The sequence below is a fragment of the Pongo abelii genome, chromosome 4, assembly GCF_028885655.2.
Source record: "Pongo abelii isolate AG06213 chromosome 4, NHGRI_mPonAbe1-v2.0_pri, whole genome shotgun sequence".
Classification (NCBI taxonomy): Eukaryota; Metazoa; Chordata; class Mammalia; order Primates; family Hominidae; genus Pongo; species Pongo abelii.
In genome coordinates, this window is record NC_071989.2 from 189,984,474 (window position 1) to 190,055,202 (window position 70,729).

At 49.8% G+C, this 70,729-nt stretch overlaps 1 protein-coding gene, 6 non-coding genes and 2 pseudogenes across 7 annotated transcripts; 8 read left to right on the plus strand and 1 right to left on the minus strand.

Annotated features, from left to right (window-relative positions):
• The first annotated feature begins 9,401 nt into the window (after positions 1-9,401).
• Positions 9,402-10,349, plus strand: LOC100438120 (olfactory receptor 2V2). Its single transcript, XM_002816338.4, has one exon. It carries the CDS (start codon positions 9,402-9,404, stop codon positions 10,347-10,349), a length of 948 nt encoding a protein of 315 aa, XP_002816384.4.
• A 12,128-nt stretch (positions 10,350-22,477) lies between these two features.
• Positions 22,478-22,550, plus strand: TRNAV-AAC (transfer RNA valine (anticodon AAC)). Its single transcript has one exon. It is a non-coding gene; the product is annotated as a tRNA-Val (tRNA).
• Positions 22,551-27,039: 4,489 nt separating this feature from the next.
• Positions 27,040-32,901, plus strand: LOC100438473 (forkhead box protein O1-like; annotated as a pseudogene).
• Positions 28,384-28,456, plus strand: TRNAV-AAC (transfer RNA valine (anticodon AAC)). Its single transcript has one exon. It is a non-coding gene; the product is annotated as a tRNA-Val (tRNA).
• A 17,895-nt stretch (positions 32,902-50,796) lies between the features above and the next one.
• TRNAV-AAC (transfer RNA valine (anticodon AAC)) lies at positions 50,797-50,869 on the plus strand. Its single transcript has one exon. It is a non-coding gene; the product is annotated as a tRNA-Val (tRNA).
• A 5,928-nt stretch (positions 50,870-56,797) lies between these two features.
• Positions 56,798-56,870, plus strand: TRNAV-AAC (transfer RNA valine (anticodon AAC)). The gene has a single exon. It is a non-coding gene; the product is annotated as a tRNA-Val (tRNA).
• A 3,943-nt stretch (positions 56,871-60,813) lies between these two features.
• On the plus strand, positions 60,814-64,872 carry LOC100437006 (forkhead box protein O1-like; annotated as a pseudogene).
• TRNAV-CAC (transfer RNA valine (anticodon CAC)) lies at positions 60,836-60,908 on the plus strand. The gene has a single exon. It is a non-coding gene; the product is annotated as a tRNA-Val (tRNA).
• On the minus strand, positions 61,193-61,274 carry TRNAL-AAG (transfer RNA leucine (anticodon AAG)). The gene has a single exon. It is a non-coding gene; the product is annotated as a tRNA-Leu (tRNA).
• Positions 64,873-70,729: the final 5,857 nt, after the last annotated feature.

A 70,729-nucleotide genomic window follows, 5' to 3' on the forward strand; every position in this document is an offset into this window, starting at 1 on the left:
GACTGGAATGGTGTGTTTTCCTTTAAGGAATCAAACTTGACTTACAGAACCAATAAAAGCCTTCTGGGAAAACTGCCCTCATACCTTGTCTACACAGGCCCTGTACAGGGTTCCTGTCTGTGGTAAGTAAAGAATGTCACTTTCTGACATTCCCAGGAGCCCCAAGTTTTATCTTGGGACCTCAAGAGGAGAGGAATTCACCCAACTCATAGATATTTGATGATACAAATCTATGACTGGGCTTGGCTTTAAAAAGTCTTATCTGAGATTCCTTCTATGGAACAAAGTTCCATCAAAGTCAATTTATAAACCTATGTAAAAAAATAATTATTCAGGCCAAGCACAGTGGGTCAAGCCTATAATCCCAGCCCTTTGGGAGGCCAAGGTGGATGATCACTTCAGGTTAGGAGTTTGAGACCAGCCTGGTCAACAATGGTGAAATGTCATCTCTACTAAAAATACAAAAATTAGCCAGGTATGTGGCACACACCTGTAATCCCAGCTACTCGGGAGGCTGAGGCAGGAGAATTGCTTGAACCCAGGAGGCGGAGGTTGCAGTGAGCCAAGAGCATGCCACTTCACTCCAGCCTGGGCAACAGAGTGAGACTCTGTCTCAAAAATAATAATAAAATTATTATTATTATTATTATTATTATTATTATTGCTGCACTGTATACAAATAATCAGGCCAAGTATATTAAAGCAAATCAATCCTGCCATGATTTGTCTTTAGTAAAAATGGGAAACTGGGGAGAAAACAAATTATGTTTCAAAAACTATAGTAAACTTGTTAGCTTCCAGTCATGTCTAATGTTTTTCAATTTTTATTATTCTCTACAGTTTGGACTGAATTTTAATTTTTCTTGGCTACAAGTTTTCAAAATAATGTTTTCTATTTTTTTTTTCTTTTTTTCTCATTTTTCCTAATTTGGAGTCACTGAAAACTAAGCTGTGCCTTCATAAAGCCCTGCGAACTGAAGCCAGACAACTTAAACTTCAGAAGAAAATAACAGCAACTTATTTACATACATAAACCACTCTCGTACCTGCTTACTGATGTATGGACTTCAGGGTAATGTGGCCTATGTCAGTTTCCCAGGGCTGTTCTTTCGTTTCTTGTTGTTTTTCCCCCTTCCTTCCCCTATTTTCTCTTCATAGGACATGAGACTTCACAACCTGCTCAAAATGAGCTTTCCTAATGACTCGGGACCTACCCATCTAAGAATAAACCATCCTAGTCATGAGAGATCAGACAAAACCTGAGACCAGAGACTCGTTTTCTTCTAAAATGCTTTATCCTGGGGCCCTAAAATCACAAAGCTAAAGGGAAAAGTCAAGCTGAGAACTGCTTAGGGCAAACCAGCCTCCCATTCTATTCAAAGTCGCCCCTCTGCTCACTGAGGTAAATGCATAGATGGTTGCCTCCTTTGGAGCGGCTCATCAGAATCTCAAAAGCATGCAGCCATTTGTCTCTTATCTACCTATGACCTGGAAGCTGCCTCCCCACTTAGAGTTGTCCAGCCTTTCCAAACCAAACAGATGTTCATCTTGCATATGTTGACTGAGGGCTCATGTCCCCCTAAAATGCATAAAACCAAACTGTGTTCTGACCACCTTGGGTATATGTTGTCAGGACACCCTGAGGCTGTGTCATGGGTGCATGTCTTCGATCTTGGCAAAATAAACTTTCTAAATTGACTGAGACCTGTCTCAGATATTCGGGTTTCAGGCATGTATTCGTGTGCCCTTCATTCCTCTTTCCCCAGCTGGGTTTCCTCACACTGTCCCCACTGGCCCTGCTCCTGTTCCTGTCCCCAGGTCCCTCTGTGGGTCTTTTTAATTGTAATCTTGGGAGCGCCTCTTCCAGGGCTGGAGTCTCTGTGGTCCTCTGGGAGCTGAGGTCTGAAGTCAGCTTCCCCTCCTCACCCCGTGTCTGGGTTCAGTACCTGTGTGGGCAGTGGGAGGCGGTTCTGCCACCTGGCCAGAGCCAGGGTGTCCTGGAGGCGGGTGGGCATCCTGAGTGGGCTCAGGACACCTCTGCTGGCTCCACCTCTCCTGCCCAGCACCAGCTCCTTCCCTGAGCCTGTTTCTCCCTCTGAGAGGAGGCTGTGGTCTGTGTGAGCCTCACTCTCCGAGCCTGAGGGGCCACCGGAGGCCGAGGGTGCCGTGGGTTCCACAGCCTGATGAGGAGTCGGTGGGGGCTGAGGAAGGAGGTTGGGGCTGGGGCTCCTCCTGTCCCCGACCCAGTGGGAGCAAACACAGGAGGATGAGTGCGTGGTTCTGATGCTAGGAACTCCTCCTCAGGCGACTCTGCTGAGTTTGCTCCCCTGCAGGGGACCCACCCACAGGTGAGTGAGGGTCTTGTCCTGTCGCCTCCTCTCTCTTCCCTGCAGCTCCTGCTCCTGTTGCTGGTTCACGTCCCCATTTGTCTTGTTCATCAGCACTTGCTCTTCCTCCTACTGTCTGCCTCCATCAGGGTGTAACTGTTTGGATTTTTGGAGGGGCATTTGTCTTCTGGTGTGGTGTCTCTCCTCACTCTTCTCGTCTTGTTCCTTTGACCCACTTCTCTCTCTCTTTCCTTGGTGTCTTACTCCCCTTTTCCTGTCCCCCTCCCTCTGTCTGGGTTGGAGACTGGGCTCTAGGTCCCTGGGGTGGAGAGTGGTCCACAGCAGGAAGACAAGGATGGATGTGTGGGGAGTGTGAAGGTGAAGGGGTAGGAAGGAGGGGGCTAATGTGGGACAGGGTCCTCTCATCCCCAGGAGAATATTGCAGAGACACAGTTGCTTCTTCCATGTTGTGGTTTCTAGGAAAACAAGTAAAGCCATTAGCTAACCACCCAGCAGAAAGATCTGAAGTTAGAGAGCAGGAAAATGAGCCAGTGAGATGCAAGAATAAATTCAGTTGTATTTCATAAAAGAATCATTATTCATTAATCACGTGGTTACTGAGAGCACAATAGATGCCAGGCACTGTTCTAGGAGCCAGAGATCCCACCACAAGCACCAGAAGTACCAGGGAACTTGGGTCCTAGTTGGGAAAGCAGGAAAAAAGTGTCTTCATGGAGAGCATGGAGCCCGCCTCCTGGCTTTGTGTGCTGTGGGATCCAAGGCAGGGAAGGGGAGGGAGGAGGAAGGATTTCACCTCTAAATGGGTGCTGAAGGGAGGCCTTGCCGAGAAGGTGAGGAGGAGGTGAGGGAGCAAGGCAGGGCCTGTGTGGGAAGAGCCTTCTGCACGGAGGTGAGAGCAAGGACCCAGGCCCTTGGATTGGCCTTGGCTTTGTCCTGCTGTGTGAGGGAAACCTGCAGGGAGGCCAGGGAGCCAGGAGTCCACAGAGCTCTGGGGAGAGCAGAAGGAAAGGAGGTCTGGGTGGTGACGGATGGCCTGCAGAAGAGGTCTTGCATTTCCTCTGGAAGTTGTTTGGCTTTATTTTTGCAGGGGTGGGTCCACTCCAGTGCTATGTGACAATAGCCTGGGGTGGGGGACTAGAGAGGTCTTAGGAGGCAAGTCCACTTGGGGATCAATGCCATCCTCCAGGGAGGCTGCAAAGATCATGTGGCCAGGCGGGGGCTGGCAGGGGTGAGTGATGGTCAGGGGTGGATATGTGGGGTGGATATGTTTTGGAAGAAGAGCCAGCAGGGATTTCCAATGGTTGATGTGTGTGTGAGAGGAGAGGACTCCAGAATAACCCACGTGCTGTGACCTGGGAAGCTGGACAGACCTGTCTTTAATTGAGCTGGGAAGGAGGACAGGACGAGTGTTTCTCCAGGGCAGACCAACAGCTCTGTTTGGCCACTTCAGGCAGAACAGCCCCACTGGCCATCTGGGGGGATGCTGAGTACACAGTGGGTATAAGAATCTGAGTTCAAGGAAACCATCCCGGATAGGGAGACGAATGTCTTTAGTGACCACATAGCATTGTACAAGTTACCTCTGCAGAACCTGTCCTGGAAGCCCCACAGAACCTCCCTCATCAGAGGCTCACAGGCCACAATTATCTTCCTTTCACAGGGGACACAGCTATGCCTACAGGGTCACAGAGAGATGGACACGGCCCACAGTAACTGGCAGCGGGGCTGGGCCTTGGGCCCATGGCTTCAGATGCCCTTTCTGGTTTTCTATTTTCAGTTTCTGCAAAGAAATAGAGAGAGTCAGTTGTTACATAAATGTGCTATAAGCATTTCTGAAGAAACATGGAAATGTAAACGTGGAGTGAAAGGAAGAGAGAGATGGACAGAGAAAGAGAGAATCAGAAATAGACAGAATGCATGTCTCTGAAGGTGCGGGTGGCCTGTGCCTCTATACACAGTAGTAGGACTGGGCATCTGCAGACAGGAAGGGGAACTTCTGCTGTGAATTTCTGGGGGACCTGGTTTGTTTTGCTGGTTGGTTGGGCCTCAGGCCCATATGGCCAAGATGGTGTTTGAAGACTGTGAGAACAGCAGTTTGCTTCTGTAGAAAACCTGCACCACATCATACGTAGGTGTTGTTGCTGGCAAGGACCCCCGGGCACATCTTCTAGGGCACAAGTCAGGACGTGCTCCGCTCTGTGGAACACAGCTCAAGTGGCTAAATCCAAGGCTCTGCACCTGGGCAGGTGCATAAGAGTTGAGGACATTACTCCAGGTCTTTGCACAAAGAACATGTCCCATGGAATGGCCTCATTTTGTCTTTGCAGCGAGAAAAGTACCTGAATACACCTGCATGCAACTGTCCTGTATTTGAGCCTCTCACCCTTGTCTTTTGTAAACTGAAGATATGCGCTGGCAGTCACAGTTCTGCATGGGAAGGAAGCTAGCACTGGCCTCTGCTACGCTCAGGTCAGGAGAAAGCTCCCCCCAATAAAGGGGAAATCCTCTGCTTTCGGAACGTGGAAAACACAGCCGCATTTCACTTCATGGTATTGTTTTACTCAGCACGCAACTGAGTATCTCACAGTGGGACCATCTTAGAGACAGAGCAGAGAGCAAACAAACCAGACCAGGAGCTCCTGTTCTCAGGACACTCAGCCAGTGGAATAGAGCGGACGATTCAAAACGCACAGGACCGGGTGCAGTGGCTCACGGACACTCAGCCAGTGGAATAGAGCAGACGATTCAAAACCCACAGGGCCAGGTGCAGTGGCTCACTCCTGGAATCCCAGCAGTTTGGGAGGCCAAGGCGGGAGGATTGCTTGAGGTCAGGAGTTCAAGACCAGCCTGGGAAATATAAGGAGACCCCCATTGCCACAAAAAAATTAAAAAATTAGCCAAGCATGGTGGTGCACAACTGTGGTCCCAGCTACTCGGGTGGCTGAGGTGGGAGGATTACTTGAGCCCAGGAGGTGCGACTTACAGTGAGCCTTGATTGCACCACCGCACCCCACCCTGGACCACCCTGTCTCGACAACAGAAAAAAAGCCCCACCAATAAGTAAGCACACAGAGTGTCAGGGGGTGATGAGAGCTGTGGAGTGAAGCAAGCAGGGAAGGAGGGCAGCATGGGGTGCTTTGCAGCAAAGTTCTCAATGAGCAGAAGACATGGGGAAGATGCTCCGTGCAGAGGGAGCAGGAAAGGCCCTAAGGTCAGATGCGTCTGGCTCGCTCCAGGAAGGAAATAATAATAAAAGGGCCTTGGCAGATGAGACACTCAGAGTCAGGGGTGAGGGCAGGCAGCTGCGGGAGGGGAAGTGGGGCGATCCTGGAAGGGCGTTGGCCCTTGCTGGGAGTGCGTTGGGAGCCAGTGGCATATCCTGAGCACAAGACTGACACCATCTGGCTTAAGTTGCAGGTGATGTCTTCGCCCTCAGTCTGCTGGGTGAAGCCAGGGACCAATCAGGAGGCTGTAGTGACCCCAGCTGCCCCTCAGCAGCACATGCATTGTGCCAAAGAGGTGCCACGTGCATGGGAAGGGATCGTCTGGTGGGGTCAGGTGGGGGCCCTTCGTGGCAAAAGTGGACTTGAGCTGAGCTCTTAAGGACATCAGCATTAATAAGATGAGAGGAGGGGACATGACTTTTGCAGGGCATGCATCTGAAAAATACCGCTTGGTTGTTTTCTGTCTGAGGTGTCAGCAAGACGCACAATTGTATATGTTCTGTAGGACATTTGCAGCTGAAGGCTGGGGCTGGGAGGGGCGTCTGGGATCCCACGAAGGCTCTGGCATTCCCTGGAGGCTGACACGGGAAGATCACCTGATGCGAGGAGTTCAAAACCCTGTCTCTATGAAAAATAAAAAATTAGCTAGGTGTGGTGGTGTGCACCTGTAGTACCAGCCACTCAGGAGGCTGAGTGAGGAGAATCTCTTGAGTCAAGGAGCTCAAGACTGCGGTGAGCTGATCATGCCACTGTGCTCCAGTCTGGGAGACAGAGCAAGGCTCTGTCTCAAAAAAAAAAAAAAAAAAAAAAAAAAAATCAAAGGCTTTGGGTTTATCCGTCTATCTCCGATCTGCTGAGGAGAGGCGGGGCTCTAGTGACAAGCAGCACACACTCAGAAAAATCACATTCAGTGTCTCAGCCACAGTACTCACATCCATTTTCCTTTTGGCCTCATAGTGATCCTGCAATAAAGGTACAGTGGTTATTAAAATGGATCCTCTTACAAAGGAGGAAACGGAGGCTCTGAGAAGTTGGCTGCACAGCCCATGTTTAGTAAATGTAGAACCAAGATTGACAAGGAGCCTTTGAATGTCAGTTCTGGAAACTTAACTTTAGATCAGGCTGTTCCTGGGGAAAATATCCTGAGAGGGGTAAGTCGCCTTATCTTGTAAAATTTCTCAGTTAGGAACTTCCACTTCCTTTTTCTCTGACTCTTGGCTCACCAAACAGCCTTCTTGTCTGAACTCTGAACAACTGGAGATGCTTTTGCTGAAGAGCAGCATTGGTGTCCTGTGAGATGCAGCTCTCATTACAGGTGGATGCATGCTCTCCTGTGGTTATTAAGTTCCTGACTTGTGAGTTGGTTAGTGTAAACTCAATTCCCCAACCCTAGAGGAAAATCAGCATTGCATTTCCGAATGTGCTGAATTCCAGGGACAACCTCGGTGATGATTAGTGACTCACGTCTAAAAACAGAATACACAGAGCTGAAGGGATGTGCCTTCTGATGTGAGGTTACAAAATACCCCACTCCTCTCTAGGGCGATTTCCTCCCACTCTCTGGAGGATCACTCGCCCTGGCAGGAGTCAATGGCCATGTGGTGAGGCATCTGCCAGGCAGGAACAAGGTGCCAACAGCCACAGGAGCGATCATGGAGTGGCGCCTACCCAGCCAAGCCCTGAGAGCCCTGCACCTGGCAACAGCTGAACCGGAGCCTCAGGAGAGGCCTCGGGCTGGAGGCACCCAGCTGAGCTTCACTAGATCCCTGGACCACAGGAACCATCAGATAACAAATACGTGTTATTCTGTTTTAAGCAGCTCAGTATTGGAGCTATTTGTTACAAAGCAGTAGGAAACTCATACAAAGTTAAGGGGGGAAAAGTGGGGAAGCACTGCAGTGCTGCGCTACTTACAGTGATGGTGCCTGACGGTGCAGGCCCAGATGGATAAAGGGACAAACAAATCGGAAGGAGGCAAATGAGAAATAGAACACAAAGAGGCCTAAGGAAAACTGGGAACTCCTTGGAGGGCGAAGACAAAGCTCAGCCGGGTGAGAGCGTGACACCAATGATAACAGACTCGTAGTCGGAATACAGTGATGTTTTCCACTTGTTGTTTATAATGATCTATTCTGTTATTTGCCTTGGATTCAGATATTCTACCATCAAGGATGCTTTGTCTTTTTTAATATGCATGATGTGATTTCCTGACTGGGCTTTGTCCATGTAAAATCAGATCATGTCTCTGGTGCCTCTCGATACTAAGGTGTTTAGGACAAATTGTTTGGCAGGACATGGTGGCTCACACCTGTAATCCCAGCACTTTGGGAGGCCAAGGCAGGTGGATCGCCTGGGCTCAGGAGCTCGAGACCAGCTCGGGCAAGATGGCAACACCCCATCTCTAATAAAAATAGAAAAAAAGTTAGCCAGGCATGGTGGCAGGCACCTATGGGAGGCTGAGGTGAGAGGATGGCTAGAACCCAGGAGGCGGAGGTTGCAATGAGCCGAGATCACACCACTGCACTCCAGCCTGGGTGACCGAGTGAGACCCTGTCTCAAAAACACAAAAACACAAAGTAATTCTTGGCTAAATATCAAGGGAAACCCCTCTTTATTAGCAGGCTCCAAATAAACTCATTGAAACTTTGATAAAGCAGTGAGGAAATGACTCAGAAATCCCAGTGAAATATATCAGTTACAAGGATCTCATAAAGAAGGCACTTTGATTTCTACTAAAGATAACTTAGGAAGCAGGTATTACCTATAAGGATTAGTCAACCTCTTCTACTGAAGCCCTGACTAAGGGATTATTTTATAAGCCCCAGCATAACTGAAACCTCACTGTTCTTAAGAGTCTTGGGCACCAAGTCATTGCTTCTCCTCATTGGCCCTGTGACTTCCTGTCACTCCCAGTATGACTGACAATGACACTGTCCATCACAACTCTTCCTTTCTGATGTGGGGCACAACAGGAGAACATCCTTTCCCTATAGTCTGAACATAATAGAGTGGTAAGCATGAGAAAACTCTCAGAACATCGAGAGAGACTCCAGACTGAGGAGCAACTCCTGTTTCTTCCCTTCCTTTCTATAGCATACATGAATTACCTCCTGGGAATGAAATGGTCCCGGCCCCGTTAAACATCGTTTCCCAAGTCCATGTGATCCCAGGTAGAAGATTCGGTATTGGCCAGGTGCAGTGGCTCATGCCTGTAATCCCAGCACTTTGGGAGGCCGAGGCAGGCGGATCATGAGGTCAGGAGAGCGAGACCATCCTGGCTACACTGTGAAACCCCGTCTCTACTTAAAAAATACAAAAAATTAGCCGGTCGTGGTGGTGGGCACCTGTAGTCCAAGCTACTTGGGAGGCTGAGGCAGGAGAATGGCATGAACCCTGGAGGCGGAGGTTGCAGTGAGCTGAGATCTCGCCACTGCACTCCAGCCTGGGCGACTGAGCGAGACTCCATCTCAAAAAAAAAAAAAAAAAGATTCGGTGTCATATGGTACAGCCAAGACTTTGCCTGCTGAAGGGAGTTGTCCGAAGGTCTCTGACACATGAAACAACTCAGTTCTTCTCTTTGTGGTAAGGATACATACAGCACATAAACACAGTCCGATTCTAGGGGCCAGGAGGGCCCCTACTGCTGTGTCAGGGAGATATGAAGGAGTGTCCTCTATTATGTCCCAAAGCTTCAGTTGTTGAGATCTAATGAGTTGCACACAAAATAGCTGACTGAAAACATAGCAGCAGAGGTCTATAAAGAGATGTCAGTCAATCTAACACATCTTGTCCATATTCTCAGGTGATGACCAGGAACAACAACTGAGCCATGGAGACATGGGTGAACCAATCATACACAGATGGCTTCACCCTCTTGGGCATCTTCTCCCACAGTACTGCTGACCTTGTCCTCTTCTCCGTGGTTATGGTGGTCTTCATAGTGGCCCTTTGTGGGAATGTCCTCTTCATCTTCCTCATCTACATGGACCCTCAACTTCACACCCCCATGTACTTCTTCCTCAGCCAGCTCTCCCTCATGGACCTCATGTTGGTCTGTACCAATGTGCCAAAGATGGCAGCCAACTTCCTGTCTGGCAGGAAGTCCATCTCCTTTGTGGGCTGTGGCATGCAAATTGGCCTCTTTGTCTGTCTTGTGGGATCTGAAGGGCTCTTGCTGGGACTCATGGCTTATGACCGCTATGTGGCCATTAGCCACCCACTTCACTATCCCATCCTCATGAATCAGAGGGTCTGTCTCCAGATTACTGGGAGCTCCTGGGCCTTTGGGATAATAGATGGAGTGATTCAGATGGTGGTAGTAATGAATTTCCCCTACTGTGGCTTGAGGAAAGTGAACCATTTCTTCTGTGAGATGCTATCCTTGTTGAAGCTGGCCTGTGTGGACACATCTCTGTTTGAGAAGGTGATATTTGCTTGCTGTGTCTTCATGCTTCTCTTCCCATTCTCCATCATCATGGCCTCCTATGCTCGCATTCTAGGGACTGTGCTCCGAATGCACTCTGCTCAGGCCTGGAAAAAAGCCCTGGCCACCTGCTCCTCCCACCTGACAGCTGTCACCCTCTTCTATGGGGCAGCCATGTTCATCTACCTGAGGCCTAGGCGCTACCGGGTCCCCAGCCATGACAAGGTGGCCTCTATCTTCTACACGGTCCTTACTCCCATGCTGAACCCCCTCATTTACAGCTTGAGGAACCGGGAGGTGATGGGGGCACTGAGGAAGGGGCTGGACCGCTGCAGGATTGGCAGCCAGCACTGAACCCAGGGCATCCAGTGCCTGGCTCTGCCATCTCTTAGTTCTGGGGATGTCGGGTTAATAATTCTCTCATTTTCAGTCTTGGTTTCCTCATTAATAATGAGGATTATGACACCCGCAGACTTGGAAGGTCTTTTTAAACACTACATCAGTTCTTTCTTTCTTTTGTTCTTTCTTTCTCTTCCTCTTTCTCTTTCTCTTTCTCTTTCTTCCTTTTTTTTTCAGGTCTTACTCTGCCACCCAGGCTAGAGTGCAGTGACATAATCTCAGCTCATAGCAGCCTTGATCTCCTGGGCTCAGGTGAGTCTCCAACTCAGCCTCCTGAGTAGCTGGGATTACAGGTGCGTGCCCCACACCTGACTAATTTTTTAGTAAGAGATCCACTATTGTTGTAGAGACAGTGTTTTACTATGTTGCCAGGGCTGGTCTCGAACTCCTGGACTCAAGCAATCTGCCTTCCAGAGTGCTGAGATTACAGGCGTGAGCCACCACGCACAGCCAACATCAGTACTTTTTATCTGATGAAGAAACAACTTTTCCTCCCAATCTTTTGTGTACTAATTATTTTGTACTATACATTGAAAATGAATATAGGACATTGTAAATCAGCACTGTGCAGAAATAAGACATTGGGATTGCTGTCACTCATTATTTAAAATTGGAATTACTTCTACTAGAAGAAGACGTTGAGCTGAGCCTCCTAACTCTCCCTGCTAATGTTTTATTCTGTGCTTACTCTGTTGGAGACTTCGCTCTATGATCTATGTATAGACGTAGATCCCACCTGTATGATGTTTATATGATGTCTCACACCAGTTGTAGCCCTTAGACATAGATCCCACCTGCATGATGTTTATACGATGTCTCACACCAGTTATAGCCCTTAGACATAGATCCCACCTGTATGATGTTTATATGATGCCTCACACCAGTTGTAGCCCTTAGACATAGATCCCACCTGCATGATGTTTATACGATGTCTCACACCAGTTGTAGCCCTTAGACATAGATCCCACCTATATCATGTTTATATGATGTCTCACACCAGTTGTAGCCCTTAGACATAGATCCCACCTGTATGATGTTTATATGATGTCTCACACCAGTTGTAGCCCTTATATATAGATCCCACCTGTATGATGTTTATATGACGTCTCACACCAGTTGTAGCCCACCTGTATGATGTTTATATGTCTCACACCAGTTGTAGCCCTTATATATAGATCCCACCTGCATGATGTTTATATGATGTCTCACACCAGTTGTAGCCCTTAGACATAGATCCCACCTGTATGATGTTTATATGATGTCTCACACCAGTTGTAGCCCTTATATATAGATCCCACCTGTATGATGTTTATATGATGTCTCACACCACTTGTAGCCCTTAGACATAGATCTCACCTGTATCATGTTTATATGACATCTCACACCAGTCGTAGCCCACCCGTATGATGCTTATATGTCTCACACCAGTTGTAGCCCTTAGACATAGATCCCACCTGCATGATGTTTATATGACGTCTCACACCAGTTGTAGCCCTTATATATAGATCCCACCTGTAGGATGTTTATATGATGTCTCACACCAGTTGTAGCCCTTATATATAGATCCCACCAGTATGATGTTTATATGACGTCTCACACCAGTTGTAGCCCACCTGTATGATGTTTATATGTCTCACGCCAGTTGTAGCCCTTATATATAGATCCCACCTGCATGATGTTTATATGATGTCTCACACCAGTTGTAGCCCTTAGACATAGATCCCACCTGTATGATGTTTATATGATGTCTCACACCAGTTGTAGCCCTTAGACATAGATCCCACCTGTATCATGTTTATATGACGTCTCACACCAGTTGTAGCCCACCTTTATGATGTTTGTATGATGTCTCACACCAGTTGTAGCCCTTAGACATAGATCCCATCTGCATGATGTTTATATGATGTCTTACACCAGTTGTAGCCCTTAGACATAGATCCCACCTGCATGATGTTTATGTGATGTCTTACACCAGTTGTAGCCCTTAGACATAGATCCCACCTGCATGATGTTTATATGATGTCTCACACCAGTTATAGCGCAACACTAGGGTCTTAGATGAACAACTTACAGATGACAGAAAATAACACTTCATAGTTCTGTTTAGAGAATGTCTATTCCTCACAGTGGAAACGTCATAAAGATGTATTAAAAGCATACAAGTTGTCTTTGAGATGGTGAGGGACAGGGTAGAGATTTGCTTGCTTGTGTATTCAGTGGAAATCCCCCGAGCCTGCTGTCTCCTCACCACGCCCTAGCAGTGTGTGCCGCTCTGTGTCAGCTCAGCTTCTGTAAGGAGAAAACTGGCTGAACTGCTTCCCCTTCAGGGAATGAAGACTGGAGCATGGCGACAGAATTTCATCTGCTGTTTGAAAACTTATTTTCAGTATTTCGTTTGAACTATTTGCAGGACTTGTATCCATCCTTCCAAGCTCTGTACCTGCCCTTTGCGCATATTTGCAGTAGAATTCTCTTTTCACGGAAAAAAATTATCTCCATCGAAGGCAGAGAGAAAGGAGGCCAGAACTGGGCCTGAGGATTAGACTAAACCCCAGGGAGGTGTTTGCTGGGCTTCAGGCTTTGGAGAGGTGGAGGGAGGTGGCACCCAGGGCCTACCGTGGATGATTTTAGATTGTCCACTCAGCTTAATTCTCACAGGAAACATTCTGTGGTGAAAATATTATGCCCATTTTACAGGAGAGGAAGCAAGGGCGCAAATCAATAAGTCCCTGCCTCATCGTCCAGTTTTCCTCTTCACCTCCCCATGGGAAAGATTGGTTTGTCGGCGCAGCTGAGATGAGCAAACAACGTCGCAGGAACCTCCTTCCCTTGGGGGTTTTACTGCCAGAGGAGGTGTCTCCAAGGACTGGTGAAAATAGAAGTAACTTTCCTTAGTCACGGGGCTGCAAGATTTTCCATTGTGTAGATGGATCTTAGTGTGTTCTGTGACCACTTGCTGATATCTGTTAGGTAATGCCCAACCTACCAAATTAAAGCTCTATAATATCAAATATCTTTCTGTGTATTCTCCTCATTCTCATCGTATCTTTTTGCCTTGTACACATTTCTATTTGCCCCAAATTCTCCTCTTCCAGGAAGCATCCCTGATTAACCTCAGGCCCACTCAGATTTCTCTAGGATTTTGCACCCTGCAACCCATGAGTACCTTGAGCGTTTCAACCTGAACTGTTTACCTATAGCCACTGAACCCCTAGACTGGAAGAAAATTTAGAGCAAAGTTAATCCAGCCCCCTTCCCTGATGCAGAATTTTGGACCACAATCACCCAAGCAAAAGTTTTACCAGCCTTTGCCTTATCCAGTCCCATAATGGGGAAATTCCTATTTCATTTTAATTGAATTTCATTGGCATAGGCTTGATGTCCTTAGTTCATTTCCCGCACAAGGACCAGGGAATTCCATTGAAAATTATCTACTGAACACCACTAGCACCCAGAAATGTGGTAAGTTCTATGTCACAAAAAGGTTCCACAGGGTCCTCTCATGTCCAGGCACACAATTCAGTTCACTAATCAATGCTCCTTATGAAACAAGAGTTGCATAACTAGTCTCAGCGTGAGCAACTGCAAACTTAGAGATGTGCAACTGTTAGAGATTTGTAAGAAAATAATATAGAGAGGAAATACGTGTGAGGGGGCAGATGCGGTGGCTGACATCTGTAAAAGAAAATAATATGGAGAGGAAATACGTGTGAGGGGGCAGGTGCGGTGGCTCACACCTGTAATAGAAAATAATATAGAGAGGAAATACGTGTGAGGGGGCAGCTGCGGTGGCTCACACCTGTAATAGAAAATAATATAGAGAGGAAATATGTGTGAGGGGGCAGCTGCGGTGGCTCACATCTGTAGTAGAAAATAATATAGAGAGGAAATATGTGTGAGGGGGCAGCTGCGGTGGCTCACATCTGTAATAGAAAATAATATAGAGAGGAAATACATGTCAGGGGGCAGGTGCGGTGGCTCACATCTGTAACAGAAAATAATATAGAGAGGAAACACGTGTGAGGGGGCAGCTGCGGTGGCTCACATCTGTAATAGAAAATAATATAGAGAGGAAATACTTGTGAGGGGCAGGTGCGGTGGCTCAAATCTGTAATAGAAAATAATATAGAGAGGAAACACGTGTCAGGGGGCAGATGCGGTGGCTCACATCTGTAATAGAAAATAATATAGAGAGGAAACACATGTCAGGGGGCAGGTGCGGTGGCTCACATCTGTAATAGAAAATAATATAGAGAGGAAACACGTGTCAGGGGGCAGCTGCGGTGGCTCACATCTGTAGTAGAAAATAATATAGAGAGGAAATACGTGTGAGGGGGCAGCTGCGGTGGCTCACACCTGTAATAGAAAATAATATAGAGAGGAAATACGTGTGAGGGGCAGGTGCGGTGGCTCACATCTGTAATAGAAAATAATATAGAGAGGAAACACATGTCAGGGGGCAGGTGCGGTGGCTCACATCTGTAATAGAAAATAATATAGAGAGGAAACACGTGTCAGGGGGCAGCTGCGGTGGCTCACACCTGTAATAGAAAATAATATAGAGAGGAAATACGTGTGAGGGGGCAGCTGCGGTGGCTCACACCTGTAATAGAAAATAATATAGAGAGGAAATACGTGTGAGGGGCAGGTGCGGTGGCTCACATCTGTAATAGAAAATAATATAGAGAGGAAATACTTGTGAGGGGCAGGTGCGGTGGCTCAAATCTGTAATAGAAAATAATATAGAGAGGAAATACGTGTGAGGGGGCAGATGCTGTGGCTCACATCTGTAGTAGAAAATAATAGAGAGAGGAAATACGTGTGAGGGGCAGGTGCGGTGGCTCACATCTGTAATAGAAAATAATATAGAGAGGAAATACTTGTGAGGGGCAGGTGCGGTGGCTCACATCTGTAATAGAAAATAAAATAGAGAGGAAACACGTGTGAGGGGCAGGTGCGGTGGCTCACATCTGTAATAGAAAATAATATAGAGAGGAAATACATGTCAGGGGGCAGGTGCGGTGGCTCACACCTGTAATAGAAAATAATATAGAGAGGAAATACGTGTGAGGGGGCAGGTGCGGTGGCTCACACCTGTAATAGAAAATAATATAGAGAGGAAACACGTGTCAGGGGGCAGGTGCAGTGGCTCAAATCTGTAATAGAAAATAATATAGAGAGGAAATACGTGTGAGGGGGCAGCTGCGGTGGCTCACACCTGTAATAGAAAATAATATAGAGAGGAAATACGTGTGAGGGGCAGGTGCGGTGGCTCACACCTGTAATAGAAAATAATATAGAGAGGAAACACTTGTGAGGGGCAGGTGCGGTGGCTCAAATCTGTAATAGAAAATAATATAGAGAGGAAATACGTGTGAGGGGCAGGTGCGGTGGCTCACATCTGTAATAGAAAATAATATAGAGAGGAAATACGTGTGAGAGGCAGGTGCGGTGGCTGACATCTGTAATAGAAAATAAAATAGAGAGGAAATACTGTGAGGGGCAGGTGCGGTGGCTCAAATCTGTAATAGAAAATAATATAGAGAGGAAATACGTGTGAGGGGCAGGTGCGGTGGCTCACATCTGTAATAGAAAATAATATAGAGAGGAAATACGTGTGAGGGGCAGATGCGGTGGCTCACATCTGTAGTAGAAAATAATATAGAGAGGAAATACGTGTGAGAGGCAGGTGCGGTGGCTTACATCTGAAATAGAAAATAAAATAGAGAGGAAATACGTGTGAGGGGCAGGTGCGGTGGCTCACATCTGTAATAGAAAATAATATAGAGAGGAAATACTTGTGAGGGGCAGGTGCGGTGGCTCACATCTGTAATAGAAAATAATATAGAGAGGAAATACTTGTGAGGGGCAGGTGCGGTGGCTCACATCTGTAATAGAAAATAATATAGAGAGGAAATACGTGTGAGGGGCAGGTGCGGTGGCTCACATCTGTAATAGAAAACAATATAGAGAGGAAATACGTGTGAGGGGCAGGTGCGGTGGCTCAAATCTGTAATAGAAAATAATATAGAGAGGAAATACGTGTGAGGGGCAGGTGCGGTGGCTCACATCTGTAATAGAAAATAAAATAGAGAGGAAATACGTGTGAGGGGGCAGATGCGGTGGCTCACATCTGTAGTAGAAAATAATATAGAGAGGAAATACGTGTGAGGGGCAGGTGCAGTGGCTCACATCTGTAATAGAAAATAATATAGAGAGGAAATACGTGTGAGAGGCAGGTGCGGTGGCTCACATCTGTAGTAGAAAATAATAGAGAGAGGAAATACTTGTGAGGGGCAGGTGCGGTGGCTCACACCTGTAATAGAAAATAATATAGAGAGGAAATACGTGTGAGGGGGCAGATGCGGTGGCTCACATCTGTAGTAGAAAATAATATAGAGAGGAAATACTTGTGAGGGGCAGGTGCGGTGGCTCAAATCTGTAATAGAAAATAATATAGAGAGGAAATACGTGTGAGAGGCAGGTGCTGTGGCTCACATCTGTAATAGAAAATAAAATAGAGAGGAAATACGTGTGAGGGGCAGGTGCGGTGGCTCACATCTGTAGTAGAAAATAAAATAGAGAGGAAATACGTGTGAGGGGCAGTGCGGTGGCTCACATCTGTAATAGAAAATAATATAGAGAGGAAATACGTGTGAGGGGCAGGTGCGGTGGCTCACATCTGTAATCCCAGCACTTTGGGAGGCCAAGGCCAAGGTCGGAGCATCGCTTGAGCTCAGCAGTTGGAGACCAACCTGGGCAACATGGTGAAACTCCATCTCTACAAAAAATACGAAAATCAGCCGGGCATGGTTACTTGGGAGGCCGAGTTCCTTGGGAGGCTGAGGTGGAAGGATTGCTTGAGCTTAGGTGGCTGAGGCTGCAATGACCCATGGTCACGCCACTGCACTCCAGCCTAGTCCACAGAGCAGAAGCCTGTCTCGAAAATAAATAAGTAAATAAATAAATAAACAAAAAATAAAAAAGAAAACACACGTGAAAGCACAGGAGAGTAAAAGAAGCAAGAATCTTACTGGGGGACTTGGGAGTTTTTGTTACTTGCTTCACTTTTGTGTATGCCTGACATTTTTTATAATTAATAGTTTAAAATGCTCAAGGCCAGTTTTTTTTTTTTTTTGCCAACTACCTTACCAAATCCTTTCCCATCAAGTTGTCCGTTCATTTTATTGGGTGATTTTGGGGCATAGATGTGACAAATCTTCATTGCAATCAGTTAGGTCAATGTTTTGTGTGTGTGTGAATATGAAAAATTGTTTGAAGCCAGGCGTGGTGGCTCATTCCTATAATCCCAGCTGATAATGGGGAGGCCAAGGCGGGAGGATCAGTTGAGCCTGGGAGTCTGACGCTGCAGTGTCACTGCACCCCAGCCAGGGCAACTCAGAGAGATCCTATCTCTACAGATTAGAAATGTTCCATTTCCGCTGGACAGGGTTTCTCATGTCTGTAATCCCAGCACTTTGGAAGGTCAAGGCAGGAAGATCACTTGAGCCCAGGACTTTGAGACCCAGCCTGGGCAACATAGCAAAACCCCATCTCTAGAACAATTAAAAATAAAATATGAATTTTAAATTTAAAAATTGCTCTACACCTCCATTTGGAAAGACTATGTATGTGTTTGTGTCATGTATGAAAGCTAAGCTGGCATCTCCATAACCACGGGGCCCAGATCTGTCCTGATCCCGTTGAGCCCCATAGCCTGACCCTGGAGGAATGAGTATCTGCTGTTGTGAATGAGGCCAGCACCCGTCCCCACCCAGCAAAACCAACGGCCACAGGAGGGCAGCAGAGAGCCACGATCCCAACCAGAGGAGAACGCAGACTGCATAGGGCAGGTGCAGGTGCTTATGTTTGTTTATTGGTTTGTTTTCTTTTTTATTTAAGTGACCTGTGCCATCGTATTGGGCTGAAATAGCCAGGGATGTCGCCATACAGACAGATCTAGTGCAGGTGAAAAAGAGAGCGGAGTGGGGTCCAGACTATTCCAGCCTCCCTCCTGCTGCCCTTGGCAAGGCTGCCAGCCTCTCCGTATCTCGGTGTCCTCATCTGTCACATGGGGATAATAACAGCATGGACTGCAGGGGGCTGGCGACAGTAAAGAGAGTGAGGTGCGTGGCGGCAGCACAGGTCGGCCCAGGAGGACCCCGTGGGAGCTCCTACTGACTGCGGAGAAGATCAGCAGAGGCCCCGCTGAGGACGGCGTTGGGGGAGGTGCAGGGAAGGGGCTTGTGGGAGGGTGGTGGGAAACAGCTTCACACAGAGGATGGGTGTGATTGTGGGGACCTCAAAAGCCACACCCAGAGCTGGGGGTGCTGCAGGGCAGGGGATGCAGCGGGGACGTGCCCACGGCCTGAGGTCCCTGTGGGCGAGGCCCTCCTCTCTAACCCACAGCCACACCCAGGCCCAACTTTCAGGGGTGTGAGAGGTCTGCCTGTCTCCCGAAGACCCACTGTGGTCACTGACAGACTGGGACCTGCATGAGGGTGACCCAGGCAGGCAGGTCTGGACCTCTCTGGAGCAGGCAACCATGCTCCCATCATCCCTGTCTCAGGGCCTGTGTGGTCCTGAGCTGACACCTGAGGATGACACCCCACCCTCCACACATGGCAGAGTGAAATGATGGCACCCTGGCCATGGTAGCGCACGCTCACAGCCCCTCCAGCACAGAACTGCAGGGAGCAGGGGGCAGCGTCGGGGTGGCCAAGGCTTTGGCCTGTGGCAGGCCCTGAGCTCAGAAGGATACAGGGGCTTTTCCCGAACCCACACTAGGTGCAGGGCCGGGGAGGCTGTTTCAGAAGGTGAAGGGCCCCAGGCGGGTGAAGGGAGAGGCTGGTTCCGAATGTGTGGGAGACGCAGCCAGCGCCTGATGACTGAAAAGTGAGCGGGGGCTGGGGCTTCCTAGGAGGCAGTGAGGAGGGGGCAGCCCAGACCCAGTGAGATCACACCTAGGATGTCCCGAAGAAACCCTCAGGGGTGGGGCCAGGTCGTGCATCGTCATTGGGGGTGGGGCCAGGGCGAGCATCGTCATTGAGGGTGGGGCCAGGACGAGTATCGTCATTGGGGGTGGGGCCAGGACGAGTATCGTCATTGGGGGTGGGGCCAGGATGAGCATCGTCATTGGGGGTGGGGCCAGGACGAGCATCCTCAATGGGGATGGGCAGCCATGTGGATAAGCCGAGAGATTCCAGTGGGGAAAAAGGAGATGAGGCCGAGATTGATGATCTAGAGGTGCCCACAGCCTCACAGACCCAGGTGCCCTGGCAAGCACAGCCCTACTCACACAGCAGACATGGGGGTGGGGATGACTGAGTGTGCGCATAGCAGGGAACAGATAAATGAGCCTAAAGGCATGGATAAGTTTAAAGGCTAAAGAAGGGCCTTGTGCAGACCAATCCTGAGCGGAAATGAATGCAGGAGTCCAGTTAGCCCCTGCTGAGAGGGGAAAACCCGTGTCTTAAACTCAGGACCTAGAGTCAGGTGATCAGGACGAAAGAGGTTCCAGATAGGACCTAGATTAGGAACCTCCTCACCCCCTCCTCCCCACAGAGACTAGAGCAGAGGGGGAGGCCCACAGGCAGCACAGCCTTCAACTCCTGGTTTCCCCAGAAGACACTGTGGGCATTTGTCCAAGTGACCTCAGAGGCTCCCTCCAGGACACTGGGACAGTTTATACCAATCTGCACTTTTGCTCCTTAAGCTCCTGTCTTTGAGGGCCAGCTCAAATGATGACAATGGCTTTTCTGGCAACTTACCCAGACTCTGTCCTGAGGGGAGTAAACAGGGCCCAGTCTACCCAAGGCCCTCCCTGTCGTCTGGGACACCATGCGGGTCCTTCTGAGACAGTGGCCAGCTTTGCCCCAGCCCAGAGCAGCTGAGCCAGCGGTGGAACGACTCTGATGACAGACAGCTGTGAGCTCCCACTGTGGCCCAGGCCCAAGGCTCTAGGGGGTCAAAGAGATAGGAAGAAGAGCCATGCCGGGAGGATGCTGGGAGGCGTTTGGTGGTGAGTGCCCCACCTCTGTCACATGGGCCACCTTCTCCATCTGTATGAAGGATATCCCAGAAAACTGGCTGTTTATCTTCGCCTTCACTCACTCTGCTGAAGGGCAGGATATTCAGCAGAAATCTTAGAAACAGGATGAAACTCAGTGACAGGAAAGCTGAGAGTTTAGAGCCAGCAGGAACCTTAGTGATCATCTCATTCACCCTCTCATCTTGCTGATGTGAAAACAGGCTCAGAGATGGGAGTGGCTGGCCTGTGGTCACACAGTGGGTCCCCAAACTGTGCCCAGGGCCTGGGTATGCATCACTTCCAGAAATGTGTAACACTGGAAATGAATCCAAATGGCTTTCCAAAGCGGCAAAGGCAGCGCCAACCCGGTTTCTCCTCCTGGACGCATTGGAACAACCAGCCAAGCAGCCCCAGAAGATCACTTCCTCACACCTCTAGCCTAAAGGTGACACTTTTGAAACCCCCCAGAGCCTCCCTTTGCAGTTTGGACCCAGCCGTTCTGTTCACCTGGAGATCTCAGGCCTGAAAGATCTTACTATGGTGGAATTATGTTTCCCTCAAAATCCATCTTAGCACTCCAACCCTCTGTCCCTCAGAATGTGACTGCATTGGACATAGGGCTTTTAAAGAGGTGGTCACACTAAAATGAGGTCACTAGGGTGGACCCCAATCCAATCTGACAGGTGTCCTTATAAGAGGAGGAAAAGTGGACACACAGGGCCATCAAGGGTGCATGTGCACAGACGAAAGACCATGTATGGACACATGTTTGGGGTGTGTGTGTGTCTGTGTGTGTGTGTGTGTGTGTGTGTGTGTTTGGAACAGGGTCTTGCTCTGTTATCCTAGCTGCTGCCACTGACATCTCTGCTTACTCCAGCCTCAAACTCCCAGGCTCAACCCATACTCCCACCTTAGCCTCCCGAGTAACTACAGAAACTGCAGGTGTGCGCCACCACTCCTGGGTAATTTTGGGATTTTCTGTAGAGATGGTGTCCCAATATGTTGCCCAGACTCGCCTTGAACTCATCGGCTCAAATAACCCATCTGCCTCGGCCTCCTAAAGTGCTGTGATTACGGGTGTGAGCCACCACGCGAGGCCAGTTCCTCTGTTTTTTGTTTCTGGGGATTGTTCTTGGTTCTTTGTTTTTTGTTTCTTTGTTTTGAATGGAAGAGATATTTAAGAGACACCTCACAATGGAAGATTTAAAAAATGAGTCATACACGTGAAAAAGTGCTTATCGTCTTTCCTCATCAGCTAAATGCAAACTTAAACCATGAGGAAATACTACATACCCAGAAGAATGGCTAGAAGTTAAACAATAATCATCGTCATGAGTGAAAAGTACCAAATGCTGCCAAGGAGGTAGCCTCATAACGCTTTCACATGGTTGATGGGAGGAAAATAACCTAAATGTCCAACAGCAGTGGCTGCTTCGATAATCTGGAGCTCTACCAAACAATGCAACAATAAAAATGGTGTTGTAGGCTACTTCCTCTTTCATTCCACTCCAATTTCTCCAGGCCCACAGGCTCCAGTTCCACTCACGAAGGCATGGCCTCATATTCCCCAAGCAGCTTCTTCTGAAAGTCTCTTCTCTTAGAAAACGCTGCCAGCGCGCCCCTGCTGCCCAACCCCCAAGCCCACTGTGAACCCGACAGCTCGACTGCCTCACGTCTCTCTGAGGTCGCCACCACACCTTCTCTCAGGACTCCCATGCCCACTTCCGCCACCACATCGGGCATGAAAACTTCCTTTTCTTGTTTCTTTCTCTCTCTCCCTTTTTCTTTCTTTTCTCTCTTTCGAGACTGAGTCTTGCTCTGTCTCCCAGGCTGGAGTGCAGCGGCGCAATCATAGCTCAGTGCAGCCTCGACCTCCTGGGCTCCAGCCGTCCATCCGTCTCAGCCTTCCAAGTGCTGACAGGTCCTTTTCTCGTGTGCTCATGCCCATTAGCCAAGCTGGAAGGGACGCATGGAGGAAGCTCAGAGTTACCATGAGAAATAAAATGCGGCCTTGTGTGGTGGCTCATTGTGATGGGCCAGGAAGCTCACGTAGGTTTCCGTAGTGTAGTGGTTATCACGTTCGCCTAACACGCGAAAGGTCCCCGGTTCGAAACCGGGCGGAAACAGAATCTTATGTTTTTCATCTCATTACTTCAAATTTATTACACAGAAAACTAGCCTGGAACACCCCACCACTATCTCCACCTGCTTACGGAGAAAAGGCCATCAAAGGTATTTATAACGTTGCCTTTCCTCAACGGTTGAGGCACCTGAGAAGAACTGAACCCACCTCACTTGCTGTGGACAGCGGCGCCTACGAACTTCGCCCGAAGCCCATCCACTGGACGGCTGCGCTCTGCCAAATGGAATCCAGATCCCGAGCAAGTGTGGGGCCCAAGGCGAGTTCCAATGAATCCTCCTTTTGCAACCCATGGGGGGACAAAATGGAGAAATCACAACAAGCTGGCAGAGGTGGAACTCGAACCCACGCCTCCGAAGACACCGGCGCCTTAATCCAGAGCCTTAGACCGCCCGGCCCTGCTATCTTTCTCCTGGTCCTATACTTAATTATTTCCTTTCTTTATACAACATCGCTAGGGTCCCCGGGCCAACAAGGCATTGGGGCGAATCCACAGGGCATCGCAGAACCACCGCCTTCCAGCAGGATTCGCTGGGCCAGAGGCACTGGCTGGGAAACCGCTCCACCAGCGCCCTAGTGGAGAAGATTCACGAAGTGCAGGCCTCGGGATTTGCTTTGGGGGGTCACTCAGAAAGTCACCCACATCAGCCCTCTTTGGGGAGCCGGCGTGAGTGCTGGGGAAGCCTTCCACACTCTCAGTTTAAAGAAAGATAAAAATAAATAAACCAGGGCTGGCCAAGCGCGGTGACTCACGCCTGTAATCCCAGCACTTTGGGAGGCCGAGGCGGGCAGATCACGAGGTCAGGAGATCCAGACCATCCTGGCCAACACGGTGAAACCCCATCTCTACTAAAAACAAAAAAAATTAGCCAGGCGCGGTGGCGGGTGCCTGCAGTCCCAGCTACTTGGGAGGCTGAGGCAGGAGAATGGCGTGAACCCGGGAGGCAGGGCTTGCAGTGAGCCGAGATCACGCCACTGCACTCCAGACTGGGCAACAGAGCGAGACCCTGTCTCAAAAAAAAAAAAAAAAAAAAGTGGAGAGAAACCCTGTACATCCATTCCATTATTATTATTATTATTTTGCTGTGAAATGTGTTCCTGAGTAGAGATTGGTTAAGCTCTGACACCAGGATCTTCACGTGTACGGCTAAAGAGCATTGTTTTTGCAAAAGTACCCATGATTCTCCAGATCTTTTGTTTTACTTCAAAAACACTTTCTAATCCTGACAGAGTCTTCACAGAGAAGTGTTTGTTTCTGTTGAAGTCCAACTCACCATTTTTTTTTTTTTTTTCCTGTTTGGTGTCAAGTCAAAGAACTCTTCACCCAGCTCTAGGTCTAGATTTTCTCCTGTGTCTTTTTGAAGTTCTATAGTTTTAAATCTGACATTAAAGCCCACGATCTCCTTTGAGTTCATTTTTGTCTCAGCTGTGAGGCTTGGCTAAGGTTCATTAGTTTGGCCTATGGCTGCTCCAGCCCTGTTTGTTGGAAACACGATCCTTTCTCAGTTGGATTTTGCTTTTGCACTTTTATCAAAAACTACTTGAAGCATGGTGTGTGGCTGACGCTTGGATCCCAGCATTTTGAGAGGCTGAGGTGGGCAGATCCCTTGAGGTCAGGAGTTTCGGACCAGCCTGACCAACATGGGGAACCCGGTCTCTATTAAATATGCAAAAATTAGCCGGGTACGGTGGTGCAGGCTTGTAATCCCAGCTATTTGGGAGGCTGAGGCAGGAGAATTGCTTGAATGCGGGTGGTGGAGGTTGCAGTGAGCTGAGATGGCACCACTGCACTCCAGCCTGGGCAATGGAGCGAGACTATGTCTCAAAACACAAAAACAACACAAAACAAAAACTACTTGAAAAGAAAATAGTTGCAAAGGACATATTTGACAAAGGACTTGTAGCTGGGCTATACAAAGAATAATCAAAACTCAGCACTGAGAAAAAATCCTATATATTAAAAGACTGAAAGAAGGAAACAACACGATCAATGCAATTGACCCAGAAAAAGTATTGGACAAAATTCAACACCCTCTCATGACTAAACATTCAACAGCCCAGGCGCGGTGGCTCACGGCTGTCATCCCAGCACTTTGAGACTTCATCCCGAAAAAAAAAAAAAAAAAAAAATTCAACCAACTGTTACATCAAAGCATACGATCAACGGAGCAAAAAGGCAACCCACATAATGGAAGAAACTGTTAGCAAATTACGTGACTGATAACTGATGAATATCTAGAATATGTGGAAAACTCCTACAACTCAACAACAAAAAATAAACAACCCAATTAAAATAAAGGGAAAGGCTGGGTGCACGGTGGCTGATGCCTGTAATCCCAGCACTTTGGGAGGCCAAAGCGGGTGGATCACTTGAGGCCAGGAGTTCGAGACCAGGCTGGCCAATATGGTGAAACCCCGTCTCTACTAAAAGTACAAAAATTAGCTGGGCATGGTGGCACGTGCCTGTAGTCCCAGCTACCTGGGAGGCCGAGGCAGGAGAATTGCTTCAACCCGGGAGGCAGAGGCTGCAATGACCCGATATTGCACCACTGAACTCCAGCCTGGGTCACAAAGCGAGACTCCATCTCAAAACAAACAAACAAACTATAAAATAAAGGACAAAAGACTAGAATAGACAGTTCTTCAAAGAAGATATAGAAATGGGGATAAGCACATGAAAAGCTGCTCAACATCATTCATCGTCAGGGAAATGCAAATCAAAACCACAAGAAGATACTACCTCACAGTCATTAACAGGGCTATTTTCAGAAAAACAGAAAATAACCAAATGTTGGTGAGAATGTGGACAAATTGGAACCCTTGTGAGTTAATGACAGGATTGTAAAATGATACAGCCACTGTAGAAAATAGTTTTACGGGCCCTCAAAACTTTAAACAGAATTACCATATGATCCAGAAATTCTACTTCTGGGTATAAACACAAAATAATTAAAAGCAGGGAGTGGAAAAGATATTTGTACAGCAGTGTTCATAGCAGCATTATTCACAACAGCCAAAAGGTGAAAACAACCAAAATGTCCATCGAATAATTGAGTGGATAAAGAAAATGTAGTGTATACACACGATGGGCTATTATTCAGCCTTAAAAAGGAATGAAGTCCGGACATATGCTACAATATGGATGAACCTTTAATCTTACGCAGACTGAAGTAAGCCAGACACAAAACAGCAAATATCGGGTGATTCCACTTATGAGGAATAGTATGGTCAGATTCATAGGGACAGAAGAGCGGGAGTTACTGGAGCTGCGTGAGGAAGGAACAGGGAGTTGTTGTTTAATTACTATACTGTTTCTATATGGGATGATTAAAACATTGAGGCTAGTGGTGATGATTACATAAGAATGTGAATGTACTTAATGCTATTGACACGTACATTTCAAACAGTTGAAATGGCAATTTTATGTTGTGCATATTTTATTACAATTTCTAAAAAGAGAAAAAAACCCATTTAGAAAATGGGCAAAAATAGGAAGAGACATTATATAGAAAGGGAAATGAAGGTACCAAAGAAGTACATAAGGTGTCCAACAGCACTAGCCATTCAGGAAATGCAAATTAAGACGAAAGGGAGCTATCACTATATACCTGTTGGAACAGCTAAAATTAAAAAGCAGCCAGGCGTAGTTGTGAAAGCTGTGATCCCAGCCATCCCGGAAGCTGAGGCGGGAGGATCACTTGAGCCCGGGAGTTCAAGAGCAGCCTGGGAAGCACAGCGAGACCCTCCCCTTACCCCGGCCCAGGCAGTCAACGTACTCCCCACCTCTACTGCGCCCTGCCGGTGTCTCAAAAAAATGAGATACCATCAATGCCAGCAAGAGTGCAGAGAAACCAAATCTCATAGAAGGCTCGTGGAAATATGAAAAGATACAGCCACTCTGAAAATAGATTGGTCATTTCTTCAGAAACTAAAAATGCACTGAGCATATGACCTAGCAATTGCATTCAACCATTTATCCCAGAGAAAAGCAATACAACAGCCAAACTGAAAACAGTGCAAACTTTCAACTGGTGGATGATTAAACAAACTGTGGAATATTTATAGCTTGAAATGCTAATCATCAATAAAAATAAATGAATTACTGTATTGATACAATTAGAGTGGATCTCAAGGGAATTATGCTAAATGAAAAAAGCCAGTTGCTACAGGCCACGTGCTCTATTGTTACATTTGTATAACATTCTCGACATAATAAATTTTTAGAAACATTGAACAGATTCGTGGTTGTCAGGAGTTAGGAACTGGAGGACAAGGGAAGTTGTAGGGGTGTGTGTGGCTCTAAGAGTGTAGTGCTGGCTGTGATAATGGAACAGTTCTGTATCTTGATTGTGGTGATAGTCACAGGGAGCTACACATGTGATAAAATTGCTATGTAGAGAGACACACACACACACACACACACACAAATCCATGTATAACTGGAGGGGTCCCAGTAAGCTCTGCGGATTGTACCAATGCCGTTTTCCTGGTTTTATTACCGTGCTACAATTACGTAAGATGTCATCACTGGGAAAGACCAGTGCCTGAGCCCTCCCTTTACTTTTCTTTGCCACTTTCTGTGAAACTATCATTGTTTCAAAATGAAAAATTGGTTTGCTTTAGGTTTTATGTTTTCCTTTTTCTTTTTTTTTTTAAATAAATAGAGCTGGGGTTTTGCCACATTGCCCAGGCTGGTCTCGAACTCCTGAGCTCAAGCAATGTACCCACCTCCGCCTTCCACTGTGCTGGGATTACAGGTGGGAGCTACCGTGCCTGGCGTGTTTTGTTTTTTTTTTTCTTCCTTTCTTTCTTTGTTTTTTTTTTTTTTTTTAGATGCCAGATTCTAAATTGGCACGCGAGGGCAGTTCCTTGTTTTTGGTTTTTGGGGAGTTTTTGGTTCTTTGTTTTTTGTATCTTTGTTTTTAATGGAAGAGATATTTAAGAGACACCTCACAATGGAAGATTTAAAAAATGAGTCACACACGTGAAAAAGTGCTTATCGTCTTTCCTCATCAGCTAAATGCAAACTTAAACCATGAGGAAATACTACATACCCAGAAGAATGGCTAGAAGTTAAACAATAATCATCGTCATGAGTGAAAAGTACCAAATGCTGCCAAGGAGGTAGCCTCATAACGCTTTCACATGGTTGATGGGAGGAAAATAACCTAAATGTCCAACAGCAGCGGCTGCTTCGATAATCTGGAGCTCTACCAAACAATGCAACAATAAAAATGGTGTTGTAGGCTACTTCCTCTTTCATTCCACTCCAATTTCTCCAGACCCACAGGCTCCAGCTGCACTCACGAAGGCATGGCCTCATATTCCCCAAGCAGCTTCTTCTGAAAGTCTCTTCTCTTAGAAAACGCTGCCAGCGCGCCCCTGCTGCCCAACCCCCAAGCCCACTGTGAACCCGACAGCTCGACTGCCTCACGTCTCTCTGAGGTCGCCACCACACCTTCTCTCAGGACTCCCATGCCCACTTCTGCCACCACATCGGGCATGAAAACTTCCTTTTCTTGTTTCTCTTTCTCTCTCTCCCTTTTTCTTTCTTTTCTCTCTTTCGAGACTGAGTCTTGCTCTGTCTCCCAGGCTGGAGTGCAGCGGCGCAATCATAGCTCAGTGCAGCCTCGACCTCCTGGGCTCCAGCCGTCCATCCGTCTCAGCCTTCCAAGTGCTGACAGGTCCTTTTCTTGTGTGCTCATGCCCATTATTAGCCAAGCTGGAAGGGACGCATGGAGGAAGCTCAGAGTTACCATGAGAAATAAAATGCGGCCTTGTGTGGTGGCTCATTGTTATGGGCCAGGAAGCTCATGTAGGTTTCCGTAGTGTAGTGGTTATCACGTTCGCCTAACACGCGAAAGGTCCCCGGTTCGAAACCGGGCGGAAACAGAATCTTATGTTTTTCATCTCATTACTTCAAATTTATTACACAGAAAACTAGCCTGGAACACCCCACCACTATCTCCACCTGGTTACGGAGAAAAGGCCATCAAGGGTATTTATAACGTTGCCTTTCCTCAACGGTTGAGGCACCTGGGAAGAACTGAACCCACCTCACTTGCTGAGGACAGCGGCGCCGACGTACTTCGCCGAAGCCCGTCCGCTGGACGGCTGCGCTCTGCCAAATGGAATCCAGATCCCGAGCAAGCGAGGGGCCCAAGGCGAGTTCCAATGAATCCTCCCTTTGTAACCCATGGAGGGACAAAATGCTGGCAGCAGTGGGATTCGAGCCCACCCCTCCGAAGACACTGGAGCCTCAATCTAGCGCCTAAGACCGCTCGGTCCTGCTGTCCTTCTCATGACGTCCTACTTACAAATTGCCCTTCTTTGTACAACATCGCTAGGGTCCCCGGGGCAACAAGGCATTGGGGCGAATCCACAGGGCATCGCAGAACCACCGCCTTGCAGTTCGATTCGCTGGGCCAGAGGACCCAGCTGGGAAACCGCTCCACCACCTCCCTGGCGGAGAAGATTCGCGAAGCGCAGGCCTCGGGATCTGCTTTGGGGGAGTCACTCAAAGTCACCCACATCGGCCCTCTTTGGGGAGCCGGCGTGAGTGCTGGGGAAGCCTTCCACACTCTCACTTTAAAGAAAGCTAAAAATAAATAAACCAGGGCCGGCCAAGCGCGGTGGCTCACGCCTGTAATCCCAGCACTTTGGGAGGCCGAGGCGGGCGGATCACGAGGTCAGGAGATCGAGACCATCCTGGCTAACACGGTGAAACCCCGTCTCTACTAAAAATACAAAAAATTAGCCGGGCGTGGTGGCGGGCACCTGTAGTCCCAGCTACTCGGGAGGCTGAGGCAGGAGAATGGCGTGAACCCGGGAGGCGGAGCTTGCAGTGAGCCAAGATCGCACCACTGCACTCCAACCTGGGGGACAGACCGAGACTCCGCCTCAAAAAATAAAAAATAAATAAATAAGAATTTTTTAAAAATAAACCATGGCCGACCCCGTCAGTCGGGCGGCCGTAGTCCTGCAGCCCCGGCGCGGCACTCCACAGGCAGCAGCGCAGAGGGCGCGCCTCCGGGGAGAGCCACGGCCCGCGGGGTCCGTCCGTCCTTCCGTCCACGGCCCTGTCTGCGGGAGCGCGGCGCCGGCTCTGCCCGGATCCACCCCTGCCCGGGGCTCAGGCCCGCCGTCCAGTCCGCGCTGCGGACCCCAAGCAGCCTCGCCGTGCACGGCCCAGCCGGGCTCAGTTCTGGGATCGCGCTTCCACCGACCCCGCCTGGCTCCCAGTTTCTTTCCGTCCCCCGCGGAACCGACCTCGTCCCAGGAATGTCCGCCGGCTCTTCGCCCCCTCCCGCTCCGCCCGGTGCTTTGCTCTTCCGATTCTCGGCTCCCCAGCGGCTGGGGGAAGAGAGGGGAGGAGAGGAGTGGGGAGGGGAGGGGAGGGGAGAGAAGGGGAGGCGGGGAAGGGAGGGGAGGGGAGAGGTCAGGAGGGGAGAGAAGGGGAGGGGAGAGGGAAGGAGGGGAGGGGAGGGGAGAGAAGGGGAGAGGAGAGGCGAGGGGAGGGGAGGGGAGAGGGAAGGAGGGGGGAGGGGAGAGGTGAGGAGGGGAGAGGGAAGGAGGGGAGGGGAGAGGGAAGGAGGGGAGGGGAGAGGGAAGGAGGGGAGGGGAGAGGGAAGGAGGGGAGGGGAGGGGAGAGGGAAGGAGGAGGGGAGGGGAGAGGTGAGGAGGGGAGAGGGAAGGAGGGGAGGGGAGGGGAGAGAAGGGGAGAGGAGAGGCGAGGGGAGGGGAGGGGAGAGGGAAGGAGGGGGGAGGGGAGGGGAGAGAAGGGAAGGGGAGAGGGAAGGAGGGGAGGGGAGGGGGGAGGGGAGGGGAGAGAAGGGAAGGGGAGAGGGAAGGAGGGGAGGGGAGGGGAGAGGGAAGGAGGGGGGAGGGGAGGGGAGAGGGAAGGAGGGGGGAAGGGGAGGGGAGATGTGAGGAGGGGAGAGAAGGGGAGGGGAGAGGGAAGGAGGGGAGGGGAGAGAAGGGGAGGGGAGGGGAGAGGGAAGGAGGGGAGGGGAGGGGAGAGGAGGGGAGAGGAGAGGCGAGGGGAGGGGAGGGGAGAGGGAAGGAGGGGGGAGGGGAGGGGAGAGAAGGGGAGGGGAGAGGGAAGGAGGGGGGGAGGGGAGGGGAGAGGTCAGGAGGGGAGAGAAGGGGAGGGGAGAGGGAAGGAGGGGAGGGGAGGGGAGAGAAGGGGAGAGGAGAGGCGAGGGGAGGGGAGGGGAGAGGGAAGGGGGGGAGGGGAGGGGAGAGAAGGGAAGGGGAGAGGGAAGGAGGGGAGGGGAGGGGAGAGAAGGGGAGAGGAGAGGCGAGGGGAGGAGAGGGGAGAGGGAAGGAGGGGGGAGGGGAGGGGAGAGAAGGGGAGGGGAGAGGGAAGGAGGGGAGGGGAGGGGAGAGGGAAGGAGGGGGAGGGGAGGGGAAAGAAGGAGAGGGGAGAGGGAAGGAGGGGAGGGGAGAGGGAAGGAGGGGGGGAGGGGAGGGAAGGGGAGGGGACCCCGGGGCCGAAGCGCCCCGGGGGGCGGTGGTGGACCCGGATTTCCAGCCGCTGCCCGGGCGGGAGTTCCGCGGGTCCCACGCGGCCACCTCCAGCCCCGCCCGTCAGCGCCGACTTCATGAGCAACCCGAGCCTCCTGCAGGACAGCGAGGATTTCCGCGGACGCCGGGGGCTGTGCGGGGACTTCCAGGGCCCGAGGTGGGCGGCCTGCACTCGGCGCTAACGCAGCACCCGCCCGGGACCCCGCCTCCGCCGGGCCGCTCGCGGGGCAGCAGCGCAGGAGCAGCTCGTCCCATTGCAACGCGTGGCGCAACCTGTCCCACGCCGACCTCAGCACCAGGGCCGACGAGAGCTCGGAGAAGCGGCTCGCGCTGTCGCAGATCTGCGAGTGGATGGTCAAGAGCGTGCCCTGATGCAAGGATAAAGGCGACAGCAACAGCTCGGCGGGCTGCAGGAATTCATTTCACCGTGATCTGTCCCTGCACAGCAAGTTGACTCGCGCGCAGAATGAAGGAACTGGAAAAAGTGCTTGGTGGATGCTGGATCCAGAGGGCGGCAAGGGTGGGAGATCTCTTAGGACAAGAGCTGCATCCATGGACAGCAGCAACAAATGCACTCGGAGCAAAGCCGAGATGCCACGAAAAAAGCATCCCTGCAGTCTAGCCGGGGTGGAGGTGGGGTTGGCGGGTGTGCCGGGGACAGCCCTGGACCCCCGTTTTCCAGACGGCCCGCAAGCCCTGGCTCTCACAGCAATGATGACTTTGATAGCTGGAGTCCATTTCGCCCTGGAACTAGCTCGAATGCTAGTACTATTACCAGGAGGCTTGCACCCATTATAACCAAAGGAGACGATCTTGGAGATGGGGACATGCATTCTGTGGGGTCCCCCCCGTCTGCGGCAAAGATGCCCCCTACTCCACCCAGTCTGAGACAAGCAATCCTGAAAATTTGGAAAAGGTTTGGATAATCTCAACCTTCTCTGGTCACCAACATCATTAACTGTGTGGACCCAGTCCTTACCTGGCACCATGATGCAGCAGACGCCATGCTACTCCTTTGTGCCACCAAACACCAGTCTGAATTCGCCCCAACTACAAAAAATAGACGTAGGGCCGGTCGTATATAAGCCCTTCGCCCCAGATGCCTATGAAACACTCCGGGACCACAAATCAAGTTATGACGTTATGACGTATAGGTCCGTGTAACTGTGCAGCGGGACTCCTGGAGGAGCTGTTGACTTCTGGCTCTCCTCCCCATAATGACGTTATGACACCAGCTGATCCCGGGGTCTAATCCTCCATAATGGAGGAGACACCAGCTGATCCCGGGATAGCCCCACCCAGCAGCCAGGATCTGGGCCAGAACATCATGATGGGCCTTAATTCGGTCATGCAACCTATGGCAGCCAGGCATCTCACAACAAAATGATGCCTCCCAGCTCCCATACCCACCCTGGACACCCTCAGCAGACACCTGCAGTTGATGGGCATGCCCTGCCTCGCATGGTAAACACCAAGACCCACACCTCAGGTATGAACCACCTGACCCCAGAGGAGACACCTTTACAAGTGCCTCTGCCCCACCCCATGCAGATGAGTGCCCTGGGGGGCTACTCCTCGGTGAGCAGCTGCAGTGGCTATGGCAGAATGGGCCTCCTCCACCAGGAGAGGTTCCCAAGTGACTTGGACGGCATGCTCACTGAGCCCTTGGACTGTGACATGGAATCCAAATCTTCATTTGGAATGACCTCATGGATGAAGACACGCTGAATTTTAACCTTCACAATCTGTTGCCCAACCAAAGCGCCCTGCAGAGTGTGGAGAGGAGGCCACACAGCTGGGTGTCAGGCTGAGAGTTAGTGAGCAGGCTACGCTTAAAAGTACTTCAGATTGTCTGACAGCAGGAACTGAGAGAAACATCCAAAGATGTCAGTCACCAATTCCCTTTTAGTTTTCTTGTTTTTTTAAATAATAATAATAATAATAATAATAACCTCCCTTTTTTCCTTTCATCAGACTTGTCAGCAAAGACATTTTTCCTATACGGGATGTTTGCCTGATGTGCAGGTTATGTGCTGCTGCAGATAAGGACTGAGCCACTGGAAATTGCATTACGATGAAGTGGCAAACTCACTGCACCATATAAGTGCAGAAAACACTCAGATACCAGCGTGTTCTCAAGTATTACATATAAGCAGTAGAATCAAATTGTATCTATAATAGCTCACTGCGACCTCCACCTCCCGGGTTCAAGTGATTTTCCTGCCTCAGCCTCAGAGTAGCTGGGATTAGAGGTGTGTGTCAGCATGCCCAACTAATTTTTTGTATTTTTAGTAGACACAGGGTTTCACTGTGTTTGCCAGGCTGGTCTTGAACTGGTGGCCTCAAGTGATCCACCCACCTCGGCTTCCCAAAGTGCTGGGATTACAGGCCTGAGCCACCGTGCCCAGCCAATTTATAAATAATTTAAAATAAGAAGTTTATTTTGTGGGTTTAGACTGGGAATAATCATTCAGTAAAAACTGCAATGTAGTTTATAGGAATAAATCAGCCTGGTATTACAGTTGGCCTTCCCTTGAGTGGGCACAGCCTGGCCATGTGGCGAGGGATGACTATGGAAACCCCATCAGGAGGTAGTCGTGCCCTCCTGCATTCTGCCACCACAGTTTAGTAACAGTGCGATTCCACGTTTCTGTTCCCATACTCTCTGAGAAGCACCTGATGATGCTGATGTACTTACAGACAAGAGAACAATCTTTGCTATAATTGATTTAAGCCATAAGTGTACATGAATTATGAAAAAGACAACAGACAACAGACCATGAGCATGTATTGATTTTATAAATTAAAATAGGAGAGGGAAAGTCTGCACATCCATTCTCTGACTCACCCTTTTTATTTTTTGTTATTGCTTAAGTTAAGCATGCCCTGAGAATTTCCCAATTAAAAAAAAATCATAACCTAGTTTGGCAGTGGCACCTGTACTTTCAGAAACGTCTCCCAGTAACCACGCTGGCCCGGATCTCCAAGGTTTCCTTCCCTCGGTGCCGCTGCTGGAGCTTTCCGCCTTTAAAACACACTTGCTCAATAAACCCTGTTTGAAGAGAAACTTCGTCAAAACACACTTGCTTGCACACTGTACAGACAATTTTATTTTCCTGATTACAAAAATGCATTCTTAAACCATAGCAAAATCCAGGAAAATCTATCAGAATAAAAGACATCCTAAAACTGCACAACTCGGAGATAACCATCCGTATTTAGTGAGCAAATCTCGTGTGCTTTCTGTTGCGTTTTCCCTGCGCCACTAAGTGTATATTCTTAGTGGTGATTTTGCTGTGGAGAAACCCTTAAATTTTACTTTCGCAACTTAGATTCTGTGTCATGGAATCTTCCTAGACCTCATTTGAATGTCTGGCTCAGCTTCCAGAAGATGAAAGGAGCCTGATTTCTATTCTGGTGGACCTAACATTTTCCTAACCAGTGCTGGAGTGGGATAAACTGGGATTGCCATTGCATCCTGGTGCAGATATTTTGTTACCAATGGTATTATGGAGTGAATCTCGTGACTGTATACTCTGCTCTTAAGCCCACCTGTGGTTTACAGGCCTTGTTGCAGTCTGGCCAAATGCACAGTGTAGCAGTCTCTCTTGTGTGGTATCACCCAGAGATTTTCGTCTTGGGTCCAAGATGATTAAGGAGAGTGGCCACAAGGGTGAAGGTGGAGCAAAAATTTAATATGACAAAGAAGAAAGTTCTCTGCAGCAGCGAGGGGAGTCCAAGTGGATTGCCATTTTTACAGCTGAATCCAAAAGCTTTTATAGGAAACTCCTCTTAGCTCTCTATAAAACTGTCTGCACAACTCCCTCTATCCAGCTATGGGTGTGTCTCTCAGCAAGCACAAAGCGCCACTTCTCTTGCTTGTATAACTGCGGGTTTGTTTTAGGTAAGCCCTCCTCCTCCTTGTGCGAGTTCCCACCGTGTATATGCCTGGTAGGGGAGGAAACTATTTCCTAGGAACTTGCGAATCCTACAAAGAAGAGAGGGCTTCTATGCCGGACTTCGCCTGTCTTGCCTGCTTGTCTGTGGCTTATCTGTGCAGTTGCAGTAGCTGTTATTTTTTCAGGCAGGCAGCTTCTACAGTCTGACTTTTCCCAGGCTGCTCTATGTTTGCCTGTAGCTGTGACTTTTCAGGCAGGAAGCTTTCGCAAGGACTAGTTTCTCATTTGTTTACCAACTAATTTTTCCATTCCTTCTCCCTCATCCTGAGCATACAGAGGTGGTCTCAGCTGAGTATTCTGTGTTTTAATAATGTGACCTTCCACTCAGTCAGGACCCTGTGTACCCCACAGTGAGCTTCCCAGTGTGGACTAGGAACTGGTCTCTAAAATCACACAGATTCATGAACGGACAACAGCCCCTGCCATTAGCAGGGCTCCTAGTGTCTCCCCATCTAACCGAAAAAAAAAAAAAAAAAAAAAGTATTAACTTCTTACAAGACAAAGCCAATTTAGAATCTGGCATCTTAAAAAGAAAGAAAGAAAGACAAAAAAAAAAAAAAAAAAAAAAACAGACCAGGCACGGTAGCTCCCGCCTGTAATCCCAGCACAGTGGAAGGCGGAGGTGGGTACATTGCTTGAGCTCAGGAGTTCGAGACCAGCCTGGGCAATGTGGCAAAACCCCAGCTCTATTTATTTAAAAAAAAAGAAAAAGGAAAACATAAAACCTAAAGCAAACCAATTTTTCATTTTGAAACAATAATAGTTTCACAGAAAGTGGCAAAGAAAACTAAAGGGAGGTCTCAGGCACTGGTCTTTCCCAGTGATGACATCTTACGTAATTGCAGCACAGTAACAAAACCAGGAAAACGGCATTGGTACAATCCGCAGAGCTTACTGGGACCCCTCCAGTTATACATGGATTCATGTGTGTGTGCGTGTGTGTGTGTGTTTCTCTACATAGCAATTTTATCACATGTGTAGCTCCCTGTGACTATCACCACAATCAAGATACAGAACTGTTCCATTATCACAGCCAGCACTACACTCTTAGAGCCACACACACCCCTACAACTTTGCTTGTCCTCCAGTTCCTAACTCCTGACAACCACGAATCTGTTTAATGTCTCTAAAAATTTGTTATGTCAAGAATGTTATACAAATGTAACAATAGAGCACGTGGCCTGTAGCAACTGGCTTTTTTCATTTAGCATAATTCCCTTGAGATCCACTCTAATTGTATCAATACAGTAATTCATTTATTTTTATTGATGAGTAGCATTTCAAGCTATAAATATTCCACAGTTTGTTTAATCATCCACCAGTTGAAAGTTTGCACTGTTTTCAGTTTGGCTATTGTATTGCTTTTCTCTGGAATAAATGGTTGAATGCAATTGCTAGGTCATATGCTCACTGCATTTTTAGTTTCTGAAGAAATGACCAATCTATTTTCAGAGTGGCTGTATCTTTTCACATTTCCACGAGCCTTCTATGAGATTTGGTTTCTCTGCACTCTTGCTGGCATTGATGGTATCTCACTTTTTTGAGACACCGGCAGGGCGCAGTAGAGGTGGGGAGTACGTTGACTGCCCGGGCCGGGGTAAGGGGAGGGTCTCGCTGTGCTTCCCAGGCTGCTCTTGAACTCCCGGGCTCAAGTGATCCTCCCGCCTCAGCTTCCGGGATGGCTGGGATCACAGCTTGCACAACTACGCCTGGCTGCTTTTTAATTTTAGCTGTTCCAACAGGTATATAGTGATAGCTCCCTTTCGTCTTAATTTGCATTTCCTGAATGGCTAGTGCTGTTGGACACCTTATGTACTTCTTTGGTACCTTCATTTCCCTTTCTATATAATGTCTCTTCATATTTTTGCCCATTTTCTAAATGGATTTTTTTCTCTTTTTAGAAATTGTAATAAAATATACACAACATAAAATTGCCATTTCAACAGTTTGAAGTGTACATGTCAATAGCATTAAGTACATTCACATTCTTATGTAATCATCACCACTAGCCTCAATGTTTTAATCATCCCATACAGAAACAGTATAGTCATTAAGCAACAACTCCCTGTTCCTTCCTCACCCAGCCCCAGTAACTCCTGCTCTTCTGTCCCTATGAATCTGACCATACTATTCCTCATAAGTAGAATCACCCCATATTTGCTGTTTTGTGTCTGGCTTACTTCAGTCTGCGTAAGATTAAAAGTTCATCCATATTGTAGCATATGTCCGGACTTCATTCCTTTTTAAGGCTGAATAATAGCCCATCGTGTGTATACACTATATTTTCTTTATCCACTCAATTATTCGATGGACATTTTGGTTGTTTTCACCTTTTGGCTGTTGTGAATAATGCTGCTATGAACACTGCTGTACAAATATCTTTTCCACTCCCTGCTTTTAATTATTTTGTGTTTATACCCAGAAGTAGAATTTCTGGATCATATGGTAATTCTGTTTAAAGTTTTGAGGGCCCATAAAACTATTTTCTACAGTGGCTGTATCATTTTACAATCCTGTCATTAACTCACGAGGGTTCCAATTTGTCCACATTCTCACCAACATTTGGTTATTTTCTGTTTTTCTGAAAATAGCCCTGTTAATGACTGTGAGGTGTTATCTTCCTGTGGTTTTGATTTGCATTTCCCTGACGATGAATGATGTTGAGCAGCTTTTCATGTGCTTATCCCCATTTCTATATCTTCTTTGAAGAGCTGTCTATTCTAGTCTTTTGTCCTTTATTTTATTGTTTGTTTGTTTGTTTTGAGATGGAGTCTCGCTTTGTGACCCAGGCTGGAGTTCAGCGGTGCAATCTCGGGTCATTGCAACCTCCGCCTCCCGGGTTGAAGCAATTCTCCTGCCTCGGCCTCCTGGGTAGCTGGAACTACAGGCACGTGCTACCATGCCCAGCTAATTTTTGTACCTTTAGTAGAGACAGGGTTTCACCATATTGGCCAGCCTGGTCTCGAACTCCTGGCCTCCAGTGATCCACCCGCTTTGGCCTCCCAAAGTGCTGGGATTACAGGCATCAGCCACCGTGCACCCAGCCTTTCCCTTTATTTTAATTGGGTTGTTTATTTTTTGTTGTTGAGTTGTAGGAGTTTTTCACATATTCTAGGTATTCATCAGTTATCAGTCACATAATTTGCTAACAGTTTCTTCCATTATGTGGGTTGCCTTTTTGCTCCATTGATAGTATGCTTTGATGTACCAGTTGGTTGAATTTTTGTTTTTTTTGGGGGGGGATGAAGTTTCAAAGTGCTGGGATGACAGCCGTGAGCCACCGCGCCCGGGCTGTTGAATGTTTAGTCATGAGAGGGTGTTGAATTTTGTCCAATACTTTTTCTGGGTCAATTGCATTGATCGTGTTGTTTTCTTCTTTCACTCTTTTAATATGTAGGATTTTTTTCTCAGTGCTGAGTTTTGATTATTCTTTATATAGCCCAGCTACAAGTCCTTTGTCAAATATGTCCTTTGCAACTATTTTCTTTTCAAGTAGTTTTTGTTTTGTGTTGTTTTTGTGTTTTGAGACATAGTCTCGCTCCATTGCCCACGCTGGAGTGCAGTGGTGCCTTCTCAGCTCACTGCAACCTCCACCACCCGCATTCAAGCAATTCTCCTGCCTCAGCCTCCCAAATAGCTGGGATTACAAGCCTGCACCACCGTACCCGGCTAATTTTTGCATATTTAATAGAGACCGGGTTTCGCCATGTTGGTCAGGCTGGTCTGAAACTCCTGACCTCAAGGGATCTGCCCACCTCAGCCTCCCAAAATACTGGGATACAAGCATCAGCCACGCACCGTGCTTCAAGTAGTTTTTGATAAATGTGCAAAAGCAATCCAACCGAGAAAGGATCGTGTTTCCAACAAACAGGGCTGGAGCAGCCATAGGCCAAGCTAATGAACCTTAGCCAAGCCTCACAGCTGAGACAAAAATGAACTCAAAGGAGATCGTGGGCTTTAATGTCAGATTTAAAACTACACAACTTCAAAAAGACGTAGGAGAAAATCTAGACCTAGAGCTGGGTGAAGAGTTCTTTGACTTGACACCAAACAGGAAAAAAAAAAAAAAAAAAAAAGGTAAGTTGGACCTCACCACAAACAAACACTTCTCTGTGAAGACTCTGTCAGAAGGATTAGAAGATGTTTTTGAAGTAAAACAAAAGATCAGGATAATCATGGGTACTTTTGCAAAAACAATGCTCTTTGGCAGTACACCTGAAAATCCTGGTGTCAGAGCTTAACATCTACTCAGGAACACATTTCACAGCAAAAAAAAAAAAAAAAAAAGGAATAGATGTAAAGGTGTTTTTTCTCTGCTTTTTTAATTCATAAAATCAATAAGTGCCAACAGTTTGTTGTCTGTTTTGGTTTTTTTATTTTATTTTCATTATTTATTTATTTATTTGTTTTTTGAGATAGAGTCTCACTCTGTCACCCAGGCTGGAGTGCAATGCCACGATCTCGACTCACTGCATCCTCCGCCTCCCGGATTCAAGCGGGTTATTGTCAAAGTACAATTTTTTTTGTATTTTTCGTAGAGACAGGGTTTTACCGTGGTGCCCAGGCTGGTCTTGAACTCCTAACCTTAAGTGATTCGCCCACCTCAGCCTCCCAAAGTGCTGGGCTTATAGGCGTGAGCCATGGCACCTGGTCTTCCGTGTTTCCCTTTTAAGTGAGAGTATAGAAGGCTTCCCCTGTTCTCGTGCCGACTCCCCAAATGGGGACGGCTGCAGTGACTTCCTGAGTGACCTTCCCAAAGCAGATTCTTAAGCCTGCACTTCGCAAATCCTCCCTGTGAGGGCGCTCGTGGAGCGGGTTCCCAGCAGGCGCTTCTGGCCCAGGAAATCCTGCTGGAAGGTGCGGTTGTTCTGCAATGCCCTGTGGATTCGCCCCAATGCCCTGTTGCTCCAGGGATCCTGGGGACGCTGTATAAGGAAGGAAAATACACAAGCAGGCCTGAAGAAGAAGGTAGTGTGGCTGAGCCATTCTAAGGTCCTGGATCAAGGCTCCAGTCGCTTCGGAGACGTGGGTTCGAATCCCACAGCTGCCAGCTTGTTGAGACTCCTCCCCTTTTCCCAACTGGTTACAAAAAAAAAAAAAAAAAAAAAAACATCGTTGGAACTCACCGTCGGCCCCACGCTTGCGCTGGATCAGAGATTCCATTTGGCAGCGCACAGCTCTCTAGTGGACTGGCTCTGTGCCGAGTCGTCAGCCCTGGTATCCACAGCGAGTGATGTGGGTTCAGTCCTTCCTAGGTGGCGATGGTCGAGGCGAGAAGGCAACGGTGTAGATGCCCTTTCCTCCGCGCACCTCTAACCAGGTGGAGATAGCGGCAGGATGTTCTAGTCCCCAATGTCATAAATTTGAAGTAATGAAGGAAAAAATGGAAAAATCTGTTACAGCCCGGTTTCAAAACGGGAACATTTTGCGTGTTAGGTGACATGGGACTTTATGATACTTGCTTCATTTTTGTGTATGCTTGAAATTTTCTATAATTAATAGTTTAAAATGCTAACAGGTCAGTTTTGTGCCAACTACCTTACCTAATCCTTTGCTATTAAATGGTCCGTTCAACTTCTGGGGAGATTTGGGGACATACATGCGACAAATATTCATTTCAATCAGGCAGGTCAGTGTTTTTTGCCTGTGTGAATATGAAAACTTGCTTTAAGCCAAGCATGGTGGCTCATGCCTGTAATCCCAGCTACTTGGAAGGCTGAGGTGGGAGGATCACTGGAGCCCAAGAGTTTGGCGCTGCAGTGAGCTATGATCGTGTCACTGCACTCTAACCCGGGCAACAGAGAGACCTTGTCTCTAAAAATTAAAACTTTTTAACTTTCACCTGGGAGGGGGCTCACGCCTGTAATCTCAGCACTTTGGGAGGCCGAGGCGGGCAGATCACTTGAGCCCAGGAGTTCGAGACCAGCCTGGGCAACAGAGCGAGACCCTCGCCTCTATAAATAAATAAAACATATAATAAAAAATATTAAATTTAAAAACTGTTTTGCAGCTGCCTTTGGAAAGACTGCGTGTGTGTTTGTGTAATATATGAAACCTAAGCTGGCATCTCCAAAACAGAAAGCCTCGGATCTGTCCTGATCACATTGTGCCCCAGAGTCTGACCCTCCAACACCCCGGAGGAATATCTGCTGCTGTCAATGAGGTCAGCATCCGTCCCTACCCAGGAAAACAACGGCCACTGGAGGGCAGCAGAGAGCCACGATCCCAATCAGCCCGGGACGGAAGCGGCTGTTTGGTCTGTTTTTAAGTAACCTGTGCCATCGTACTGGTCTGAAATAGCCGGGGATGTGGCCATACAGACAAATCCAGTGCCGGTGGAGGAGAGAGGGGAGTGGGGTGCAGAGCACTCCAGCCTCTGACCTGCTGCCCTTGGCAAGGCTGCCAGCCTCTCCGTGCCTGGGCGTCCTGACCTGTCACATGGGGATAATAACAGCATGGACTGCAGGGGGCTGGCGACAGTAAAGAGAGGTGCGTGGCGGCAGCGCAGGCCGGCCCAGGAGGACCGCGTAGGAGCTCCCACTGCGGAGAGGATCAGCAGAGGCCCCGCCGAGGACGGCGTTGCAGACGTGCGGGGAAGGGGCTCGTGGGGATGTGGTGGGAAACACCTGTTGGGCAGAGGATGGCCCGCAATTGTGGGGACCTCAGAAACCACATCCAGGCGCCCGCCAGGTGGCGCTGCAGGGCAGGGGCTGCAGCGAGGAAGTGCCCGAGGCCTGATGTCCCCGTGGACGAGGCCCTCCCCTCTAACCCACAGCCACACCCAGGCCCGAGTTTCTGGGGTGCTGGGCGGTCGGCCTGTCTCCCGAAGACCCACCGTGGTTACTGTCAGATGTCCGCAGGGCTGGGACTTCCATGAGGACCTGGGCAGACAGTCTGGGCCTCCCTGGAGAAGGCAACCGTGCTCCCAGAGTCCCTGTCCCAAGGTCCTCCGTCTGTGTGGTCCTGAGCTGGCACCCAAGGGTGACACCCACCCTCCACACATGGCTGAGTGAAATGATGGCACCCTGGCCATGGTAGCGCACGCTCACAGCCCCTCCAGCACAGAACTGCAGGGAGCAGGGGGCGGCATCGCGGCTGGACCAAGGCTTTGTCCTATGGCAGGCCCTGAGCTCAGAAGGATGCAGGGGCTTTTCCCAAACCCATACTAGGTGCAGGGCTGGGGAGGCCGCTCCAGAAGGAGGAGGAGGAAGGGGTGGGTCGGGTGAGGGAAGAGGGGGCCGCCAGGCAGCGGGTTCTAAATGTGTGAGAGAGGCAGCCGGAGGCAGATAACCAAAAAGGGGGCACAAGCTGTGACTTCTGGACCCAGCAAGGTCCCAGGTGGGACGTCCCCAAGAAACCCCCACACGGAGGGGGACCAGGGCGTGCATCGTCAATGGGGGTGGGGGGCAGGGCGTGCATCGTCAATGGGGGTGGGACCAGGACGTGCATCGTCAATGGGGGTGGGACCAGGACGTGCATCGTCAATGGGGTGGGGGGCAGGGCCTGCATCGTCAATGGGGGTGGGACCAGGACGTGCATCGTCAATGGGCGTGGGGGGCAGGGCGTGCATCGTCAATGGGCGTGGGGGCAGGGCGTGCATCGTCAATGGGCGTGGGGGCAGGCCGTGCATCGTCAATGGGGGTGAGAGGCAGGGCGTGCGTCGTCAATGGGGGTGGGACCAGGACCTGCATCGTCAATGGGGGTGGGGGGCAGGGCGAGCGTCGTCAATGGGGGTGGGACCAGAACGTGCATCGTCAATGGGGGTGGGGACCAGGACGTGCATCGTCAATGGGGGTGGGGGGCAGGGCGTGCATCGTCAATGGGGGTGGGGGGCAGGGCGTGCATCGTCAATGGGGGTGGGGGGCAGGGCGTGCATCGTCAATGGGCGTGGGGGGCAGGGCGTGCATAGTCAGTGGGCGTGGGACCAGGACGTGCATCGTCAATGGGGGTGGGACCAGGACCTGCATCGTCAATGGGCGTGGGGGGCAGGGCGTGCGTCGTCAATGGGCGTGGGGGGTAGGGCGTGCGTCGTCAATGGGCGTGGGGGGCAGGGCGTGCATCGTCAGTGGGCGTGGGACCAGGACCTGCATCGTCAATGGGCGTGGGGGCAGGGCGTGCGTCGTCAATGGGCGTGGGGGGCAGGGCGTGCGTCGTCAATGGGCGTGGGGGGCAGGGCGTGCGTCGTCAATGGGGGTGGGACCAGGACCTGCATCGTCAATGGGGGTGGGGGGCAGGGCGTGCATCGTCAATGGGCGTGGGGGGAAGGGCGTGCATCGTCAATGGGCGTGGGGGGCAGGGCGTGCGTCGTCAATGGGCGTGGGGGGCAGGGCGTGCATCGTCAGTGGGCGTGGGACCAGGACCAGCATCGTCAATGGGCGTGGGGGGCAGGGCGTGCGTCGTCAATGGGGGTGGGACCAGGACCTGCATCGTCAATGGGGGTGGGGGGCAGGGCGTGCATCGTCAATGGGGGTGGGGGGGCAGGGCGTGCGTCGTCAATGGGAGTGGGGGGCAGGACCTGCATCGTCAATGGGCGTGGGGGCCAGGATGTGCATCGTCAGTGGGGGTGGGGGGCAGGGCGTGCATCGTCAATGGGCGTGGGGAGCAGGGCGTGCGTCGTCAATGGGGGTGGGACCAGGACCTGCATCGTCAATGGGCGTGGGGGCCAGGATGTGCATCGTCAATGGGGGTGGGCAGCCATGTGGATGAGCCAAGAGACTCCAGTGGGAAAAAAGGAGATGAGGCCGAGATTGATGGTCTAGAGGCACCTGCATCCTCACAGACCCAGGTGCCCTGGCAAGCACAGCCCTGCTCACACAGCAGACATGGTGGGGATGTCTGAGTGTGGGCAGAGCAGGGAACAGATAAATGAACTTAATGACGTGAATAAGTTTAAAGGCTAAAGAACGGCCTGTGCAGGCCAATCCTGAGCAGAAATGAATGCAGGAGTTTGATTAGCCTATGCCTGGGTGGGAAAACTGGTGTCTTAAACTCAGGACCTAGAGTCAGGTGATCAGGAGGAAAGAGGTTCCAGATAGGACCTAGATTAGGAACCTCCTCACCCACTCCTCTCCACAGAGACTAGAGCAGAGGGGGAGGCCCACAGGCAGCACAGCCTTCAACTCCTGGTTTCCCCAGAAGACACTGTGGGCGTTTGTCCAAGTGACCTCAGAGGCCCCCTCCAGGACACTGGGACAGTTTATACCAATCTGCACTTTTGCTCCTTAAGCTCCTGTCTTTGAGGGCCAGCTCAAATGATGACAATGGCTTTTCTGGCCAACTTACTCAGACTCTGTCCTGAGAGGAGTAAGCAGGGCCCAGTCTACCCAAGGCCCTCCCTGTCTTCTGGGACACCATGCGGGTCCTTCTGAGACAGTGGCCAGCTTTGCCCCAGCCCAGAGCAGCTGAGCCAGCGGTGGAGTGACTCTGATGACAGACAGCTGTGAGCTCCCACTGTGGCCCAGGCCCAAGGCTCTAGGGGGTCAAAGAGATAGGAAGAAGAGCCACACCCGGAGGATGCTGGGAGGCGTTTGGGGGTGAGTGCCCCATCTCTGTCACATGGGCCACCTTCTCCACCTGTACTGAAGGACATCCCAGAAAACTGGCTCTTTATCTTCGCCTTCACTCACTCTGCTGAAGGGCAGGATATTCAGCAGAGATCTTAGAAACAGGATGAAACTCAGTGACAGGAAAGCTGAGAGTTTAGAGCCAGCAGGAACCTTAGTGATCATCTCATTCATCCTCTTATCTTGCTGATGTGAAAACAGGCTCAGAGATGGGAGTGGCTGGCCTGTGGTCACACAGTGGGTCCCCAAACTGTGCCCAGGGCCTGGGTATGCGTCGCTTCCAGAAATGTATAACGCTGGAAATGAATCCAAATGGCTTTCCAAAGCGGCAAAGGCAGCGCCAACCCAGTCTCTCCTTATGGATGCTGAAACAACCAGCAAAAGATCACTTCCTTTCACTTCTAGCCTAAGGTGACACAGGAAGATCCCATTTTTGAACCCCCACCCCCCCCCCACCCAGAGTCTCCCTTTGCAGTTTGGACTCTGCCTTGCTGCTCAGCTGGAGACTTGAGGCCTGAAAAATCTTGCTAGGGCTCCACGGGGTCCCACCCCTCCCCCTAAAATAATTCATATCTTAGAGATCCGAACTCTAGGACCTCAAAATAGGACAGTATCTGGACATACGGCCTTTAAAGAGGCGATTACACTAAACTGAGGTCACTAGGGTAGGCCCCAAACTAATTTGACTGGTGTCCTTTATAAGAAGAGGAAATTTGGACCCAAAAAGACACAAAGGTTGCAGTGAGGTGAGATTGCACCACTGCACTCCAGCCTGGGAGACAGAGTGAGACTCTGTCTCAAAAAACAAACCAACCAGGTGTGGAAACAGCCAGCAGCGTCCACCTGCAAACCAAAAAGAGAAGCCTCGGAAGAAACCGAGCCTGCCAGGGGCTTGACCTTGGACCTGGGAGAAAATTAACACGTATTGTTGAAGTCCCAGGCTGTGCTATTTTGTTCTGGCAGCCCTAGGAAACTCCAACAGACGTTTTCACAGACGGCCCTGGCACTCCCAGGCCCATGCCCAGGGTGAAACCTCAAGGAAACCCAAGCCCAGCGCGACCTCCCAGATACAGGTGATGATGGGCTGCCTGGCTGGCTGCTGCCCACACAAGCTTATAGCTCACAGAGAGCTCGCTCTGAAGCCCCATCTGCTCAGACACCGCCTTCTCCAGAAAACCTGCGTGAGCCCCCAGAGGAAAGACACCACGCCACCCCCACTCAACTCCTTCAGCACCTTCTGTCTCTCTCTGAGCTCCAGCCTCACCCTATCCAGGACACAGTGTAGCATACAGATGGGTTTGGGAAAACAATGAGCACGCAGGCTCTCTTCCGTGCTGAGACCAACTCTGAGAGGGGATGGCCCTCCCCAATAGCGGGCCCATCCAGGGAGGTGGCGCCTGGAACTGGCTGAGGGCTGCCGCGGGGACAGTACCGCGCCGACCCCTGGCCCAGGAGAGGTCCAGCAGACAGGGGCAGATCGCGTTCAGCGAGAGGGACTGCGGCGCTGCCCGACTCCCAGGCGCGCCTGGCAGGTCTCCCTGCAGCCGTTTCGAGAAGGTGCAGGGGACCCCTGGCTTCGGGTCAGCCGCAGAGGCTCCAGGTCCTCTACCCGGGCGAGCTGCGAGTGAACTGGGCCGGCGTCGACCTGGGAGACACCCGCGAGCGGACTCGCAGGATCGGGAAGTTCCTGGGCGCGACCAGAGGACGCGCTGCCGTTCCCAAGGGATGTTCCCCGCTCCGACGCAGCCCAGAGGCGGTTCCTTGAACCGCTGTTAGACGCTTTCCCGTTGACAAGACCTGGAAGGAAGCGCGGACACCGGGAAGTCGCGGAGATGCCGCTGCTCCAAAGGCGGGAGCCGAGGAGGAGGAGGAGCGGGTGCAGCGCGAACTGCGCTCGCTCCTGGGAGTCGCTGAGATGGGGCTGAGCGCGGGCTTTTCCCGAACACAAACCAGAAGCCGAGGCTGCGGAAAACGGGCCCATTATCCAGGGTTGTCTCCTTCCTGACGCTGCTGGGAGTACGTACGGGCCTCGCCCCAGCCTCCTGCTCGGCCCCTGCAGGCCCCGCACCCGCCCTTCCCTTGCAGCTCCGAGCGCCCTCGCGCCGCCTCTTCTGCATCTCCCTGGGCGGAGGCCCCTCTCCAACGCGCAGTGCCGTCCACCGTTGTCCGCCTGTGTGGCCTCGGTCTTCCGTTGTTCCTCACTCCCACCCTTCCCCTCTGGGGAGCAGGATCCGTCCGTTTTGTTTCCTTCGTGCTGTGTCCCCTGGGCCTGGACCTGAGCAGCCTTGGCACAGCTGTAGATTCAGTGAGTGTTTCTTCAGTCTTACCTAGTACTAGTGCGTGTGTTAATTGCTCTAACCCTGGTCACACACCTGTAAGAAAGGCGCTGCTCTCACCGCATTTTACAGACGAGGAACTGCCACCTCCAGGGCTTGTGTAACTCGCACCTTGACAGCCAGCGCAGGAGCTGACCCGACCAGGCGCACCCTGCAGAAGACCAGCACACTCAACACCACGACCCTCCTGCAGCCCCGAGCGCTCGTCAACAGAAGCTTTTCTCTCCTAGATTTAAAAAGACAGCTGTGGAAAAGCCAGTGCCCCCATCTGCTCAAGGACCAGGACTTTACACGTCACACACAAAACACAGCAGCACACATTGGCGCCTCCGGCGGACACACACTATTGGGTGGACGTGCCCGTGTTGACCATAAACTGGATCCTATGACGGATCCTCATTTTGTTTCTGTAAAATGCACTTTTCGTTTTTTAAACCCATCCACTGGCAAGGTCTCCATTCTGGCAGTTTTGGATTGGATGACTTCCATCACGCCCCTCCCAGCTTCAGTCTCGCGGTGGTTGCTCACCTCCTTCATTTACTTGGCATCTCCGTAAATTTACTCACATCTTTATTATTTATACAACTACTTTAGCTTAATTACAAGCAACACTAGCAAGAACTTCAAGTTTCAAGGTGCAAGTCACCTGCCCTCCAAGGCTGCCTTATGTGAACATAACGCCCTCCAAGGCTGCCTTATGTGAACATTATTATGCTCTGGGCCACAGGGATCACTTTGCACACTATAACTGTCACTCAGCTGATCCCTGGGAAACACTAACTGCCTCGTTGCTGTGTTTGGGGGTTTGTTTTTATGGTTTAGCATTCCATAACAGCTTTATTGGGGCACAATTCAATACAATAAAATCCACTCATTGTAAGTATACAGCTCAGTGATTTTTAGTCACTGCATAGGTTCTGCAACCATCACCACCATCCACTTTTAGGACAGTTCCTTTGCCAGAAAAATTCCCAGCATGCCCATCTGCAGCCAACTCCGGGTTTCGGCCTCAGCCCTAGACAGAGCGATCTGCTTTCTCTCTGTTTTCATCTGCCTTTTCTGGAAATGTCATATAAATAAACGGTAGTGGTGAAATTGCAGTTGCAAGTTTCACTTTCTATACCAAAGAGTTAAACATAGGGTTACTATACTATCCATCAATTCCACTCTTAGGTATATACGAAAAAGAGTTGAAAACATGTGTTCATGTAAAAAATTGTACACAAAATGTTCATAGGATCATTATTCATCATAGCAAAAAAGTGGAAAGAAGGGTGGGCAAGGTGGCTCACACCTGTAATCCCAGCACTTTAGGGAGCCAAAGCGGGTGAGTTGCTGGAGGCCAAGTTTCAGACCAGCCTGGGCAACATAGTGACCCTGTCTCTACAAAAAATACAAAAAGTAGCCACATCTGGTGGTGTGCGCCTATGGTCCCAGCTACTTGTGAGGCTGAGGTGAGAGGATCACTTGAAACAAGGAGGCAGAGGTTGCAGTGAGCTGTGATGCCACCACTGTTCTCCAGCCTGGGTGACAGAGTGAGAACCTGTCTTAAAATAAATAAATAAATAAATAGACCGGGCACAGTGGCTCACGCCTGTAATCCCAGCACTTTCAGAGGCTGAGGCAGGCGGATCACAAGGTCAGGAGGTGGAGAAATCCTGGCCAACATGGTGAAACACTGTCTCTACCAAAAAACAAAAATGAGTTGGGTGTGGTGGTGTATGCCTGTAGTTCCAGCTACTCCGGAGGCTGAGGCAGGGGAATCGTTTGAACCCGGGAGGCAGAGATTGCAGTGAGTCAAGATTGCACCACTGCACTCCAGCCTGGTGACAGAGCAAGACTCCATCTCGAAATAAAATAAGATAAAATAAAATAAAATAAAATAAAAAGTAGTGGAAAAAAACATAAATGATTACCCATTTATCAATGGATAGAAAAAATGGAATATTCACATGATGCAAAAATTTATTTATTTATTTATTTATTGAGAGACAGGGATTCACTCTGTCATCCAGGTAGCAGTGCAGTGGTGTGATTACAGCTCACTGCAGCCTTGGACTCCCAGGCCCAAGCAATCCTCCTGCCTCAGCCTCCCAAGTAGGTGAGACTACAAGCACCCAGTACTATGTCCACCTAACTTTTTTTCTTTTTCTTCTTTTTTTTTTTTTTTGTAGAGATGTGATCTTGCTATGTTGCACAGGTTGGTGTCCAACTCCTGGCCTTAAGCAGTCCTCCTGCCTCAACCTAGCAAAGTCCTGGGATTACAGGGGTGAGCGACCATGCCTGGCCTATTTGAAATTTTTAACTGAAAAACAAAAATGAACAAAAATATTGGGGTCCACATATACACAGTTATTTGATTTTCACCAAAGGCACCAAAGCAGTTCGTTGAGGAAATAATGTCTTTGCGACAATTGGTTCAGGAACAATTGAATATCCACAGGGGAAAGAAATTAACCTTGATCCCAAACTCACACTATAACAAAAAATTAGTATGAAATAGAATTTACACTTAAACATGCACGCTAAAATTTAAAAGTTTCCAGATGAAGAAGAAAAAAAAAATAGGAGAGTGTTTTGGGTGTGTGTGTGTGTGTGTGTGTATGTGTTTGGAACAGGGTCTCGCTCTGTTGTCCTGGCTGCTGCCAGTGACATCTCTGCTTACTCCAGCCTCAAACTCCCAGGCTCAACCCATACTCCCACCTTAGCCTCCCGAGTAACTACAGAAACTGCAGGTGTGCGCCACCACTCCTGGGTAATTTTGGGATTTTCTGTAGAGATGGTATCCCAATATATTGCCCAGACTGGCCTTGAACTCATCGGCTCAAATAACCCATCTGCCTCGGCCTCCTAAAGTGCTGTGATTACAGGTGTGAGCCACCACGCGAGGCCAGTTCCTCTGTTTTTTGTTTTTGGGGATTGTTTTTGGTTGTTTGTTTTTTGTTTCTTTGTTTTTAATGGAAGAGATATTTAAGAGACACCTCACAATGGAAGATTAAAAATGAGTCATACACGTGAAAAAGTGCTTATCGTCTTTCCTCATCAGCTAAATGCAAACTTAAACCATGAGGAAATACTACATACCCAGAAGAATGGCTAGAAGTTAAACAATAATCATCGTCATGAGTGAAAAGTACCAAATGCTGCCAAGGAGGTAGCCTCATAACGCTTTCACATGGTTGATGGGAGGAAAATAACCTAAATGTCCAACAGCAGTGGCTGCTTCGATAATCTGGAGCTCTACCAAACAATGCAACAATAAAAATGGTGTTGTAGGCTACTTCCTCTTTCATTCCACTCCAATTTCTCCAGACCCACAGGCTCCAGCTGCACTCACGAAGGCATGGCCTCATATTCCCCAAGCAGCTTCTTCTGAAAGTCTCTTCTCTTAGAAAACGCTGCCAGCGCGCCCCTGCTGCCCAACCCCCAAGCCCACTGTGAACCCGACAGACAGCTCGACTGCCTCACGTCTCTCTGAGGTCGCCACCACACCTTCTCTCAGGACTCCCATGCCCACTTCTGCCACCACATCGGGCATGAAAACTTCCTTTTCTTGTTTCTTTCTCTCTCTCCCTTTTTCTTTCTTTTCTCTCTTTCGAGACTGAATATTGCTCTGTCTCCCAGGCTGGAGTGCAGCGGCGCAATCACAGCTCAGTGCAGCCTCGACCTCCTGGGCTCCAGCCGTCCATCCGTCTCAGCCTTCCAAGTGCTGACAGGTCCTTTTCTCGTGTGCTCATGCCCATTAGCCAAGCTGGAAGGGACGCATGGAGGAAGCTCAGAGTTACCATGAGAAATAAAATGCGGCCTTGTGTGGTGGCTCATTGTGATGGGCCAGGAAGCTCGTGTAGGTTTCCGTAGTGTAGTGGTTATCACGTTCGCCTAACACGCGAAAGGTCCCCGGTTCGAAACCGGGCGGAAACAGAATCTTATGTTTTTCATCTCATTACTTCAAATTTATTACACAGAAAACTAGCCTGGAACACCCCACCACAATCCCCACCTGGTTATGGAGAAAAGGCCATCAAGGGTATTTATAACGTTGCCTTTCCTCAACGGTTGAGGCACCTGGGAAGAACTGAACCCACCTCGCTTGCTGAGGACAGCGGCGCCAACGAACTTCGCAAAGCCGGTCCACTGAACGGCTGCGCTCTGCCAAATGGAATCCAGATCCTGAGCAAGCGTGGTGCCCAAGGCGAGTTCCAATGAATCCTCCTATTGCAACCCATGGGGGGACAAAATGGAGAAATCACAACAAGCTGGCAGAGGTGGAACTCGAACCCACGCCTCCGAAGACACCGGCGCCTTAATCCAGAGCCTTAGACCGCCCGGCCCTGCTATCTTTCTCCTGGTCCTATACTTAATTATTTCCTTTCTTTATACAACATCGCTAGGGTCCCCGGGCCAACAAGGCATTGGGGCGAATCCACAGGGCATCGCAGAACCACCGCCTTCCAGCAGGATTCGCTGGGCCAGAGGCACCGGCTGGGAAACCGCTCCACCAGCGCCCTAGTGGAGAAGATTCACGAAGTGCAGGCCTCGGGATTTGCTTTGGGGGGTCACTCAGAAAGTCACCCACATCGGCCCTCTTTGGGGAGCCGGCGTGAGTGCTGGGGAAGCCTTCCACACTCTCACTTTAAAGAAAGATAAAAATAAATAAACCAGGGCTGGCCAAGCGCGGTGACTCACGCCTGTAATCCCAGCACTTTGGGAGGCCCAGGCGGGCGGATCACGAGGTCAGGAGATCCAGACCATCCTGGCTAACACGGTGAAACCCCATCTCTACTAAAAACAAAAAAAATTAGCCGGGCGCGGTGGCGGGTGCCTGCAGTCCCAGCTACTTGGGAGGCTGAGGCAGGAGAATGGCGTGAACCCGGGAGGCAGGGCTTGCAGTGAGCCGAGATCGCGCCACTGCACTCCAGACTGGGCAACAGAGCGAGACCCTGTCTCAAAAAAAAAAAAAAAAAAGCGGAGAGAAACCCTGTACATCCGTTCCATTTTTTTTTTTTTTTTTTTTTTTTTTTTTTTTTTTTTTTTTTGCTGTGAAATGTGTTCCTGACTAGAGGTTGGTCAAGCTCTGACACCAGGATCTTCAGGTGTACGGCTAAAGAGCATTGTTTTTGCAATAGTACCCATGATTCTCCAGATCTTTTGTTTTACTTCAAAAACACTTTTTAATCCTCACAGAGTCTTCACAGAGAAGTATTTGTTTCTGGTGAAGTCCAACTCACCATTTTTTTTTTTTTCCTCTTTGGTGTCAAGTCAAAGAACTCTTCACCCAGCTCTAGGTCTAGATTATCTCCTATGTCTTTTTGAAGTTGTATAGTTTTAAATCTGACATTAAAGCCCACGATCTCCTTTGAGTTCATTTTTGTCTCAGCTGTGAGGCTTGGCTAAGGTTCATTAGCTTGGCCTATGGCTGCTCCAGCCCTGTTTGTTGAAAACCCGATCCTTTCTCGGTTGGATTGCTTTTGCACATTTATCAAAAACTACTTGAAGCACGGTGCGTGGCTGACGCTTGTATCCCAGCATTTTGGGAGGCTGAGGTGGGCAGATCCCTTGAGGTCAGGAGTTTCAGACCAGCCTGACCAACATGGCGAAACCCGGTCTCTATTAAATATGCAAAAATTAGCCGGGTGCGGTGGTGCAGGCTTGTAATCCCAGCTATTTGGGAGGCTGAGGCAGGAGAATTGCTTGAATGCGGGTGGTGGAGGTTGCAGTGAGCTGAGATGGCACCACTGCACTCCAGCCTGGGCAATGGAGCGAGACTATGTCTCCAAACACAAAAACAACACAAAACAAAAACTACTTGAAAAGAAAATATTTGCAAAGGACATATTTGACAAAGGACTTGTAGCTGGGCTATACAAAGAATAATCAAAATTCAGCACTGGGAAAAAATCCTATATATTAAAAGAGTGAAAGAAGGAAACAACACCATCAATGCAATCGACGCAGAAAAAGTATTGGACAAAATTCAACACCCTCTCATGACTAAACATTCAACAGCCCGGGCGCGGTGGCTCACGGCTGTCATCCCAGCACTTTGGGAAGCCTAGGTGGGCAGATCACTTTGAGACTTCATGGCAAAAAAAATTAAAAAAAAAAAACAAAACAAAACAAAAAACATTCAAACAACTGGTACATCAAAGCATACTATCAACGGAACAAAAAGGCAACCCACATAATGGGAGAAACTGTTAGCAAATTATGTGACTGATAACTGATGAATATCTAGAATATGTGAAAAACTCCTACAACTCAACAACAAAAAATTAACAACCCAATTAAAATAAAGGGCAAAGGCTGGGTGCACGGTGGCTGATGCCTGTAATCCCAGCACTTTGGGAGGCCAAAGCGGGTGGATCACTTGAGGCCAGGAGGTCGAGACCAGGCTGGCCAATATGGTGAAACCCCGTCTCTACTAAAAGTACAAAAATTAGCTGGGCATTGTGGCACGTGCCTGTAGTCCCAGCTACCTGGGAGGCCGAGGCAGGAGAATTGCTTGAACCAGGGAGGCAGAGGTTGCAATGACCCGAGATTGCACCCCTGAACTCCAGCCTGGGTCACAAAGCGAGACTCCATCTCAAAACAAACAAACAAACAATAAAATAAAGGACAAAAGACTAGAATAGACAGTTCTTCAAAGAAGATATAGAAATGGGGATAAGCACATGAAAAGCTGCTCAACATCATTCATCGTCAGGGAAATGCAAATCAAAACCACAAGAAGATACCACCTCACAGTCATTAACAGGGCTATTTTCAGAAAAACAGGAAGTAACCAAATGTTGGTGAGAATGTGGACAAATTGGAACCCTTGTGAGTTCATGACAGGATTGTAAAATGATACAGCCACTGTAGAAAATAGTTTTACGGGCCCTCAAAACTTTAAACAGAATTACCATATGATCCAGAAATTCTACTTCTGGGTATAAACACAAAATAATTAAAAGCAGGGAGTGGAAAAGATATTTGTACAGCAGTGTTCATAGCAGCATTATTCACAACAGCCAAAAGGTGAAAACAACCAAAATGTCCATCGAATAATTGAGTGGATAAAGAAAATGTAGTGTATACACACGATGGGCTATTATTCAGCCTTAAAAAGGAATGAAGTCCGGACATATGCTACAATATGGATGAACCTTTAATCTTACGCAGACTGAAGTAAGCCAGACACAAAACAGCAAATATCGGGTGATTCCACTTATGAGGAATAGTATGGTCAGATTCATAGGGACAGAAGAGCGGGAGTTACTGGAGCTGCGTGAGGAAGGAAGAGGGAGTTGTTGTTTAATGACTATACTGTTTCTATATGGGATGATTAAAACATTGAGGCTAGTGGTGATGATTACATAAGAATGTGAATGTACTTAATGCTATTGACACGTACATTTCAAACAGTTGAAATGGCAATTTTATGTTGTGCATATTTTATTACAATTTCTAAAAAGAGAAAAAAACCCATTTAGAAAATGGGCAAAAATATGAAGAGACATTATATAGAAAGGGAAATGAAGGTACCAAAGAAGTACATAAGGTGTCCAACAGCACTAGCCATTCAGGAAATGCAAATTAAGACGAAAGGGAGCTATCACTATATACCTGTTGGAACAGCTAAAATTAAAAAGCAGCCAGGCGTAGTTGTGCAAGCTGTGATCCCAGCCATCCCGGAAGCTGAGGCGGGAGGATCACTTGAGCCCGGGAGTTCAAGAGCAGCCTGGGAAGCACAGCGAGACCCTCCCCTTACCCCGGCCCGGGCAGTCAACGTACTCCCCACCTCTACTGCGCCCTGCCGGTGTCTCAAAAAAATGAGATACCATCAATGCCAGCAAGAGTGCAGAGAAACCAAATCTCATAGAAGGCTCGTGGAATTGTGAAAAGATACAGCCACTCTGAAAATAGATTGGTCATTTCTTCAGAAACTAAAAATGCACTGAGCATATGACCTAGCAATTGCATTCAACCATTTATTCCAGAGAAAAGCAATACAATAGCCAAACTGAAAACAGTGCAAACTTTCAACTGGTGGATGATTAAACAAACTGTGGAATATTTATAGCTTGAAATGCTACTCATCAATAAAAATAAATGAATTACTGTATTGATACAATTAGACTGGATCTCAAGGGAATTATGCTAAATGAAAAAAGCCAGTTGCTACAGACCACGTGCTCTATTATTACATTTGTATAACATTCTCGACATAATAAATTTTTAGAAACATTGAACAGATTCGTGGTTGTCAGGAGTTAGGAACTGGAGGACAAGGGAAGTTGTAGGGGTGTGTGGCTCTAAGAGTGTAGTGCTGGCTGTGATAATGGAACAGTTCTGTATCTTGATTGTGGTGATAGTCACAGGGAGCTACACATGTGATAAAATTGCTATGTAGAGAAACACACACACACACGCACACACACACACGAATCCATGTATAACTGGAGGGGTCCCAGTAAGCTCTGCGGATTGTACCAATGCCGTTTTCCTGGTTTTGTTACCGTGCTACAATTACGTAAGATGTCATCACTGGGAAAGACCAGTGCCTGAGACCTCCCTTTAGTTTTCTTTGCCACTTTCTGTGTAACTATCATTGTTTCAAAATGAAAAATTGGTTTCCTTTAGGTTTTATGTTTTCCTTTTTCTTTCTTTCTTTCTTTCTTTTTTTTTTTTTTTTTTTTTTTGATAAATAGAGCTGGGGTTTTGCCACATTGCTCAGGCTGGTCTCGAACTCCTGAGCTCAAGCAATGTACCCACTTCCGCCTTCCACTGTGCTGGGATTACAGGCGGGAGCTACCGTGCCTGGCGTGTTTTTTTGTTGTTGTTGTTGTTTTTCTTCCTTTCTTTCTTTGTTTTTTTTTTTTTTTTTTTAGATGCCAGATTCTAAATTGGCACGCGAAGGCAGTTCCTTGTGTTTGGTTTCTGGGGAGTTTTTGGTTCTTTGTTTTTTGTTTCTTTGTTTTTAATGGAAGAGATATTTAAGAGACACCTCACAATGGAAGATTAAAAAAATGAGTCATACACGTGAAAAAGTGCTTATCGTCTTTCCTCATCAGCTAAATGCAAACTTAAACCATGAGGAAATACTACATACCCAGAAGAATGGCTAGAAGTTAAACAATAATCATCGTCATGAGTGAAAAGTACCAAATGCTGCCAAGGAGGTAGCCTCATAACGCTTTCACATGGTTGATGGGAGGAAAATAACCTAAATGTCCAACAGCAGTGGCTGCTTCGATAATCTGGAGCTCTACCAAACAATGCAACAATAAAAATGGTGTTGTAGGCTACTTCCTCTTTCATTCCACTCCAATTTCTCCAGACCCACAGGCTCCAGCTGCACTCACGAAGGCATGGCCTCATATTCCCCAAGCAGCTTCTTCTGAAAGTCTCTTCTCTTAGAAAACGCTGCCAGCGCGCCCCTGCTGTCCAACCCCCAAGCCCACTGTGAACCCGACAGCTCGACTGCCTCACGTCTCTCTGAGGTCGCCACCACACCTTCTCTCAGGACTCCCATGCCCACTTCCGCCACCACATCGGGCATGAAAACTTCCTTTTCTTGTTTCTTTCTCTCTCTCCCTTTTTCTTTCTTTTCTCTCTTTCGAGACTGAGTCTTGCTCTGTCTCCCAGGCTGGAGTGCAGCGGCGCAATCATAGCTCAGTGCAGCCTCGACCTCCTGGGCTCCAGCCGTCCATCCGTCTCAGCCTTCCAAGTGCTGACAGGTCCTTTTCTCGCGTGCTCATGCCCATTAGCCAAGCTGGAAGGGACGCATGGAGGAAGCTCAGTTACCATGAGAAATAAAATGCGGCCTTGTGTGGTGGCTCATTATGATGGGTCAGGAAGCCCATGTAGGTTTCCGTAGTGTAGTGGTTATCACGTTCGCCTAACACGCGAAAGGTCCCCGGTTCGAAACCGGGCGGAAACAGAATCTTATGTTTTTTCACCTCATTACTTCAAATTTATTACACAGAAAACTAGCCTGGAACACCCACCACTATCTCCACCTGGTTATGAAGAAAAGGCCATCAAGGGTATTTATACCGTGGCCTTTCCTCAACGGTTGAGGCACCTGAGAAGAACTGAACCCACCTCACTTGCTGAGGACAGCGGCGCCTACGAACTTCGCACGAAGCCCATCCACTGGACGGCTGCGCTCTGCCAAATGGAATCCGGATCCCGAGCAAGCGTGGGGCCCAAGGCGAGTTCCAATGAATCTTCCCCCAGCCTCCTGCTCGGCCCCTGCAGGCCCGGCACCCGCCCTTCCCTTGCAGCTCCGTGCGCCCTCGCGCCGCCTCTTCTGCATCTCCCTGGGCGGAGGCCCCTCTGTCGCGCAGTGCCGTCCACCGTTGTCCGCCTGTGTGGCCTCGGTCTTCCCTTGTTCCTCACCCCCACCCTTCCCCTCTGGGGAGCAGGATCCGTCCGTTTTGTTTCCTTCGTGCCGTGTGCCCTGGGCCTCGAACTGAGCTGCCTTGGCACAGGTGTAGATCCAGTGAGTGTTTCTTCAGTCTTACCTAGTGCTAGTGCGTGTGTTAATTGCTCTAACCCTGGTCACACACCTGTAAGAAAGGCGCTGCTCTCACCCCATTCTACAGACGATGAACTGCCACCTCCAGGGGTTGTGTAACTCGCACCTTGACAGCCAGCGCAGGAACTGACCCGACCAGGCGGCCCCTGCAGAGGGCCAGCCCATTCAACGCCACGACCCTCCTGCAGCCCCGAGAGCTCGTCAACAGAAGCTTTTCTCTCCTACATTTAAAAAGACAGCTGTGGAAAAGCCAGTGCCCCCATCTGCTCAAGGACCAGGACTTTGCACACATTACACACAAAACACAGCAGCACACATTGGCGCCTCCTGCAGACGCACATTACTGGGTGGACGTGACAGTGTTGAGTGTTGACCATAAACTGGATCCTATGATGGATCCTTATTTCGTTTCTGTAAAATGCACTTTTCGTTTTTTAAACCCATCCATTGGCAAGGTCTCCATTCCGGCAGTTTTGGATTGGATGACTTCCATCACGCCCCTCCCAGCTTCAGTCTCGCGGTGGTCGCTCATCTCCTTCATTTACTTGGCATCTCCGTAAATTTACTCACATCTTTATTATTTATACAACTACTTTAGCTTAATTACAAGCAACACTAGCAAGAACTTCAAGTTTCAAGGTGCAAGTCACCTGCCCTCCAAGGCTGCATTAAAGCAGTATGCAAACATTAATTACGCTCTGGGTCACAGGAATCATTTTGCACAATGCAACTGTCACCTCAGCTGATCCCTGGGAAACACTAACTGCCTCGTTGCTGTGTTTGGGGGTTTGTTTTTATGGTTTAGCATTCCATAACAGCTTTATTGGGGTATAATTCAATACAATGAAATCCACTCATTGTAAGTATACAGCTCAGTGATTTTTAGTCACTGCATAGGATTCTGCAACCATCACCACCATCCACTTTTAGGACAGTTCCTTTGCCAGAAAAATTCCCAGCATGCCCATCTGCAGCCAACCCTGGGTCTCGGCCTCAGCCCTAGACAGAACGATCTGCTTTCTCTCTGTTTTCATCTGCCTTTTCTGGAAATGTCATATAAATAAATGGTGGTAGTGGAATTGCTAGTTTTAAGTTTCACTTTGCTATACCAAAAAGTTAAACATAGGGTTACTATACAATCCATCAATTCCTCTCCTAGGTATATATAAAAGTGAGTTGAAAACATTGGTTCACATAAAAAATGTACACAAAATATATATGGTATCATTTTTCATTATAGCGAAAAAGTAGAAACAAAGGCTAGGCAAGGTGTCCCATGCCTGTAATCCCAACACTTTGGGAGGCCAAGGTGGGTGGACTGCTTGAGGCCAAGAGTTCCAGACCAGCCTGGGCAACATAGGGACCACGTCTCTACAAAAAATACAAAAATTAGCCAGGTGTGGTGGTGTGCACCTATGGTCCCAGCTACTTGTGAGGCTGAGGTGGAAGGATCACTTGAACCAAGGAGGTGGAGATTGTAGTGAGCTATGATGGCACTTCTGTACTCCAGCCTGAGTGACAAGAGTGAGAATCTGTCTCAAAACAAAAAAACTGGAAACAACATAAATGTTCATTCTTTGATGAATGGATAAACAAAACACGGCACATTCATTTAATGAAAGATTTATTAATTTACTTATTTGTTTATTTATTTGGAGACGGATTCACTCTGTCATCAGTAGCATCCAGTAGCAGTGCCCTGGTGTGATTACAGCTCACTGCAGCCTTGATGCCCAGCTAACTTTTTTTTTTTTTTTTTTTTTTTTTTGTAGAGACGTGGTCTTGCTGTGTTGCACAGGCTGGTTTCCAACTCCTGGCCTCAAACAATCCTCCTGCTTCAGCCTACCAAAACGCTAGGATTACAGGGGTGAGCCACCATGCCTGGCCTATTTGAAATTTTTAATTGAAAAGCAAAAAATGAACAAAAGAATTTGGGCCCACATATATGCAGTTATTTGATTTTCACCAAAGGCACCAAAGCAGTTCAATGTGGAAATAGCGTCTTTGCAACAAATGGATTCAGGAACAACTGGATATCCATAGGAGAAAGAAATTAACCTTAATTCCAACCTCATACCATAACAAAAAAATTATATGAAATAGAATTTACACTTAAACATACAAGCTGCAATTTAGAAGTTTCCAGAATAAAAAAAAATAGGAGAGTCTTTTTTTTTTTTTTTTTTTTTCCTTGGAACCGGGTCTTGCTCTGTTACCCAGGCTGGAGTGAGGCAGCGAGATCTCTGCTCACTGCAGCCTCCACCTCTCAGGCTCAATCAATACTCTCACCACAGCCTCCCGAGTACCTACAGAAACCACAAGTGAACGCCACCACTCCCAGCTAATTTTTGGATGTTCTGTAGAGATGATGTCCCAGTGTTGCCCAGACTGGTCTCAACTCATGAGCTTAAACAATTCACACACCTCGCCTTCCCAGAGTTCTGGAATTACAGGTGTGAGCCACCAAGCCAGGCCAGTTATTTGTTTTTTGTTTCTTGGGGTTTTCTGTTTGTTTATGTGTTTTTTTCTTTGCTTGTTTTTAACGGACAAGATATTTAAAGAGACACTTCACACAGTAAGATAAACACATGGGCCATAAACCCATGAAAGGGTGCCCATCTTTTCTCATCAGCTAAATGCAAACTTAAACCATAAGGAATACTACATACCCACAAATGGCTAGAAGTTAAAAAAGTAATAATCAATGAAAAGTGCCAAATGTTGCCAAGGGGGTAGCCTTCATAACGCTTGCATATTGTTGATGGGAGGAAATTAACCTAAATGTCCGACAGCAGTGGCTGCTAGGAAAATCTAGAGTTCTACCAAACAGTGGAACAATAAAAATGGTGTTTTAGGCTACTTCCTCTTTCATTCCACTCCAATTTCTCTAGACCCACAAGCTTCAGCTCTACTCACGAACGCATGGCCTCATATTCCCCAAGCAGCTTCTTCTAAATGTCTCTTCTCGTTGAAAATGGTGCCAGCGCGCCCCTGCTGTTCAACCCCCATGCCCACTGTTACCACCACATCCTCTCTCAAGACTCCCGTGTCCGCTTATGCCACCACATTGCACATGAAAACTTCCTTTTCTTGTTTCTTTCTTTTCTCTCTTTCGAGACAAGATCTTGCTCTGCCGCCCAGGCTGGAGTGCAGTGCTGCAATCATAGCTCAGTGCAGTCTCGACCTCCTGGGCTCCAGCCGTCCTCCCGCCTCAGCCTTCCAGGTGCTGAAACGTCCTTTTTTTGTGTGCTCATGCTCATTAACAAAGCTCAAAGGGACGCATGGCGGAAGCTCTGAATTATGATGAGAAATAAAATACGGCCCTGTGTGGTGGCTCATTGTGATGGCACAGAAACGCCATGCAGGTTTCCGTAGTGTAGTGGTTATCACGTTCGCCTCACACGCGAAAGGTCCCCGGTTCGAAACCGGGCGGAAACACATTCTCCTATTTTTTACCTCATTACTTCAAATTTATTACACTGAGGACTAGCCTACAACACTCCACCGCTATCTCCACCTGGTTAAGGAAAAAAGGCTATCAAGGGTATTTATACCTTTGCCTTTCTGCCTCAACCATTGGAACCTGGGAGGAACTGAACCCACTTCACTTGCTGTGGACACCAGCGCCGACGAACTTCGCACAAAGCCCATCCACTGGACAGCTGTGCGCTGCCAAATGGAATCCAGATCCCGAGCAAGAAAATGGACGAACCACAACAAGCTGGCAGCGGTGGGATTCGAACCCACGCCTCCGAGGAGACTGGAACCTTAATCCAGCGCCTTAGACCGCTCGGCCACGCTACCTTTCCCCCGGGCTCCATTTACATATTTTCGTGCCTTATGCAACATCCCCGGGGTCCCTCAGCCAACAAGGCGTTGGGGCGAATCCACAGGGCATCGCAGAACCACCGTCTTCCAGCAGGATTCGCTGGGCCACAGGCACCGGCTGGGGAACGGCTCCACCAGCGCCCTGGCAGAGAAGATTCGCGACGCGCAGGCCTGGGGATGTGCTTTGGGGGCCACTCAGAAAGTCACCCACATTGGCCCCCTTGGGGGAGCCGGCGTGAGAGGAGGGGAAGCCTCCTACACTCTCACTTTAAAGAAAGATAAAAAGAAATAAACCAGGGCAGACCCCGTCAGTTCGGGGCCGCGTAGTCCTGCAGCCGCCGCGCCGCACTCCACAGGCGGCAGCGCAGAGGGCGCGACTCCGGGGACAGCCACGGCCCGTCCGTCCTTCCGTCCGCGGCCCCGTCCCCTGGAGCTTGGCGCCCGCTCTGCCCGGATCCGCCCCGGCCCGGGGCTCCGGCCCGCGGTCCAGTCCGCACCGCGGACCCCGAGCAGCCTCGCCGTGCACGGCCCCGCCGGGCTCAGTTCTGGGCTCGCGCTTCCCCTGCCCCCGCCTGGCTCCCAGTTTCTTTCTGTCTCCCGCGGAACCGACCTCGTCCCCCCGAATCTCCGCCTCTTCCTCGCGCCCCCTCCCCTCCGCCCGGTGCTTTGCTCTCCCGCTTCTTGGCTCGCCCACGGCTGGAGCACGGGAGGGGAGGGGAGGGGAGGGGAGGGGAGGGGAGGGGAATGGAGGGGAAAGGAGGGGAAAGGAGGGGAAAGGAGGGGAAAGGAGGGGTCCCCAGGGCCGAAGCGCCCCGCGGGGCGGAGGTGGACCCGGATTTCCAGCCGCTGCCCGGGCGGGAGTTCCGCGGGTCCCACGCGGCCACCTCCAGCCCCGCCCGTCAGCGCCGACTTCATGAGCAACCCGAGCCTCCTGCAGGACAGCGAGGACTTCCGCGGACGCCGGGGGCTGTGCGGGGACTTCCAGGGCCCGAGGGGGGCGGCCTGCACTCGGCGCTAACGCAGCACCCGCCCGGGACCCCGCCTCCGCCGGGCCGCTCGCGGGGCAGCAGCGCAGGAGCAGCTCGTCCCATCGCAACGCGTGGCGCAACCTGTCCCACGCCGACCTCAGCACCAGCGTTGTCCAGAGCTCCGCGGAGAGGCGGCTCGCACTGTCCAAGATCTACGAGTGAATGGTCAAGAGCGTGTCCTGCTGCAAGGATAAGGGCGACAGCAACAGCTCGGCGGGTTGTAGGAATTCACTTCACCATGATCTGTCCCTACACAGCAAGTTGACTCGCGCGCAGAATGAAGGAACTGGAAAAAGTGCTCGGTGGATGCTGGATCCAGAGGGCGGCAAGGGTGGGAGATCTCTTAGGACAAGAGCTGCATCCATGGACAGCAGCAACAAATGCACTCGGAGCAAAGCCGAGATGCCACTAAAAAAGCATCCCTGCAGCCTAGCCATGGGGTCCTGGGGACAGCCCCGGACCCCAATTTTCCAGATGGCCTGCAAGCCCTGGCTCTCACAGCAATGATGACTTTGATAGCTGGAGTCCATTTCGCCCTGGAACTAGCTCGAATGCTAGTACTATTACTGGGAGACTTTCACCCATTATAACCAAAGGAGACGATCTTGGAGATGGGGACGTGCATTCCGTGGGGTACCCGCCATGTGCGGCAAAGATGGCCCGTACTCCACCCAGTCTGAGACAAGCAATCCTGAAACATGGAAAAGGTTTGAATAATCTCAACCTTCTGTGAGCACTGACATCATTAACTGTGTCCACCCAGTCCTCACCTGGCACCATGATGCAGCAGACGCCATGCTACTCCTTTGTGCCACCAAACACCAGTCTGAATCCGCCCAAACTACAAAAAATAGACGTAGGGCCAGTCCAACATGAGCCCTTTGTCCCAGATGCAAACACTCCAGGAGCACAAATCAAGTTACCAGCTCTGAGTCCATGTAACTGTGTAGCGGGACTCCTGGAGGAGTTGCTGACTTCTGACTCTCTTCCCCATAATGACATTATTGAAGGAGGCCTGCCCCTCCACACCTGTGGGTATTTCTCACCAGGTAAGACGAGAGACTGGGAAAAGAAATAAGACACAGAAGCAAAGTATAGAGAAAGAAAAGTGGGCCCAAGGGACTGGCACTCAACATACAGAGGACCCGTGCCCACACTGGCCTCTGAGTTCCCTCAGTATTTATTGATCACTATCTCTACCATCTCAGCGAGGGGGACGTGGCAGGACTATAGGGTAATGGTGGGGAGAGGGTCAGCAGGAAAACATGTGAGCAAAGGTCTCTGTGTCATAAATAAGTTTAAGGAAAGGTGCTGTGCCTGGATGTGCACGTAGGCCAGGTTTATGTCTGACTACACACAAACACCTCATTGCAGTAAAGAGCAGTATTGCCGCCAGCATGTCTCACCTCCAGCCATAAGGTGGTTTTCTCCCATCCAAGTAAACAGAATGTACACTCGGGTTTTACACCGAGACATTCCATTCCCAGGGACGAGCAGGAGACAGATGCCTTCCTCTTATCTCAACTGCAAAGAAGCCTTCCTCTTTCACTAATCCTCCTCAACACAGACCCTTTAAGGGTGTCAGGCTGGGGGACGGTCAGGTCTTTCCCTTCCCACGAAGCTGTATCTCAGGCCATCTCAGTGGGGAGAAACCTTGGACAATACCCAGGCTTTCTTGGGCAGAGGTCCCTGCGGCCTTCCGCAGTGCATTGTGTCCCTGGGTACTTGAGACTGGAGAATGGTGATGACTTTTACCAAGCACACTGCCTGCAAACACATTTTTAACAAAGCACATCCTGCACAGCCCTAAATCCATTAAACCTTGAGTCAATACAGCACATGTTTCTGCAAGCACAGGGTTGGGGCTAGGGTTACAGATTAACAGCATCTCAAGGCAGAAGAATTTTTCTTAGTACAGAACAAAATGGAGTTTCTTATGTCTTCCTTTTTCTACATAGACACAGTAACAGTCTGATCTATCTTTCTTTCCCCCACAATTATGACACCAGCTGATCATGAGGTAGCCCAACCCAACAGCCAGGTGCTGGCCCAAATCATAATGGGCCTTAATTCAGTCCTGTCGACCTATAGCAGCCAGGCATCTCACAACAAAATGATGCCTCCCATCTCCTATACCCACCCTGGACACCGTCAGTAGACATCTGCAGTTGATGGGCGTGCCCTGCTTTGCATGGTAAACATCAAGCCCCACATCTCAGGTATGAACCACCTGACCCCAGAGGAGACACCTTCACAAGGGCCTCTGCCCCACCCCATGCAGATGAGTGCCCTGGGGGGCTACTCCTAGGTGAGCAGCTGCAGTGGTTACGGCAGAATGGGCTCCACCAGGAAAGGTTCCCAAGTGACTTGGACGGCATGCTCACTGAGCGCTTGGACTGTGACATGGAATCCAAATCTTCATTTGGAATGACCTCATGGGTGGAGACACAATGAATTTTAACCTTCACAATCTGTTGCCCAACCAAAGCTCCCTGCACAGTGTCAAGAGGAGGCCACATAGCTGGTGTCAGGCTGAGAATTGGTGAGTAGGCTACGCTTAAAAGTATGTCAGATTGGCCGGGTGCGGTGGCTCACGCCTGTAATCCCAACACTTTGGGAGGCCAAGGCAGGCAGATCATGAGGTCAGGAGATCGAGACCATCCTGGCTAACACGGTGAAACTCCGTCTCTACTAAAAATACAAAAACTTAGCCAGGTGTGGTGGCGGGCGCCTGTAGTCCCAGCTACTTGGGAGGCTGAGGCAGGAGAATGGCATGAACCCGGGAGGTGGAGCTTGCAGTGAGCCCGAGATCGGGCCACTGCACTCCAGCCTGGACGACAGAGAGAGACTCCGTCTCAAAAAAAAAAAAAAAAAAAGGACGGCAGATTGTCTGACAGCACAAACTGAGAAACGGTCCAAAGATTTCTATCACCAATTCCGTTTTAGTCTTGTTGTTGTTGTTGTTGTTGTTTTTAAAAATAGTAACCTCCCTTTTTTCCTTTTATCAGATTTGGCAGCAAAGGCATTTTTCCTGTACGGGATGTTTGCCTGATGTGCAGGCTATGTGCTGCTGCAGATAAGGACTGAGCCACTGGAAATTGCATTCCAATGAAGTGCCAAACTCACTGCACCATATAAGTGCAGAAAAGACGCAGATCCTGCTGTGCTCTCAAGTTCTGCATATAAACAGTAGATACCAATTGTACCTATAATAGTTCACTGCAACCTCTGTCTCCCGGGTTCAAGAGATTCTCCTGCCTCAGCCTCCCAAGTAGCTGCGATTAGAGGTATGTGCCACCACGCCCAGCTAATTTTTTGTATTTGTAGTAGACATGGGGTTTCACTGTGTTGGCCAGGCTGGTCTTGACTCCAGCCCTCAAGTGATTTGCCCACCTTGGTCTCCCAAAGAGATGGGATTACAGGCGTGAGCCACTATGCCCCACCAATTTATAACACATTTTAAATGAGAAGTTTTTTGTGGTTTTAGTTGGGAGTAATCATTCAGTAAAAACTGCAACGCTGGCCGGGCGCAATGGCCCGTGCCTGTAATCCCAACACTTTGGGAGGCCGAAGCGGGCAGATCACGTGGTCAGGAGATCAAGACCATCCTGGCCAACATGGTGAAACCCCGTCTCTACTAAAAATACAAAACTTAGCTGGGCATGCTGGTGGGTACCTGTAGTCCCAGCTACTCGGGAGGCTGAGGCAGGAGAATCGCTTGAACCAGGGAGTCTGAGGTTGCAGTGAGCCGAGATGGCACCACTGCTTGATCCAGCCTGGGCGACAGAGTGAGACTCTGTCTCAAAAAAAAAAAAAAAAAAAAAAAAAAAAATAGAAAGAAAGAAAAAGAAAAAAATTGTACAAAAATGTTTATAGTATAATTATTCATGATAACCAATAAGTGGAAACAAAGGCTGGCAATATGGCTCAGGCCTGTAATCCCAGCACTTTGGGAGGCCAAGGCAGATGGATTGCTTGAATTCAGGAGTTTGCAAGCAGGTTAGGCAACATGACAAAACCCCGTCTCTACAAAAAAATACCAAAAATTACGACTGGGCGCGGTGGCTCCCGCCTGTAATCCCAGCACTTTGGAAGGCCGAGGTAGGCGGATCATGAGGTCAGGAGATAGAGACCACCCTGGCTAACACAGTGAAACCCCGTCTTTACTAAAAATACAAAAAAATTAGCTGGGCATGGTGGCCGGCGCCTGTAGTCCCAGCTACTCGGGAGTCTGAGGCAGGAAAATGGTGTGAACCCAGGAGGCAGAGGTTGCAGTGAGCCAAGATCATGCCCCTGCACTCCAGCCTGGGTGACAAAGCAAGACTCCGTCTCAAAAAAAAAAAAAAAAATTAGCCAGGCACGGTGGTGTTCACCTGTGGTCTCAGCTACTTGGGAGGCTAAGTTGGGAAGCTAGCTTGAACCCAGTAGGTGGAGGCTAAGCTGGGAGGCTAGCTCGAATCCAGCAGGTGGAGGCTAAGCTGGGAGGCTAGCTCGAACCCAGCAGGTGGAGGCTAAGCTGGGAGGCTAGCTCGAACCCAGCAGGTGGAGGCTAAGCTGGGAGGCTAGCTCGAACCCAGCAGGTGGAGGCTAAGCTGGGAGGCTAGCTCGAACCCAGCAGGTGGAGGCTAAGCTGGGAGGCTAGCTCGAACCCAGCAGGTGGAGGCTAAGCTGGGAGGCTAGCTCGAACCCAGCAGGTGGAGGCTAAGCTGGGAGGCTAGCTCGAACCCAGCAGGTGGAGGCTAAGCTGGGAGGCTAGCTCGAACCCAGCAGGTGGAGGCAAAGCTGGGAGGCTACCTTGAACCCAGTAGGTGGAGGCTAAGCTGGGAGGCTAGCTCGAACCCAGTAGGTGGAGGCTAAGCTGGGAGGCTAGCTCGAACCCAGCAGGTGGAGGCTAAGCTGAGAGGCTAGCTCGAACCCAGTAGGTGGAGGCTAAGCTGGGAGGCTAGCTCGAACCCAGTAGGTGGAGGCTAAGCTGGGAGGCTAGCTCGAACCCAGTAGGTGGAGGCTAAGCTGGGAGGCTAGCTCGAACCCAGTAGGTGGAGGCTAAGCTGGGAGGCTAGCTCGAACCCAGTAGGTGGAGGCTAGCTTGAACCCAGTAGGTGGAGGCTAGCTTGAACCCAGTAGGTGGAGGCAAAGCTGGGAGGCTAGCTTGAACCCAGTAGGTGGAGGCTAAGCTGGGAGGCTAGCTCGAACCCAGTAGGTGGAGGCTAGCTTGAACCCAGTAGGTGGAGGCCAGCTTGAACCCAGTAGGTGGAGGCTAGCTTGAACCCAGCAGGTGGAGGCTAAGCTGGGAGGCCAGCTTGAACCCAGCAGGTGGAGGCCAGCTCGAACCCAGCAGGTGGAGGCCAGCTCGAACCCAGCAGGTGGAGGCCAGCTTGAACCCAGCGGGTGGAGGCCAGCTTGAACCCAGTAGGTGGAGGCTAGCTTGAACCCAGTAGGTGGAGGCAAAGCTGGGAGGCTAGCTTGAACCCAGTAGGTGGAGGCTAAGCTGGGAGGCTAGCTCGAACCCAGTAGGTGGAGGCTAGCTTGAACCCAGTAGGTGGAGGCCAGCTTGAACCCAGTAGGTGGAGGCTAGCTTGAACCCAGCAGGTGGAGGCTAAGCTGGGAGGCCAGCTTGAACCCAGCAGGTGGAGGCCAGCTCGAACCCAGCAGGTGGAGGCCAGCTCGAACCCAGCAGGTGGAGGCCAGCTTGAACCCAGAGGGTGGAGGCCAGCTTGAACCCAGCGGGTGGAGGCCAGCTTGAACCCAGTAGGTGGAGGCTAAGCTGGGAGGCCAGCTTGAACCCAGTAGGTGGAGGCTAAGCTGGGAGGCCAGCTTGAACCCAGTAGGTGGAGGCTAAGCTGGGAGGCTAGCTTGAACCCAGCAGGTGGAGGCCAGCTTGAACCCAGTAGGTGGAGGCTAAGCTGGGAGGCCAGCTCGGACCCAGTAGGTGGAGGCCAGCTTGAACCCAGTAGGTGGAGGCTAAGCTGGGAGGCCAGCTTGAACCCAGCGGGTGGAGGCCAGCTTGAACCCAGTGGGTGGAGGCCAGCTTGAACCCAGCAGGTGGAGGCCAGCTTGAACCCAGCGGGTGGAGGCCAGCTTGAACCCAGTAGGTGGAGGCTAAGCTGGGAGGCCAGCTTGAACCCAGTAGGTGGAGGCTAAGCTGGGAGGCTAGCTTGAACCCAGCAGGTGGAGGCCAGCTTGAACCCAGCAGGTGGAGGCCAGCTTGAACCCAGTAGGTGGAGGCTAAGCTGGGAGGCCAGCTTGAACCCAGCGGGTGGAGGCCAGCTTGAACCCAGTGGGTGGAGGCCAGCTTGAACCCAGCAGGTGGAGGCCAGCTTGAACCCAGCAGGTGGAGGCTAAGCTGGGAGGCCAGCTTGAACCCAGTAGGTGGAGGCTAAGCTGGGAGGCTAGCTTGAACCCAGCAGGTGGAGGCCAGCTTGAACCCAGTAGGTGGAGGCTAAGCTGGGAGGCCAGCTCGGACCCAGTAGGTGGAGGCCAGCTTGAACCCAGTAGGTGGAGGCTAAGCTGGGAGGCCAGCTTGAACCCAGCGGGTGGAGGCCAGCTTGAACCCAGTGGGTGGAGGCCAGCTTGAACCCAGCAGGTGGAGGCCAGCTCGAACCCAGTAGGTGGAGGCTAAGCTGGGAGGCTAGCTTGGACCCAGTAGGTGGAGGCCAGCTTGAACCCAGTAGGTGGAGGCTAAGCTGGGAGGCTAGCTTGGACCCAGTAGGTGGAGGCTAGCTTGAACCCAGTAGGTGGAGGCTAAGCTGGGAGGCCAGCTTGAACCCAGTAGGTGGAGGCTTGAACCCAGTAGGTGGAGGCCAGCTTGAACCCAGTAGGTGGAGGCCAGCTTGGACCCAGCAGGTGGAGGCTAGCTTGAACCCAGCAGGTGGAGGCTTGAACCCAGCAGGTGGAGGCTCGAACCCAGCGGGTGGAGGCTTGGACCCAGCAGGTGGAGGCTTGGACCCAGCAGGTGGAGGCTTGAACCCAGCGGGTGGAGGCTTGAACCCAGCAGGTGGAGGCTTGGACCCCGCGGGTGGAGGCTTGAACCCAGCAGGTGGAGGCTTGGACCCAGCAGGTGGAGGCTTGGACCCAGCAGGTGGAGGCCAACTTGGACCCAGCAGGTGGAGGCTAGCTTGAACCCAGCAGGTAGAGGCTAGCTTGAACCCAGCAGGTGGAGGCCAGCTCGGACCCAGTAGGTGGAGGCTAAGCTGGGAGGCTAGCTCGGACCCAGTAGGTGGAGGCCAGCTTGAACCCAGCAGGTGGAGGCTTGGACCCAGCAGGTGGAGGCTTGAACCCAGCGGGTGGAGGCGAGCTTGAACCCAGCAGGTGGAGGCCAGCTTGAACCCAGCAGGTGGAGGCCAGCTCGGACCCAGTAGGTGGAGGCTAAGCTGGGAGGCCAGCTTGAACCCAGCGGGTGGAGGCTCGGACCCAGCGGGTGGAGGCTTGGACCCAGCGGGTGGAGGTCGCAGTGAGCCGAGATCGTGTCATTGCAGCCTGGGGCACAGAGTGAGAATTTGTCTCAAAAAAAAATCAAACGAAAAGAAAGGAACAACTTAAACGTCCATGAATTGATGAATGGATAAATAAAACGTAGTATATTCACACGAAGCTAAACTTTGTTTTTTGAGACAAGGCCTCACCCTGTTTCCCAGGCTGGAGTGCCGTGGTGTGATCATAGTTCCTGGACTCAAGCAGTCCTCCTGCCTCAGCTTCCCAAGTAGCTCGGACTACAGGTGTGAGCTGCCACACGTAGGTAATATTCTAAAATTGTTTGATAGAGACAGGGATCTCCCTATGTTGCACAGGCTGGTCTTCAACTCCTGGGCTCAAGGGATCCCCTCCACCTTGGTAACCCTAAGTGCTGGGATTAAAAGTGTGAGACACCACGCCTGGTCAACAATGCAATATTACTAACCATAAAAAAGAATGAAATATTAGTATGTGGTACGATATAAATGAACCTCAAAAATAGTATGCTGAGTGAAAGAAGCGAGACACAAAAAGCCCTGTATTATATGATTCAGTTTCTATGAAATGTCCGGAGCAGGCAAATCCATAGAGACAGAGAGTGGATTAGGGGTTTCCAGGCACTGGGGAAAGGGAAAGTGAGGGATGACTGCTAATGGACTTGGGGCTTCTTTCTGGGGTGATTAAAATGTTCTGGAATTAGCTGCTGGTAATGATTGCACATTATGGAACATGCTTTTATTTTATTTTACTTTATTCATTTATTTCTTGAGACAAGGTCTGGCCCTATTGTCCAGGCTGGAGTGCCATGGTACCATCTCGGTTCACTGCAGCCTCGACCTCCTCTGGGCTCAAGCGATCCTCCCCCTCAGCCTCCCAAGTAGCTGGGACTACAGTCACATACCACTACGTCATGCTAATTTTTCTATTTTTTGTAGAGATGGGGTTTTGCCG

Bases quoted from the DNA above. Each gene is read 5' to 3' on its own strand.
- LOC100438120 (XM_002816338.4), top strand. From the start codon at position 9,402: ATGGAGACATGGGTGAACCAATCATACACAGATGGCTTCACCCTCTTG.